This window comes from Lissotriton helveticus, chromosome 2_1 (genome assembly GCF_964261635.1).
Source record: "Lissotriton helveticus chromosome 2_1, aLisHel1.1, whole genome shotgun sequence".
NCBI lineage: Eukaryota > Metazoa > Chordata > Amphibia > Caudata > Salamandridae > Lissotriton > Lissotriton helveticus.
Window position 1 is genome coordinate 769,154,382 of NC_136059.1, and position 72,089 is coordinate 769,226,470.

A 72,089-nucleotide genomic window follows, 5' to 3' on the forward strand; every position below is an offset into this window, starting at 1 on the left:
TGAGGGCCGCTGTTTCCCCGTTGTCCATCAGGGCTCGGATGTCGTCAGTGGCGGCGATGAGGGCGGTCTCGGTGCTGTGGTTGGCACGGAATCCAGACTGCGATGGGTCGAGGGATCCATTCGTCTTGAGGAAGGCGGCCAGCTGTTTGTTGACGGTCTTCTCGATGACTTTGGCTGGGAACGGGAGTAGAGAGATGGGGCGGTAATTCTTGAGTTCGGTGGGGTCTGCTGTAGGTTTCTTCAGTAGAGCGCTGAGTTCGGCGTGCTTCCAGCTCTCGGGGAAGGTGGCGGTGTCGAATGAGGTGTTGATGATGTCCCGCAGGTGGGGAGCGATGACCGCGTCGGCTTTGTTGAAGACGTGGTGAGGGCAGGGGTCGGTCGGAGATCCGGAGTGGACGGAGTTCATCGTGTGGACGGTGTCTTCGGTGTTGACCGGGGTCCAGGCGCGGAGGGTGGTGGTGGGTGGCGATGCTGCGGTCGTGGCGTGCGTAGGTTGAGTGCTGAAGCTGTAGTGTATGTCCGCGATCTTGTTGTGGAAGTAGGAGGCGAGGGAGTTGCAGAGGTCTTGCGAGGGGGTGATGTCGTTGTTTCCGGCGTTGGGGTTGGCGAGCTCTTTCAGGATGTTGAAGAGTTCCTTGCAGTTGTGTGCGTTGTTGTCCAGTCGGTTTTTGAAAGCCGTTTTCTTGGTGATGCGGATCAGTTGGTGTTCAATACGCTTGATATTCTCCACTGCAGTAAACATCAAGGTTCTGGTGACAATCTCCTATAATATAAAGATCAATACATTCCGGCTAATATCTTTAGGCCACCTCAGGATAACAAGGTGAGTGTGTGCCACATGGGTACTGTGAAAGAGCTGAACAAAACTTAACAACAGAGCTTTGTAAAAAGGATCAAATATGACAGTCGCGCTCCATGCCTGAACGTGGAAAGACAGGCTAAATCGCTTCTTACCGGGGCAAGAACTCAAATCCCTCGTGTCGGCCCTGACGAAGGGCAAGTGAAGGCCCGAAATGCATTGGAATTCCCATCTGTACTTTAAATCATGAGGAATCTTGCACCTCTTCGTGTCTAATGAGCAAAGCCAGACAGCACTCGTTAAACTTGTAAAGCATTAATGAAAAATATTGAAACTATCATGGAGTACTTTGTGGACTAAAATTCAGAGAAATATGGAACTTTACTTGGAATCTCATTTAATGATTCATTGATTTGCTGTGCATCTTGGATGGAACGTGAGGAGGCTCCAGTGATTGGATGTATACTATATGCCTGGACGGAGCGCCTAGGATGGCACACTTCACATTGCCTTGAGCATCTTTAAACGGGTTGAATGACCATTTACATTGGTGTGCATTCTACCATATGAAGCGAGGCCCTGAAAACACCACAGCCCTAAAGGGATCCTGAGTGGGGATCAAAACAAAAGCAAAATGTTTGAGACCTAATGTATAGGACCCGTATCCCCCAGCATGTCCTTGCCCCGCCCTACAACCCTGGAACCCACATGCATATCAATGACAGAGATTTATGTGGGTTTAAGACGGCCATGTTTAATCAACATACCACATAAACATGACAAGAAAGTTATATTGCATAATTAGCAAAACATAAAACACTTTAATAATTGACATTCCAAATTATAACCAACCCCCAGCACTAAGGGGGGGAGGGTCAACAGCGCAAGGTGCACCCCACCTGCGCCCTAGAGTGGTGGGCCCCACCTCTGATCCTTGTCCGCCATTCCGGGGCCCACCCCCGACCACCAGGCTGCCCAGGAACCCAGGAGGCTCGAAACCTGTCGCCCTAGCCTCCCCAGCCGGTGGTCACCTGTCTCCCAGCGGAGAGCTTACCGTCTCCCCCCCTCAGTGCTGGCCTAGGGAGTATGCAGGGCGGACTCAAATCCATCATGTGAGTAAATGCCAATGTTCGCAGGTCTCTTTACCGCAACTCCACCCTCAAACCACTAATCACAGGGACGGGTGGGTGGGAGTTTTAAAGTAAAAGCTAGGGATAGGGTGGAGGCGCAGGTCACGGGCGAGCCAGAAGTCCGGTGTGGGCGAAGGGGGACAAAGAGACCGAGGTCACTGACCCAAGCCCCTAAATAGGCCTCGGTCTCCGCCCCCCTCCCTCCCCACCGGAAGTGCGTCACGCTGTGACCCGGAAGGACTTGGGCGGCCGGAGGCCTTGCGGCGATCCGCCCGCCCAATGACCGAGGTGGGAACCGGGGGGCCGGGCCCTAAGAGCGCGCTTCTTTAATGTCGCGCTGGGCATAGGACCCGGATCCCTCAGCATGTCCCCGCCCCCGCCCTACAACCCAGGAACCCACATGCATATCAATGACAGAGATTTATGTGGGTTTAAAACGGCCATGTTTAATCAACATACCACATAAACATGACAAGAAAGTTAAATTGCATCATTAGCAAAACATAAAACACTTTAATAATTGACATTCCAAATTATAACCAACCCCCAGCACTAAGGGGGGGGAGGGTCAACCTGCGCAAGGTGCACCCCACCTGCGCCCTAGAGTGGTGGGCCCCACCTCTGATCCTTGTCCGCCATTCCTGGGCCCACCTCCGACCACCAGGCTGCCCAGGAACCCAGGAGGCTCGAAACCTGTCGCCCTAGCCTCCCCAGCCGGTGGTCACCTTTCTCCCAGCGGAGAGCTTACCGTCTCCCCCCCTCAGTGCTGGCCTAGGGAGTACACAGGGCGGACTCCCATCCATCTTGTGAGTAAATGTCAATGTTCGCAGGTCTCTTTACCGCCACAAGGGTGACCCAGGGCCCTAGGTCTGTCACCCTCCCCACCTGCGTTCAGTACAAAAGACCACAGTCCTTTAATCCAGGCATCAGTGCCCAAGTCCGACAAATGTACTCCATCTTGGTGGTACATCGCTTCTCCAGAAATAATCCTGTGTGGAATCAGACACAAGCGGCCCTTCACTGAGCACAACTTGGCTAACTCCGCGTTGAGCCTCCTAACTGAAACGTTTAGAGATCTAGCCCGCACTCCGGGGCCCCAGGTCCTGCGTGGAATCATGCAAGACCAGGCAATTCTGGCCAAAGGAAAGATCCGCCCTAACCATGCGAACTCCGTTTGCAATGCTTCCTTGACCGCCAGGCATCCCCGGTCAACCATGTCATTGCCTCCCAGGTGGATGATTACCAAATCCGGGGTCTTCTGCCCCTCCTGCTCTCTTAATTCCTCGACGAGCCAACGTAGGTGCCGAATTTACAAGCCCCCAACGCCCCGCCACAGGAATTCCGTCCCAGCTAAGCCCGCCGGCTTCACGACTCGCCTCTGCTGCAACCGCACCGTGGCGCGCCGCACGAACGAGTGCCCAAGTACCCACACCACCTTCGCGGGCATCTTACTGGATAGGATGGAAATGGAAAAATTAAAACCAGCTTCAACAAATTATATACCGTTAGTCACAACAAGTCCGGTCTGATGTATCTCTTAAAACAATTAGACGACCAGTGCCCCACCCTTTTCACTGTGCCAGTTGGCAAGCCTGCCCCAGCCGCTAAAGTCGCAGACCCAATCCTGAATGAGTGGGAGGAATACCCTGCACCCTCTAACCCTAACTCCGCTAAAGCCAGACCCAGGACTGTCTTAAATTGATATTGAGAAAGACAATGGCCCTGTTCATGTATTAACAAGGCTGGCCCCCCATGTATAGGGCGCAGCGCCAGATATGTCTGCAACTGGGCCACTGGACAAGCCACAACTCTAGGCGCAGGGTTCAACTTGATGATAGACCCCTTCCCACCCTGGTCAGTTTTGGACCTTCTGAGGATTACCTCCAGGCCCCCCGGGGAAAAAGAGGTGTCCAGGAAATGCAGGCCCCTCCCTTGGTCAGACCTAGAGGACCCCACCAGTTCGCATAGTCTGAAGGCCCCATAAAAAGCCAAAGAGAAGGCAGCCCCAAATAGCGCGCATTCAAAATGGGAACTACAGACATTGGGCAGGGCTACTATGATGTTGGATAGGTTTGCTACATCCAGAGGCCTGCGGCAATCTCGCCTGGGCCCCTCCAACCTGGCCCAACCTGTCAGGGCCTTCTTCACAACAAAGGAGGCACTAGGGTCACCTTGCCCCTCTAGTCTAGCGAAGAAACCTATAGCCGAAACGTGTGCCCTCGCATAAGACACCGCCCTGATCCCTTAAGAGCTGAAGGAAGCCATATATCGCGTCCTGAGAAAACAATTCCGGGATACCTGCTTTTAGCACAAACAACCTGTAAGAATTGAAATGTTGTTGCTAAGCTCTCCTAGTGCTGTCGCTCAGTGAGGCACCTACCAGCACCTACGTGCTAGCAGGGCTCCAATCGACCACAGTGATGAAGGGAACACTGTCATTCGCTCTTCCGTTTGCGGGTGGAATCTCCGGAAGTCCTGCAACTTGGAACGAGTCAGAGCGTCAGCAGCATGATTATCAACCCCAGGTATGTGTGCAGCCTTAAATGTTAAATTCAGTCTCAAACATTCCAACACTAGGTGTTTTAACAATCTCAAAACACGCCTGCACGAGGCACCCTGTCTGTTGATGGCTTCCACCACGCCATATTGTCCGACCAAAAAACCACAGACTTGTTCCTAAATCTGTCAGCCCATATGGCTACAGCTACCACAATTGGAAAAAGTTCCAGAAAGGCTATGTTCTTAGTCAAACCAACCTCATGCCACTCTGAGGGCCACTGTGCTCCACACCAAGAAGGCCCCAATATGGACCCAAAGCCACTGCTGCCTGCAGAATCAGTAAACAAGCCCAGTTCCTTGCTAGACACCTGTGGCGCAGGCCACACCACCTTTCCATTGAAGTCCTTCAGAAAACTCCGCCATACCATGAGATCCTCCCACTTCCGCCCTCAGGCGCACGCGGTGATGCTTGTGGGACAGCCGGCCCATGGCCCTGGCAATTGACCTGGACAAAAGGACGTCCCATGGGAATAATTCTCAGCGCAAAATTGAGCTGACCCACCAGTACCTGCAACTGATGTAAGGTCACCTTAGGTCCTCCCAAAGCTGCCTCAATGGCCAGAGAGAAGGCCTGTACTTTGTCGAGGGGGAGCCTACACTCTCCTGCCACTGTATCAATCTCTATGCCCAGGAAGGTCATGCACGTATCAGGGCCCACTGTCTTTCCTGGTGCCAAGGGAACCCCAAACTCGTGAAACAAGGCAACAAGCTTCCCCAGAGCCCAGGCGCAAGCCTCAGAAGCGGGCGGGCCCATGACCATGAAGTCATCCAGGTAGTGTACCACCTCCTCATAACCAGTTCTGAGTGTAAAAACCCACTGCAGCATGGAGCTGAAGGTCTCAAAGTACTTGCAAGAAACTGCACACCCCATTGGCATACACTTATCATAGTAGAATTGGTGATTTAGTTGAAAACCCAATAGATGATAATCGCATGGGTGCACCGGTAACAGGCGGAAAGCTGATTCGATATCTGTCTTGGCCATGATGGCCCCAGGCCCCAAGTCCCTCAACTTCTGCAAGGCTGCATCAAAGGAAGAATATGTCACCGAGCACAGGGAGGGGTCAATGGCGTCATTTACTGACGCCCCCGAGGAGCTGAGAGGTTGTGGATCATCCTAAACTGTCCATGCTCCTTTTTTGGTACCACTCCCAGTGGGGAACAAACAAACCCTTCAAAAGGGGGGGATGGAAAGGGACCAGCCACCCGACCCAAGGCGCGCTCCTTCTCCACTTTCTGAGCGACTACTGTGGGGTGCCTGCGCGCTGAAAGCAAGTTGTTGCATTGCCTGACTGGAGCCACGCCCTGGGCCGGGATGCGAAAGCCTTCAGAAAAACCTAAATAGAGAACTTTGGCTGCTGTCCTGTCTGGATACTGATTCAGCCACAAAACTAGTCTCCCAATGTCCACAGGTGTGGGCAGCTTAAGGCTGCGGGGGTTTGATATCCCTGCCTCCAGCCCCTCCCCGCTCCTTTGATTTCTTGACACATTTGCACTCTGGATGGGAGGGATGGCCACAGAAAGAACAGGCATGCCTAAATCTACACTGCCCCGTGGGCCAGGTGCACATCTTCTTGTTGAACGCCCAGCACGTTCCCTTCTTCTCCCCCGGGCCTCCCTGTGATGTCCGAAAAGGCTGCTTGGTATGCTGCTCTCTGTTGTTGACACTCTCCAACCACACGTTGACTTCCACTTGATCCCACCCTATACTTGGGTTAGCTGCCTTTGCCCACCTGAAGTCCCTGTCGTAATCTAACCAGGCTGACCCGCCCAGGGAGGCGTGGGCACTCAGGATCTTATTTGTATAGAACACCAATGAAATCGCCAACTCTGGCTTCCTTTCCAACATAACTGTTGTAAATACATGAAAACCACACAGCCAATTAGTAAAGGACTCTTCTATCCTAGGCTTCCCATCCCTGAAGGACCCTTCCTTCCCTTCCCTCTCCTTGTATTCCACATCACGCCTTTTTGGTCGGATTAGCGCAAATATGTCCACATATTCGCCCTTCCAGATTTTCTCCTTCATTTCGCTAGGTACATGGGTAGCTAATGTTCCAGGCTGAGACAACACGTTGCCCTGCCCCGCCCCGCCCCGACCCCACCAACAACACCCTCCAGAGGTTTGATTGAATCGCCCCCTGTCTTACCTCCTATGGGTGTTGATGGGCCTGCTGCTGCTGGGGGATTAAGTTCTGCCAAGGTGGTCTTGCCACGGGATTCAACTAAGAGGGCTAACTGCTTTTGAATACTACTTAGCGCGTCCTGTTCCACAGATCTCGGGGGAACCCAGGGAGCTACTGCCGCATCACCCGCTATAGCAGTGTTCTTCAAACTGTGGGGCGCGCCCCCCTGGGGGGGCGCGCCACCGTCTCAGGGGGGGCGCGTCCTCCGCCGTAAATCTCACCTTTGTCCTCTACTGATTAAAGAAACAGACGGCAGAGTGAAGCTGCAGGGGCCCGAAGAAGGGGTGAAAACTATTAAAGCCTCATTAACAATACGAGATTTCTCTTTCAGCCAGCAGTGACTGTGGCAGAGGACATGCTGTGTGTGACACGCCCCGAGAGCAGTCTCAGGCATCTCGGGGCACTTCGGAAGGGATCATGATGCAAGACTCATATTTTCCAGTCGAAATGAAAACGCCAAGTAAAAGCATTTATTAAGAGCAGCCTTTCCTCGCTGTTACGGCGCAGCAATCCAAAACGGCCCCGGCGTGACCTCTCGGCGCTGCTGTGCAGCGTGTGGATGTCATGCTGAAGGAGCCGAGGAACATGGCGTACATATGATATTAAACATGCGCGCGCGCCTGCCAGGGTGGGTCGACCGGCTGCATTCTAAGGTTTCAGTGACACTCCGCAGAAGGTCATGCCATTCGTGCTTAGTGCCCTCTCTTCAGGTCGTCTGTGCTGCAGCTCCTCTCTCCCAGTCACACCGACAGGCTCTTCGGAACAGCTTGTGTTCAATGTGCAAAACTGAGACAGACATGCAGTCAGAGAGCTCGAGTTATGTCAGTTCTTCCCTCCAAGATGTAAATGACCAGGGTGGAATATTTGGACAGTTGTCTGTTTGGTCCTCCAATATTTTTATTCAACAAAGAAAGTAAATAACTAAATTAGTTACTTGGGGGTGAGCTACTGAGCTTACTAGGCTAAGTAAATTGAGTAGGCTGAGTGAGCTGACCTACAAGGTTGCTCCTGTTATCAACCTTCCTCGCCTATACCTCTTTTAAGCTTTGTTGCGATGCATCAGGGATTTTTTTACTGCAATATTACTATAGTGCATTAATGTTCCGTCTCATCAGGATTTTCTACTGCATTTCCATATGTTATTGCATATATATCTAAATTCTAAACTTAAAGAAATTTGGCACAGTTTATGGTTATCTCGGTTCACAACTCACATGGGTGTCATTTCTGATATGTATGTTTACCTCGTCTTCACTGCTTGAGTTTGCCTGTGAGAAATTGTCACTCATAGTCCTTGAAATGTCACTCATAATTACACTGAAATTAAGAAAATGTCACACATAGCAATCTGAAACCTTGGCAGCTATGTTTGGGGGGGGGGGGCCTATCTGGTTAATTCCTACAGCTGAAATGCTTTAGCTGCAGTGGGAGGCAAGGAGCTCCCTTTTCTAAAACTGAAAGCAACTATTTTGCAACTATTTACTGCAAGTGTCTGAGAATGTACCCTGCATTCAGACAACTTGCTCCTCATTCTCGCCCTTCACTTTCATGCTCACCCTGCACTCACAGCGATCACAATTCCCTCATACTGACCCCCATGCACTCACACCATTCACCCTGCACTCAGTAATCACGCTGCTCTCACAATGCACTTTCGCAGATTTCCCTGTACCTCAACCTGTAGCCACACGAGCACACTACCCACCCTGCACTCATGTGACACTTCACTCACCTGTCTCACTCACTGCTCAATCTGCAATTTCACTTAAACAAGCCCATCACTAACCATGCATTCATGGAATGGAATGGAATGGAATGAGGATTTGTAGAGCGCGATGGCTACCCAGGGGCGTCCCAGCGCTGTAGGGAGATTGAGCTAATCCGGAGGGGTAGGAAGAGGGAGGCTAGGTTTGGTTTTAAACAGAGGTCCCACTCTGCACTAACATGCACACCCAAATTCATATGGCCACCTCACTCACCCTGCAGTCACTCCACTTACCCTACTCACACTGTCGCATACCTCACTGTGCACTCACATGAGCACTCCTGCCACCCTCACAGCACAGAGGGTTAATGTGCCTGCTACAAAGAAGGTGTACCAAGCAGATCAAAGAACTGAGGGGCATATGTTCAAGGAAGTTGCGGAGTGAGGCGTTAGCAGTCATGGGTTAAAGCCTCTCTCCGCCACTTCAGTAACGGAAGGCTGCACCCTATTTACAACAATATGGTGCAGCCTTGCGTTTCCCCTTAGCAGTGTAGCGCCAACGCAGACACCATTGCACCATAGTTCAAGGGTGTCTGGGTGCAGGGAAAATATTGTTTATGTTCAGGAAGGGGAACTTCCTGTACATAAACAATCTTTAAATGCCATTTGTCCCACTTCCTTGTGTGCTGCTTAATGCAGCACACACAGAAATCACAAAATGGATTTTTTTTAAAGATTACAAATACAAGGCATTTTGCTTTTTCCATGTGTGCTGCACAAGGCAGCACACATGGATGAAGCAAAAATGAGGAGAAATAATGCATTTCTCCTAGTTTCGCCAGCTTAAGACCAGACTTTCCCTGTTCTTAATTTTAACGCTGCCTCACTTTTACGCTGCCCTTGTAAATAGGGCGCAACATCAAAATCAGTGCCTGTTGCAGTGGAACGCCCACCGCAACACCCACTGCCCACCCTTTCATGCTAAGCATAGCATGAAAGGGGCCTTATTTACAAGGCAGCGTTAAGCCAAGTTAAGTGGCTTAACTCTGCCTTGTAAATACGGAGTGGCTTAACTCTGCCTTGTAAATACGGCAATGCCCCTATCACCACCACAACATCGTAAAAAGTGACGGTGTGGTGTCTATAGGGGCTTGTACATATGCCCCTCAGTATGATGCAACTATGACTAGCACTATAAAAAGATTATATGTTTGCTAGAAAGGTGCTATAGAGAGATGAGGTGCATTGTTGGTGAGTGGTAGTGAGCGAAGTCATGGAGAAGGAGGAAACACTCATTGTTTTGAACATTATTTGCCGGATATGGCCAGGGATATGCGGGTGGCGGTCGATTATGTAGTGTACCAGATTCCAGAAATTTCTGTCAGGTGGTGGGGGGGCCCGACATTTAAAAAAATTCAGCTGGGGGGGCTCAACCTTCAAAAGTTTGAAGACCTCTGCGCTATAGGATAGGTCTTGGGCGCTGCGAGCTGGCTAACCAGGGTGGACACTGTAGCTAGAATCTCGGCTGTGGGATCCGGTGACGCCCCTGCCTGCCCACCTGCTTGCTGTTGGGGTAAAGGAGGGATGGGTGTCGCCATTTTTGGTGGCTCCACCGGAGTCTGCCCTGGCGCCAATATCTTTAATGCCTCCGTAATCTCTGCTAGAGCTGACCCTAACGGGTCCACCAGGGGTCCCGAATCCTTACCCACTGGGTCTGCGCTTGGTACTGGTGAAGTAGAGGGTGCTACATTTATGTGGATTGGGGGGGCGGGACCTACTGGAATCTCGCCCCCGCCCGCTGGCCCGTTTACAGCGCGAGCTCTGTCCCCCTTACGGTTACTCCCCTTCCTTGCCTTGCCCTGAACCCTAGGTTTTTTGATTAAAGGAGGAAAGGCAGCCTTGGGTGGTACTCCCTCCCTACGCAGGCGCTCTATGCCACCTGGTGCTGGTTGCTCGGGCGCTGGTTCATCCTCATCACTACTCTCATTGGCATTATTGCCAAGCTTCGCCAGTATCAATTTCAGCATCTGGGCGATCTCGGGCTCACTATCCTTCCGTTTATGGCTCATTTTCTTGGGCGGCATCTTCCCCTAATTACCTCACCGACTATTCGAGGCGAAACCAGTTGCCTGTTTAAAACTGATCCCAGCCACGGGACTAGAACCCTGTTTTGCTGGGCTACTGCACAGAGCACTGCTCCGGTGAGTCACAGAATTATGAGTCAGCCCTTTGTCTGCCCCTAGTCCCCGCACTCGCAGCGGTGCCCTTGTTCGCGCCCCGACTCCCGCCCTACCGGTGCGCTGTACTCACACCCCCACCCACTGTCCTTCCCCCAGCTCCCAACACAGCCAGAAGGTGAACCGTGCACGTAAAGGCCCCCGCCCGCAGCCACAAGAGATCGGGGCTTCTGAAATAAAGCGCCCGTGGCGAACCACTGCTCCCGCTCTCTGCGCCACGAGCGGGACCCCCAGTCACACGCACTCCCCTGCAGGGTCGCCAACGGAAGGACGTCACCAGACTTTGCCTCCACGCTCCTCGGTCACCGCCAGCTCGCTTCCACCGCCGACCGCACCTCCGCACACGACCAGGACCCGACGAACCAACGGGGCAAACTACTTCAAAGTTTTAAAGTACAAGCTAGGGATAGGGTGGAGGCGCAGGTCACGGGCGAGCCAGCAGTCCGGTGTGGGAGAAGGGAGACAAAGACCCCGAGGTCACTGACCCAAGCCCCTAAATAGGCCTCGGTCTCCGCCCCCCTCCCTCCCCACCGGAGGTGCGTCACGCCGTGACCCGGAAGGACTTGGGCGGCCGGAGGCCTCGCGGCGATCCTGTAAGAAGGTGTGAACACACAATAAAACCCCAATTTACACGTAAATGGTCTTTTAAAGACCTGTTAAGTACTCGGGTGCGGCTGCAATTAGACAGTCGCCAGCCTGTGAAGCTGTCTCCGCCGGCTGACACACACGACGGGGGGCTGAAGCCCCGTGGGCCCAATGGGTGTTGCGCGCCTGGTGTACTCTTACCAAATATGGTGCAAGAGTTAAGTATTTTCCTGGGTGTTATGTGAGTGCTCCCTCCCCTCCCCCCCCAGCGCCTTGAGACCCTCACAGGTGAGTAGTGCGCTTACAATTCCCATGATTAATCCATTGACTTATGATCTGTTTACTTCAACACGTCATTCATAAGGCTGCACTAGTTTGCATAGAATGAAACATTGTGTACTGCAACACGTCATTCATAAGGCTGCACTTGTTTGCATAGAATGAAACATTGTGTACTTCAACATGTCATTCATAATGATTCACTTGTTTGCAGAGAATGAATCACAGTGTACAGCCTTTCCATAATAAATTATCATTAACTTTTACAAGTATTGTATGACTTGTGGTTAGTTTGTATAATATTCTCCACACCACTGAAAAAGTCCATGGGGCCACATGTGTTGACTGAGATCATACTGACATATGTGCTACTCTATTCCGGTGCATTTATATAGCGTACACTCACCTGCTCTATGAGGGTTAGCCAGAATAGCCAGAAGAAATTAGAGAGACTAGGAGAACAGAAATTTTCTTAGGGCCTTACAAAAGCTAGATAGTAATCGATAACTGGAATGCCAAGAGGCTGAGAATTCTATGGCTTGGGAGCTAGATTTGGCAAGAAGCAACTGTCAGTATGGAAAAGAGAATCATGGGTAGTGACAGGAAGTGAATTAGGGAAGAACTCCAGTAGCACGAAATAATTTAGTGAACAAACTTCTTTTGAAGGTATTTAGGATTCAAGTAATTAACTACCCTTAAAAATTATCAGAGAGTTTTAAACTCATTACATTTAGGGATTGAAATTCAAAGCAGGCAGAACAGGAATGGCATGTAAAATATGAATCCTGATACATTGAAGGCCTGGGGGTGGCCCAAAACAGACCGGCATGTAATCGCACTCAGCAGCGCCCTGTACTGAACCCCTCTGCATGAAACTGGTCAAACCAAGTCAGTGGTGTGGCACTCCTTCCCAACCGGCAACCTGGCATCATGATGGCCGCAAGAGGGATTTGAAAGTGACAAACCTCAATGGTAGCATAGCTAGAGCTCTGGATGCCTGGGGTGATTCCTTAGTTGCCGCCCAGTGCAAGTAAGAGGGGGGTGCAGGTGACAGAAGAGAACATGGGGGACGTTTAGCGACACAGACGAGAATAAAGAAAAAACAAAACTTACCTTGCGTTCGCGGCTCATCACAGCCGCCCCCAAAAAAGTGATGCCTGGGTGGACCGCCCCCCTAATACCACCCAGCTACGCCACTGTGCCTCAAGCATTGGGGAGGAGAAACATTTCATACCTGCAGCATGAGGTCATGGGGTGAGGAGGAGTTGGAGGAAGGGGCGTATTTCATGGCATTAAGCACTGATTTTGTGTTTGGGGAGGTTAACACTGATGATTACACTGAGGATGGACTGGGATTCCCACCACTATAATGTTATCGAAGGCCGCAATCCATATCCTAAGCTTGAACAGCAAGACATAGACATGAACATGAATGGGCGGGGGCACAAAATCGAAAGCAGGGTGGTAGGGTAGTACAAAAATACCTACACAGGCACAAGCCTGATCTAGTACTTCTCCCCAAAACCCACTCAGTGGGCTATAAATATGAATTTCTGGGGCAAGAGAGGTAGAGGGTGGTAGCCTATTCGGGCTTCACGTCAGACTGCAGTAGGAATCCTGGCTCACAAATCACTGCCACTAGTGATGAGATAGAGTTGGACTGACCCTGACGAGTGCTACGCGGACATTATGAGGGACTGGAACGGGATCACAGTGATTGGAGTATCATGGTACATAGCCCGGGGCTACAGATGCGAAAACTGAATTGTACAGTCCCCTAACACATTATTGATCATTGGTGGCTGTTAGAACTGGGATATCTGGTTGGCTAAGGCTTACGCCAAAGCCAGGCAGAAACCACAATTCTAGTCAGGGCAAGGGGGTCACACGCCAAGATAACCCCTGCTCACCCCCTTGGTAGCTTTGCACGAGCAGACAGGCTTATCCCGGAGGCAATGTGTAAAGCATTTGCGCCCGCACACAACAGCAACAACATCCTAGGCACACTACAAAAGGAACTCCACACAAGGTTATATAAAAATAACTTTTGTATTGTCAAAACTCAAAAGATAGTAATCACACAATATACATTGTGCCAACTGGCACTGGCAATATTCACACGGGATTAATTACACCAGGACAGGGCCACGTGGGCCACTGTCAGAATCAGCACTTAGTAGAACTAGCCCTTAGAATAACTGTCACACCAAATAACAATTATAGATCACAACCAGTAACAGTACGCAATACTAAGAACCATAGGCATAGATCACGCATGGACACATAACCTCTCTAGTATAACATACTAGGCAAAGCAAACTTCTAAACATGAGTACCTTTAGAGGTATAACACAAGCATAAAGGCAAAGCACATTACGCAGCAATCACATTTAGGCCTAAACAGTATAACTACAGTAGGCAATCTCTCACTAGTCTAAACACATTAGACTGTGCATCCTAAGAATAACTCACATTTAGGGGCGTAACTCACAGAGTGAAAACATCTCACTAGCATAAACCTACATAGGTAAAATAACCTCATAATCATAAACCCAAAGTTTTAGAGGTATCAGATACAGGGTGCGCCAAACATACTATAAACAATACATTTCCTAGCACCACATCACTCTAGCCCATAAATCACATTAGGCAATTATCATCACAAACATAGTGGAAAATCACATTGCGCAAAAATCACATTAGAGCTTTGCGCCCTATCCACATACCAGCCCCCTTGGCCAACTGGCCATCCCTGAAGGGGCTCAAATGCCCTGTGTCCAGAATGTCAGGGTGCGCTGCCAATGCAGCGCCAGTCAGGGGTGCGCCACCGGCACAAACCTAAACGTAGCAGCTTCCCACTACTTGCTGGGCAGCTGATGACAATCACAGGGCCTAAACGTTGCAGCTGGCACTAAGTGCTGCGCAGCTGTGACAGGCCAAGGTAGGGGTGAAGGGAGTGCAACTCCGGGATTCACAAAGAACAGGTCCCCCCAAAAGAAACAAAAGCCTAAACGGTGCAGCTGCCCACTACTTGCTGGGCAGCTGGGAATGTAAAACTGCGGCAGGGGCTCGCACGGGCCCTCAAGATAAACTGCGCCGCAGGGGTTGGAGCCACACAGACTCTGAAGAACTCTGCGCCAACGGTGGAGCCCTCTAGACTCTGGACCACATTCTGCGCACATTGGAGCCCTCTAGGATCTTGAAACGAACCAGAACCCTGGAGCGCCATGGCTCCTAAAATCATGCCCCCAAACACTGGTGCTTTATCAGAACTGGGCCCCCCTAGGAGCCACTCAGGCTCTGGAAATAAAATATGCTCAACTGCAGGAGCTCAAAGTACTCATGCCCTCCCAAGCCCCTCACGGGGCTTTTAGCCAAATGTGGGCCATCGTTAGAGCCTTTGGGGCTCTAAAACACATCATGGGGAAAACGGAGGAGCGGCCCGCTGCCACGGGGCTGCTCGAATGCTGCCTCCCCCCCCTCGCAACCACTAGGACAGCCATAGTCCCTCACGGAGCTCCACTCACCGCAGTTTTCCTGGGGGAGAGGGGCTGACGGATCTCTTCCTCGGCGGCGCGGTCGGGGCTCTCTCACTTTCGAGAGCCTCGCTGACGTCGGCGGCTGCATCACCCGGGATCCCGCGTGGGCATTTGGGGAGCTGGGGTAGGCTCCCACCTCCCCCTCTCTGCATACCGCTCAGCTCCTTTCAGCGCGAGCTTCCCTCGGCGGCGGCGGCGTGTGCCGGACTTCCCTCTTCAAACCGGAAGTCCCGCCTGCCGTCAGGCACCTCGCCGCCTGACTTCCGCTTTCGCTGCGCCTGCAGCGGCAATCACTTCATGGGGGCAGTACCGAGGGGTGGGCACCCTCGGTGAGAAAAACGACCACAGGAGCGGGGTGGGCACCCGCTAAGGGCGCCATAAACGGGGTGACACCCGCAACATAAATAAATGATTCGACTACGCAGGGTGGGCTCCTGCGAGGCACCAGGTGCAGGGGGGGAGACCCCCACAAAGAGAATGGCAGCTTGGCACTGCGAATATAAGGCAGGAGCGCTTCCCCCTGGGATAACCATAGCGCTCTGCCAGACGTCAAAATCAAGCGCTCCTGTGCGCAGAGAGAGACCCAGGGGCATTTTAAAACCACGCCAGCACCCACAAGGTGCTGGGTCAGCCCCCAAGTCACTAGGGCTGCAAGCAGTCCAGGAGGAATAAAGATGGAGCAAACCAGCTCCCAACAAAGAAGAGTCCTCTTGCATCCATGGGCTGGGCAGGGCCCAGGGAGGCAAGCCTTCCCCTGGGCCCCAGCAGCAGCACGTCCCTGGTTGTTTCAAGTTAGGAAAAACAAGAACATCTTCAGAGTGTCACAGCACCCTTTTTATACAGTAAAGTCCTTTGTCTACAAGGTGTAGGCAATGTGAGAACCAGCTACAACTGGTTATGGGGAACTCTCTTTCACTGGCCAGGCTAGGGACATCAGACGCACCACAGGGGGTGGAACCAGCATTGTGGAGGGAAGGACCAGCCCTATTCAGGTCCCAGGTGTACCCTTCCCTCACATCAGCATGCTAATCTCTTCATTCACCACCGGGGCAGACCCATCCTGACTCCTGGAGCCAGGCTCAACAGCCAGCTCCAGCCAAACACACGCCAAACACAAATTACACTAACATGCCAACTTCTAGAAGTGGCACTTCCACACTAGACACAATCATGCCGCATACATCATTGCGCAGCATTCAATCTCACGAGTACACACATACCAAACTCAACCCTGCACTCCCCACACATCAGGAACTACCATGGTCACACATATTCCCCATGCATTCCTATGGGAGGGCAGGTCACTCTCACCACACACACAGAGAGCTCACTCACTTTACACTGTACCACATTGAAAAAGTGCGCCGAGGCCTAAAATCACCTACACCAGGTTACAGAAACAGGCTAGGAAAAAGCAAAAAGTTTCGGGGTGAACCTGCCAAAAGGGCCAGGTCCAACAGTGGCGACTTAAATTTAACAATGTAGCTTGAGCTAGAGAGGGTAACGAAGCTGAACACAAAGTTGAGGCCAATCGGCAGACTCCATAACTTTGTAAATCCCCTTGGGTTGAGGGACCTATAGAGAGGGAAACACATTGATAAGAGACAATATTCTTATGTGTCCAACTGAACTAATTTTTGGTCCCCCAGAATCAGGATGATAAAATATTATGAAACTCGTTTCTTGCTGAGGGGCATCTCTGACCACTCCCCTTTACAACAATTTCAAAAGCTTTATTTGACAGTATGTCATAAAAGCACGCTCACTACATATGTACAAGACTACACACAGGGACGAGCGTATGCTGAGGAGAATGGAGACTGGACTTGTTGTTCATAAAAGACAGGGAATCTAAAACCTTCCTGCGGTAGGCGATGGAGACTTACATAAACGAGAATGTAGGATTGGTAGAATCGAGGATAACAGTATAGGAGGCATACAAGACATTCATGCAATGGCAATTTTTATCAAGAATGACTGGGAAGCTCAGGGAGAAACTTATAGAAATCAGAGCGCTAGAAAACAAACAGACCAAGTGAAAAAGAGAATTCATAGAAAAACCAACCGCAGAGCTGGCACACAAGATAGCCATGAAGAGGGAAAAATACAGCTAACTCTTAGAAGACGAAGTGAGGGCACACCACAGGGCTGCGCAACATAAACTGTATGAAGTGGAAAATAAGGCAAATAAGCTACTAGCTTGGCTTTTCTGAATGTAGGAAGGCCTTTGATGGGTTGGTAGGATCAAAACCACAATACGAAAAATAGTAGATATGGCACTGGACATTGCACAGTCTTTCACAACCCACCTTGATACCTTATATCATTCGCGGCAGAGAGGACGATATCCTGCCTAAATCAAGAGGACAAAAAGTTGGTGGTGAGGAAAATGGAAGAGGCAATTCGGCAACAGAACTCAGGCAAATCCCCGGAACCTGACGGGTTCCCATCAGAGTTTTTAAAATGCTTGGGGGGACCGGTTAGCAAACCATTTATACAGATGTTTCCTGAGAATCGAAAAGAGGGATGTCTATCACAGTATGTTAGAACAGCTAAATGTGTCCTCAAACACAAGACCGGAAAGCCATGGGTTGACTGCGTGTCCTATACACCCATCTCCCTGCTCAATATGCAATATGCAATAGCAAAGGTCCTGGCAAATCGGCCATTGCAGTGTTGAAACCCTAATTCAGGCAGAGCAATCCAGCTTCATGCCACATAGATTTATACTGCATAAGCTTAGATGCAAACATGGTGTCCAGCACCAGAAGGACTCAATAGCAGAGCCCACAGTCCTCCTGTAACTAGATGTTGAAAATACATTTGACTCACTTAAATGGACATGCCTAAAGGCTGCAGTACAGAAGATTGGTTTCTGCCCTGAATTTAGGCGTGGGTCCAGTTACTATACACTGTGCAGGTCATCAGAGTACTGGTAAACAGTACACTGTCAAGGGCAATTCAATTAGGGTGAGGCACGAGACAGGGATGTCTCACCTGCACTTTGCTCTGCTCATTTAACCACTGGTAAAATACCTCAGGAGAGATACCTTCCTGAGAGGTATCTGGTGGGATGTGAGATGGGAAGACATTATCTCCCTATATGCAGATAATATCCTTCTGTATCTAGAAGACCCCCTTTAATTCATAACCAGGGTTCTAGAGATCATTAGATTCTTTGCAGAGTACTCGGGTGTTCACATAAACTGGCATTAATCCGTAGGCTACCCACTCACTGACTGCATCCCCCTGGGGATTGGGATTCCTCTCTATAATCGACGAGGGTAGGTTTTTAATATTTGGGGATCTTTGGCCCAGGCGACCAGGGAGAATTTTGACATCACAACCTAGGACGAGTCCTTCGGAACTATTAGGCTGGTGTAGACCATTGGAGGAACTTTCCGTTATCAATGCTAGTGAGAGCAGCACTCTACAAGATGTTCACATTATCTCAATTCCTATACATGTTGCAAAACACACAATATACAGTGCACACGCCTGTTTCCCTGATGTTGATGCCATGACAAGTACGCTCCTAAGGGTTGGAGGGCCTCTTCAAATAGCACTTACTTCTTCAATGAGAAGCGCGCATGATAGGGGAATTGCTTTTGTCAGATCGTAACGTTATTAATTGGCAGCACAGCATTTGGTGGTCGATGAGTTGGGATTTTCTATGGCAACAGGAACCATCCTTTATGGCAAATAGAAGAGCACTGTATGTAAGGAACCACCAAAGGGATCTATATAACTGGGGTGGTACTAAAAGAACCCACATACCAACCACAACAATCATTAACATATGGAAAAAGGCAGTTACGTTACGGGATGGTGGGATTAAGGCAATAGAAAGATGCCTCTATGGGACTTCAGACTACTGGCAAACTTGCAGACTCTGGAAGGGTTCTCTAAAAGGAACCTGCTGGGCATATCCAGAGTGGGGGACCTCTGGCGCTCAAATGAGGTGATGATGAATGAGGGCCTGAGGCAACAACATTACCTTAAATACTCCCAAAAATATATATATCTCCAAAATTTAACATGCCTTTCCAAAATGCTCTGACAAACTGCAAGATATGGCGGAAGAATCTCCAATGGAATATAAGGGATTGACTGCCCGCTATGCAGACAAGCCATCTCGCAAATATACCCAACATTAATGACGAATGGCAAACAGCACTAGAAAGCCTCAAGACAAATGGGGATTCTGGAAAATGCAGACTAGGAGGATACCCCAGGGTAGTGGCGATAAGAACAAATTCTGCCTGATCAACTAAAGATACTACATACAGTTATTAACCTGCACATGCTTGCTTAAAATGGGCAAACTAGAATGCAATAAATGTTTCAGAGGATGCCGACAAAGGAGCATGCTCATACATACACTAAGAGAATGCTGCAGACTACACACGTTCTGGAGTGGGATAAAACGACCACTCACAAGACTGATTGAAACTGAATGGGACATGAACAAGCAAGTTGACTTAAAGTCCATAAGCCCAGACTCCATCTTGAGCAGGCTAACACTAAATTTTCTCTATTTTTGCAGAATCATTGACATGTCTGCCTTTGACACAGATGCTGTCTAGCCTTATCCTTCCTAGAACCTGTGAAAGTGTCAAGTCATTCAGAGAATAACATCTATAAGGCACTTAATGCGCAGCCAATGACCTCTCTGGAACACCATGTGCCTTCGGATCTGTCCTTTAAGTTCAGATAATAAGAAAATAGATTATGTAACCTGAATGAACATGTGTTTACCTTATTTGTTTATAAGAATGCATCTCAGCCTAGCATATTGGTGCGCACCGGTTATTTCAACCATTCATATGTTTATATCAGAAATTTCAATCGCAGATAAGACATAGTATAATAGGCAATCCAATTGACCTCTTGGGAGAAATGGTCCTTCGCCCCAGATTTGCGTGCAAGATACTACCAGAAGAAGATCTTGACTGACACATTGCCATGATGCTGCTGCATCTCATTTTATGCTTAAAGCTGCTAGCTACCCAAATCTGGGAGGAAAGAGTCTATAGCTGATATGTATTTTTCTTTCGAGGGTACACTGGCTCCTAACTGCTAATAGGCACAATGTTTTGCTGTAAACAGTTATACAGTGCATTGATTCTCCCTAAGAAATTCTAGATGCAAGTTACCCTGCTCCATGCTCTCTTAGTGTACCACACAGAAGTAGTGGTTTTGGTATTAAGCTGTTGACATTATAATTATGGTAGAAATGTTCATTTTATTCTCATTGTGTGATTGTTTTAGTTGAAATAAATACTTTTTAGATACGGTGTATTTTTCATAGTGCAGTTTGTGTGTGAGATATAGTAAAGAGTGAAATTGAGCTTCTCAAATACCCACTATGTCCCAGAATCCCTGTTTGGGGTTTGTTATTACCCTCAAAAGCACTGAAGCTACTTTAACTTTGTATTGGGTGGAGTCCTACACGGCTTCAGTAATCTAGATATCACATTAAAGCACTGGTACGTTGAACTAAGTTCACTCATGTCACCTGTGAGTGTGAAAGCAACCCTTGTAGAACACACCCCAGAGTCGTAGTTTACACTGCTGGGTAGTTTGTCTGCCTAGGAATCTGGGGACACCAATACCAATCAAGGCAAAGACTAGCACTATGTAATATTGCCCTTATGGCAGCCAAAAGGTATGTGCTCTGGGGTAGTGAGGGAACCTTCAGTGTCACAGCGGGCTGGAAACATGGACTGACACATGTATGCAGAAGAAGTTGTGTACAAAGCGAGGAAGACCAACGAAATATGATAAAATATGGGTATCATGGAGTGACTCCACGGACCAAGACTAACTAATAGAAGGATGTAGGGATATGTAACCAAACGTGGATGAGATAAGGACAAAATAGCCCTGGTTATTGTGTACTCGGCATATGTTGAGCTTAATGTTCAGAACACATCATCAATACAGGTGTGGAAGGGAATACACAAGAATAGATCCTGTCCTTTTAAGGGGGTTTTCCCCTCATATAGTCACGAGGATACTGTGCAATCACTGTACTCAATGTGCTTTATTTTCTTCAAGGTTGTAGACATGCAAGTTCTGAAAGTAAAATTATTAGCAAAAAAGGTTTTGTGGTAAATATTGAGCAGCGGGGAAGGGGCCCATGGAGTTGCAGCTACAGAATTAGATTCACTAGTGGCAAATCCTGGGGCAGGCTCCTGTCTGTGGAGCGGCAGAGTCAGCTCTCCGTAAATTAGCCTGGCCATCAGCCAGATAGCAGGATTTTAGGAAAATAAGGTCTGCTTCAAATGCGTAATCAGAACCTATTATGAAACAGAACCAACTGCTCCTTACTGGTCCAACCACTTGAGCACAAGCATGGATTCTTGAAGCACGGTCTGTATAGCCATGTAAGTTAAAGGAATACAAGCAGTGGTGTTGGAAAAAAGCATCAATTTCAAGGTGTGCTGACAGTAATAGACTAGCCTGGGCAATGCTCTTTATTGGAATGTATTCCTGTATTTTAGAGAATTCCAAGAGTTTTTAACCCAGTTCAAAACAATATATAAGAGTTGTTATCTAAACCAATCCGTTTTCCAAGAATTTATAGAAATTCAACCAGACTTTGGAAAATTATGAACTTCTCCTGCTTATTTCAAAATGTTATCTAAAACTAAAAAATAGTGATTCCCTCTGCGAGAGCTATTGGCCTATGCTCTCTTGGCAATATACAATACCGAAGGAAAAACTGGACATTTAGTTATATTCATTTAAATGTACTCCTACTGTTTTGAAATAACAATGATAAGATAATAACAAGGAAGTTAGGTGCTCCAAAATATGGTGCAGTGCACATGAATGGTGACAAAAAGTGATAATTGATGCACTTGTGATATAAAACTAACAAAAATAATATAGACATACTGTAGATTGTATGACAAAGTCATTCAAATACAACAAAACTCCATTAATTAAAGTTCTGTTTGTTCATTCCATAATAATTCCAGTCAAGAGGATAGATCATAGACATTTTGACTCCTTAAGTCAGTGCATTCAGGGGCTTGTAGTTTGTCTTTTTACATTATGAGTATTATCTCGCAGCTCATGGCAAGCGAGGGCTTTCAGCAAAAAATTCCAAGACTGCTCAGAGGTGTCAAACTCACAGAAGGTGATGGCAGGAATGCTTCAATCTGTCTAATCATGGTACACTGTATTTGTGTAACTTCACAAGCAGACAAATAAAGCATATTTCACTGAATCCAGGCCCGTAGCTGATGTCATTCTCCCCCCTCAAGGAGGGTCAAAGGATTATTTCCTCGCTGTTAACAGGCACTGTGTCTTGTAATGTATGGCACGGTGTGAGCTGCCCACATGTTCCTAGGCTCAGCAGCTGCTCCGCTCGCTAGTCTGAGAATAGTCCACAAGCCTACTATTGTAAATCAGCTGCTATGGGACTGCAAAGTGAAGTCATTTACAGGAGCAGCCTGGGACCCAGAATTGAAGAACACAAGCCTCTTGGATTAAAGACAGGGATATATCAGTGCCCTCATTCCCCATTGCCAATGAATACGGAGCAATCCAGAGATGTGGAGTGTAATGAATATTCTTTAATTAGGGCTCGTGGACTGCAGGTTCTAATGCCCAATTAGACTGGTTCTGCTTCCAGATGCAACTGGCAGACACACAGGCCTACATCCACTACTAGCCCCTCTTGCCACTTGTTCTTCCTCTGCCCTGCTGTCTTGCCATGTGACTTGCTTTGGTGAGATGTACTGCCCGGTGTGCAATGTGACTTTCTTTGCCACTGTCCAGCAGACTTGGCATGTGACAGGCTCGCCACACGAGCTTGCTCCGTGCCTGGCTGTAACCCAGATCTATTTGTCTGCCCTGCAAACAGAATTAGCTTGGCCCCCCTTATTTGGCTTCTGACTTTGCCGAGTCCTGCTTGCTTGTCATGCAATCTGTCTCAGTCCAACTGGCATGCCATGCATGTATCTTAACCTGGTCACCACTGACCTGGGATGTGACTGGGTCTACCACTTCCACCTTATGCAACGGGCTCTACCTTATCCATACCAGCCTGCTACAAAACTGCCTCTTGCCCCTCCATTCTTCTTGCCATGAAACTGTCTCTACCCCAGCCCCACTGACCTGATTGGATCTTATGCAGCCCTGTCTTCTGCCATCTATCTCGTTCTGCCGCCCCCAACCTTACTATCCTGCTCTGCCTCAGCCCCTGTGACCAGGAGTGGGCCTACTAGCTCTGCCAATGCTCGCTGGCTATGTATGACAGTGTTTGCTGGCCTGACGTGCAACTGGCTCCGCCCCAGCCACCCCCGCCTATCACGTGATTGTATCTGTCACAGCCATGCTGTTCAAATAAATTAAAAACGTAATGGCTTAGTGAAGTCTATAATGTTGTATCAGTTGCCATTCAATGCATAAACTCAGTGTACTGGCATAAACCCATTTTTCTGGTAACTCGACCTGATCTGTTTTGGCCTGCCAGGGACCCTTTAATCAAAAAATGCTCCAAAAACATGAATTCCTCTGCTTGTCAGCAATTGTAAAATAAAAAAGCGGACTTATAGAAGTATTGAGAGTTGCCAACTGAATAAAAAAGTTAGTGCTCTTTTTCCCAGTCTTCCCTTGAAAAAATGATAATTCGGTTACCGATTGTACATGTACCCTGTTTTCAAATTAAGAAAGTAAATATTAGACAACAATTTGAAAAATGAAATAAAGTCAATATGTGACACGAGGCTGAGAGGATTAGGGAGAACAGCGGGCCGTGCCTGTACAGGGAGGCCAGCAGGTGCCAAAAAGCCAAGTGTCGCAGCTCGCATTTTAATTCATGTGCCACTATAGATTAGGTAGCTGCTTGGCTCTGACAGCTGACAGCTCTGAGTCTCTGAGTCTCAGAGCTTTAGAATTGGGCTGCAAAACTTGGCTTTGGCACTTGCTAGCCTCTCTTCACATGCCCAGGGTTTGCTTCTTCACTAACAGCAGCACTTTGCATCACAGTGCTTACTTCAGTTATGAATGAGGTGGCATAGTGGGCAAAAAAACAATGGATTTGGATAAGGCCTGAGTGACTGCCAGTGGTTGAGATTAATTCAAGCATTCCAACCATCACCTTGTTCTTTGTACTACACTTATTAGGAACGGATAATTAATGAGTCTACGAATACATTCAAAAGTAATTTCAAGTTATATTTGCCATTTGAAGCATGTCCAGATCCTTATTTAGTTAGATGGCACTCTGCATTAAAAGAAATAATAACTTTGGTTGGTAAAAGAAAAGTTATAGTAATAATTTGTCTCATTGCTTGTAATTCCTGGTTGTTGGGAAGAAGCACGCTGCGGAGGAAAATCCGATCCCACCAGCTGAACCCAATGAACCAGTTCCTCCACGAAGTACAGCCATCTGTGGTGTATCGCTTGCTGTTGCCAAAGCTGGACCCATCATTAAAAGATCACCTTTTGTACATGCACATCACTTCGTTGAAGTACGAGTAGGTGCATGAAGTGGTTTCTACCCAGCTTTTATAAGAACTAAGTCAGAGTCACTCATGTTTTCTATTGTTGGTTGCAACAGCTGTGCTAAAATGGAGCAAACTTTCCATTTACCATTTTATTGTGTTGTGTAGTTCCTATAAATCTTTATAGGATTTGTGCATTTAGACAACATAAACTGTGGGACTGGTGTCTAGACTGATTCCAGACACCCCCACCAGGTATGTTCGCCTGTATACCAGCTAGCTCACAGTGCTACTATGAACTCCTCTTACCAAGGAGAAAATAGTTTCAGGCAACTCTCGAACATGACAACCCTGATCCCTTAAGGATCGTGGAAACAGTACGGGTCTTTTTGCTCTGTCACTCATGCTCACTTTGTCTCAGAGAGATACACAGAATAAACAATGGGGATGTTTTCAAGAAGCATTTATTGAGCCAGCGTCATTCTAGCATAAAATATGTGTGCTGTAACAACCATAGGACAGAGACAGATATAAACGATTCTAAGCACCAAAAGAGTAAATGGATGGTAGATTTCTACCATATTTCCAAAACAATAGATATAAGCAGGTATATAGATACATGTCAGGAAATATACATACTCCTACGATGCTAACCCTAACTAGATGTATCAATATGTACCTAGCATGTATGTAAGTGCAGAGCCAAGTATCCCCCGAGGAAAGAACCAACCCCATTACCTGATGTGATAGAATGAAGGATCATGTCCTGGTCTCGAACGGACACCCTTCAAGGGATGTCAGACCACTACGTGCTTGAGCATCTGTGTGCAGGAACCTCAGAGTCTTGCGTCAGTGTGTCAACATGGAAGTCTTTCTCCTCTGCCTTCCCCAGCAAAGATATGGTGCTTATATACCCAAAAAGGCAACCTCGGGGGTACTACCTTGCTGTGTCATGTCGGCCAAGGCTGACAATGGTGATCAACTATATATATAATTTTATTCTGCAGAGATGGTAGTCCTTCTGTAATTCTGAGAATCCTCATGCATATTAAATTAGGCTAGTTTTCGGGGAAAACTATACAACATTTTTGCAGCACCTAACTAGGTAAAAGGACAGCACTAAAAACTGTTATGTAGTACAATGGCAGTGTAAATGTAGGTAAAAGGTTAGGAGACTAAACCAGCCTATATTGGGGTACATTGTGATTCATAACAATTGTTCTTTCTATTCTTAGTCTTGTGGGCCTGGGACTTGTAAAATGGACTTGCTCATTTTTCTGTACATCTTGTGCTGCCTTTTATTGCTGTCACGTTTATGCCAGAAAATGGACCCAAAACCATCCCAACGAGCACAAACAGCAAATGGCATGCATACATAAATTTGTTATTTGTCTTGTTTAAAAATACACAACAGATATTGGTTGGTTATGTCAGAGAATGGGACCGATAGCCAAAACTTCTGCCATGGCTATAGGTGATATTGATGAAAAAAGATATGCCCGTAGCGTACTGTGATATGTCCTTGGATGGACCCAGAAATCGTTGAAGTGTGATATTTGCTGTTACAAATTATAGTTTGATGTACACATTAGCTCCAATTTGGCTTCCTGCATTGTTTGAAAACATTTGCTGATTTTAGATGTCATTACAAAACGGAATGCTCTTTCTGTCTGTGAGAAGTACCAATAAAGTCGCAATAGTCGCCATCATCATTTGTTACTATTGCAAAATAACAGAAGAATAGATAGATCATTAGAAAGATAATAACTTTAGTACTTCTTATATTTACCTTGATGCTTTGTTCTTAATGCTTATTATTCCATGGGGACTGTGGATGGGACCCAGAAGAAACCTGGAGATACTCTGAGTGAAGGAAAATAAAAGAAGACAAGGCACTTTACAGATAGAAAGACCTTTCCTATATATTTTTGTTGATTAATTTCCTCCCTTTCTTCTCTTCTCTGTCTGAATAATTAGGATGAGTGGAACTGATAGGCATCTTTCTGATTGACAATGAAGAGATTTCTAATATTGAGTTCAAGTTTGTCTGAGCAAAGTGAAGTCATAGGTTCTTCTGAAAAAAAAAGAGGACGGGAATCAAAAAAAACAAGTACAGAAAGTTCTTTTACAGGTATCTGGATTATGGTTTCACATATGTACAGGTTAATAATGAAGAGCGTCCTCAATGTGTAATCTGTTTAAAAGTTTTGGCTGTGGATGAGGAAGCAGAACAGCGTATTGATGTTTCAGGTGACTCAGCATTGAGAGTAAGGTTCCAGAGTGAGTCATTGCTTGAGTTCTGGTGCCAAACTGAAGATGAATATCCAATGATAATCAAGAGAGCCCCGCATGTTTTGATCCCGTTGGCTAATTCTTACCTTTGTGAAGCTGGCTTCTCAGCAGTTGCAGTGATAAAGTCAAAATATAGGGGTAAAATTAAACTTGAAAAAGAAATGCATGTTGTGATCTCAAAAATAACGCCAAGATTTGTGGAGCTATGTAAGGAAAAACAAGCACATCCATCTCACTAGGATTTTAAAGATAAATTCGGACTTTGTGGTTTTTCCTGATCATTAAAAAACATTTTCTACAGAAGTTTTTTTTTAACTATTGTTGTGTGGTTAAAAAAGGTTGTTAAGTCATGGAAACATATTTGGCAATTAATATTGTATTGTTTCTCACTTAACCAATTAAAGATTTTATTAAACAACTGTTATATTTTTATGTTGTTACAAAAATGATTATAATACCTTCATCAGCTTCATCCCAATTAATTTCAGGGAGAAAAGAGAGTGACATGATGGGGAGCCACGGCCAACTACTAATTAGGTCAATGGAGCTACAGGTCGAAAAAGGTTGGGGAACTGCTGCCCTAAGACAACTTCAACAGGGTCCTCATTAGGACTAGTGAATGGTAGCAACCCCTAGAGCCATCCATGTGGTAAACCAAAAAGATTTCCCAATATTAGCGGATCAATTAATCAAAGGTGATCCTGGGCAGGGTATTGCTGTCAAATCTGTTTAACAGGTGAGGAATTTGCAGGTAGAAGTATCTAGCAGAAGAAAAAGTTACTTACTTGCTGTAATTATCTTTCCGGTGGATACTCTAACTACCTGCAGATTTCTCACCAACCCATACGCCTGCCCATTTGAAGGATGAGGTATTGGGAAAATTAATGAGATCCCATATTGTAACATTTGGGTACTGCAATCCTGTATCGATGTCAATCTGTCCTCTCACTTCAAAGGCCTGGAAACAATTGGAGGGAAACTCTTGTCAATGTACCGGAGTGGGGGCTTTAGGCCTCATCGGCGTGGACTGACATCACTTCCAGCACTAACAGGGTCAATCAATCAATCAACAAAATTTGTAAAGCGCGCTACTCACCCGCTACGGTCTCAAGGCCCTGGGAGGAGGAGGAGACGCTACTGCTCGAACAGCCAGGTCTTGAGTTGCTTCCTGAAGGAGAGATGGTCCTGGGTCAGCCGAAGGTGGGTGGGGAGGGAGTTCCATGTCTTGGCCACCAGGTAGGAGAAGGATCTTCCTCCGGTGGTGGTTCTGCGGATTCGTGGGACGGAGGCGAGGGTGAGGCTGGCGGATCGAAGCTGGCGGGTGGGTGTGTAGAATGTGAGGCGGCTGTTGAGGTATTTGGGGCCCGTGTCATGGAGAGCCTTGTGTGCGTGGGTGAGGAGCCTGAACGTGATCCTCTTGCTGACGGGGAGCCAGTGCAGGTCTCTCAGATGGGCAGAGATGTGGTCGTGGCGGGGGATGTCCAGGATGAGTCGTGCAGAAGCGTTCTGTATGCGCTGGAGTCTTTTCTGGAGTTTGGCTGTGGTTCCCGCGTAGGGGGTGTTCCCGTAGTCCAGTCAGCTGGTCACGAGGGCCTGGGTGACTGTCTCCCTGGCTTCAGTGGGGATCCACCAGAAGATCTTACGGAGCATGCGTAGGGTGTTGAAACAGGATGACGTGACGGCGTTGACTTGTTTGGTCATTGTGAGCGAGGAGTCCAGGATGAAGCCCAGGTTGCGTGCATGGTCCGTTGGCTTGGGTCGGAGCCCAGGGCCGGGGGCCACCAGGAGTCGTCCCAGGCAGAGGGGGAAGGTCCCAGGATGAGGACTTCCGTCTTGTCTGAGTTCAGTTTCCGACGGCTGAGCTTCATCCATTCCGCGACATCTTTCATTCCTTTCTGGAGGCTGGTTCTGGCGGTGGTGGGGTCGTTGGTGAGGGAGAGTATCAGCTGGGTGTCGTCAGCGTAGGAGATGATTTTGAGGTTGTGCTGGCGATGACTTTGGTGGCCGCGGATCGGAACGGGGGAGGCGGACTCTCTGGGTTCTTCCGGCGGGGAACGAGATGATCCACTCCAAGGCCGTTCCTTGGATTCCAGTGTTGCTGAGGCGCTGTACTAGGGTGCGGTGGCATATGGTGCCGAAGCCTGCAGAAAGGTCTAGGAGGATGAGGGCGGCTGTTTCCCCTTTGTCGAGCAGGGACCTGATGTCGTCGGTAGCTGCACCCTCTACCGGTGACCTTGTTGCTTTGAAGTTTTCCCAATCTATTCTGACGTTTGAGATTTGCTCTACAGGTGAGGAATCTTCAGGTAGAAGGAGTAGCCACCAGAAAAATCGTTACCAGAAGTAAGTAACTTTTTCTCCTGCACCTTAAAATAAATTCTATTTATATAGATTTTAAAAAAAAGATGCTAATAGAGTTTAAAAACAGAACATAATGCTCACATTTTAAGTATTAATTGCCCCTTTGTATAACCCTACCACAAAATACCCACCTACCTTACTTCCCTCATAATACATTTTACAGTCTTGTTTAGTAAAGTCTAACATGAGAAAGTCTTGGATTGTATGGCACCATGCATTGTAATTACTGCCTGCTAAATGTACAGAGTACCTACATTTAAATGGTTTAAATGGTCCAGTGAAACCACAATCTCACTAGTAATGGGAGATCATTTGGTGAGACGCTTACTTTTTCTCTCTATTGGTAATATGATTAATGCCCCACCTGTGCTACATTTCTATCTACAGATACAAATACAGTGGAGTCGGGGAGAGGATGTAGCCTTACGGCTAGAGTGGCATACCTCAAAGCTGGGGAACCTAAAGGCCCATAGGAATGAATGGGGAGTCATTCCTTATTTGCGATTAGCAATTTGCTAATCGCAAATAAGGATGCGATTTCAAGGGTGCCAGGGGTGTCCAAAGTAGCACCCCTGAAATGAAAATGTAGACTGATGTTGCGCACACACATGTCCAAAGTACATGTGTGTGTGTAACATACAACTTAGAAAAATGCACCAAAGTGCATTTTTCTAAGTTTTCGCTATTTACCACGAAGTCAGACTTCGCGGTAAATAGCGGCCAAAAATTGCGATTTCGCAATTCTAAAATGGTTCATGAATTGCATTTAAGGGATCTCAAATAGAGATTCCTTAAATGCAATTCCTCGCAATTTAGCGATTTCGCAATTTGCGATTTTTGCATTTGGGATGATGAATCCCAAATGCAAAAATTGTGCTCGCAAAGGGCCAGATTCTCAGAATCTGGCCCTACACATATTCTCAGGTGTTAATTTGAGAGCTTCTCAGCGGAGTGAAAGAAACTACGTGGTGCACAAAGAAATATCTCTTAGGATATTAAATCTCAAAGCAGATTTGATTTTAAAACCCAATTTAGAAATTCTGAGTGCTTAAGGCATTTTGAGTGTTTGGGCATGCCCTTTGCCTTCCATAATGCACTAGATACATGTCAAGCCTCCATTGATGGTATTTTGGGAATATGTCTACATACCATGTGTTGCCAACTATACTCACCCTATTCAGCACATTGATGAAGCATTGTCTAGATTAAACTGCCCTCATTCCCAAAACATTCTACATTTGTAAATTGCATTCATGACTGTAAAGGTGCCTTTGGGGTGAGAGGCTGGTCAATGGGAATATGTTGTACATCCCATAACTTTGTGAGCAGTCACAAACGTACATAATGACTGTTCATATTCAATTTCAGTGTTAAACGTTTCTGGAATAAGCATGCTTATTAGAAGTATAACTGCGCCTCCACACCCCGACATTTTCAGGGTTTTGTCATTTATTATAAAATATTTTCCATGTGGAAATAAGAATGAAAATGTTTAGGTGACCCTGCACCTTAGCACTTTCCTAAAGCCAACAGTATCTTCACAGGCAGAATATCTACTGGTTTAGGATTAGGTTAATACTTGAAAATAAGTTTTTGTAAAAGGTGCAAAGGTTTTTACTATCCCTAAAAATGAATAGCTTATTAAAAAACACTTGTGAGTTGCATTTGCTTTTATTCAGACCAGGAAAAATAACTGATAACTCTAAAATGTCATAATGTATTCTCCTGTTGTGTTCTGTATGGCTTCTAAATTATAATCATGCAGGTTAAATTGCGGAAAGGGATTTATGGAACATTAAAGCTATACTTGATTGGCCAGTGCATGTGATGGTGACAGAGCTTCAATTCTTGCTGAGATGTTCCGCACGCGTTCAATTGCTTACGAGGGTGCTGTGGGAAGGCGTGCCAACTGAATAAATAGAGCTTCTGATATTGTCGTTGTGTTCAGTGGCTTCTCATTTCAATCAGTAGACAACTTCTGAATCTAAGTATAACAATCATTGGTTATTCCGCTACCACTTTGTTATCTGGGAATGAGTATTTGTGAGGTGCCAAACATCATATTACCTTAATTACAGATCATAAGAACATTGAATTCTTTGAAAGTAACAGTTATATTAAACAGAGACAAAATCGATGGGCACCTTTCTTAGCAGGAGCCAGTTTCACAGTTCGAAATACTAATAAGATGGTATATGCAGGCATTGACAGTTGATTTATTTTTGGTTTGGACCATTAACTGGATGAAGTGAATTCCAGTAATGTTCGGATTGCATCTTCACACAGACTGGGGGTTTTGAATAATGAGATGTTTATTGGTTGTATACCATTTGAATTGCATTATGTAAAATATCTACAAAATTCAGGTTATGTTTTACTGGTTTGTAACAATCCCAGAATATGGTAAACCTGGTTGTAGTAAGATTGAATTTGCCTCAGTATTTCAAGATTTGTTGCTATAAAAATCCAGCGTTCTAGGAAATGTATTCATCCTGTGTCCTGATTCCCAAAGAGCAACATGTTTTCAGAAAGAACACCTTTTTGTGGCACTGACTCCAAATTGCTGAAGAGCAGACAGACTATCAGTGGTCATCTGGGAAATTAGATTGTTGTGTACTACGTTAAGCTTTAAAACAACTGCCCCTTTAGTTCAAGGGTCTTTAAATGCAGAACTAATGTGAAGGGATGTTCTTGTAAATTAGTAATTTGGCTTAGGAGTACTGCTGGACAGGCAAGCAATAATGAAAACAGTTACACAAAAGAAAGACACCGAAAGGCACTTGGTGACTGAGATAATTAAAGATAGCACCCCATCAATTTCTTCATGCTCTCTCGCATCACTTCTGTTGGGGTGGTGCCACGTCTAGACCAACACCAATTGGAATAGCCCAAGGCCGAAAGTGACCCCAGGGGCTCCTTTAGTGAAATTCAGGCTCCACTGTGGTCTGGAGGCATCAAAGGCCCATAGATTGCTTAATCCAGATCCAGTTCTAAGATTTTGGGAGCCCCGGGAGAAGGGGAATGTGCGAGGCACCTCTGATTTATATAAGTGACACATTCAGGGCTCCAGAAGCTGCTTTGTGCAGACTCCTCCTCGGCCACAGCTCCCCTCTTTGCCAGGAATCGTATTCCAGCATTAGTCATACGTCCACCCCCCCCCCCCTCAACATATCTGCTTTAGCCTGTTTTGTGATAGAATGAGCTGTATCCTTCCCCTGCTGACGTCAAGGAATACTTTTTTTCTCTTTTTGTTTTTTAAGCGTGCCATTTGTAATTTAGCACTCCTATGGAGTGTACATCCTGCTTCTTCCTCCCTCCCTCCCTCTCTCTCCTTAATTCTTTATTTTTTGAGCGTGTGCATATGCTCTTTACCAGTGCTTAATTTGTAAAAAAACATAAGTGCCAGGGCTCTCGTCAGGAGGCCACTGCAGCTTGCACCACGCTGCCAATGATGGTTACAACACAACTATTAACCATCTTACTCCTACAACTGTGACAATTCTGACTATTTCAGGGCCCCAAAGCAATAAGAATGACTCGGGCAGTAGGTAGTAGTCCTTTTTTAATGTATATTCAATTAATAATTAACTGTTGTTGTGGTCCCCTCTAAATTACCCAGACAGAGCCACCTGGTGGCAGACTGTCACAAGCCCCGTGTTGAAAACTAAGTGCCGGTACTGAGCACCGGAAACCATTGGCTCAAATTAAGCGATGGTGTTTACCCTGCTCCCAATCCCCTTCCCTCACGGCCTTCCCACCCCCAGTCATCTTGCGCCACCAGCTCCCTCCAACACAGTGGTTGAAGTGGGAGGGAGCTGAAAGGCACAAATTACTCATACCTATTTATTTTAATAAAAACTGTTCGCCTACTTTTTGTAGAAATACAACGGTCCTGGGATGATTAATTCCGACAGTTGAAATGCTTCAGCTGGAATGTAAAGCATGACATCTACTCTGCTAGTAAAATGAGGGAGGGGCAGACAACCTAAGAATCCTTCTTGCTAGGGTGTCTGCTTGGTGAAAGAAATGCAAATGTGAGCAACTGGCCAGTCTTGAAATGTAAAGGGCGCTTGTAACCTAGTATTGGTTTTAATTAACAGAATCACTTAAAACTTCCTGATGACACAGATTTATTCTTTTTGAGTGGTATTGCAAGGGAGTTTACATTTAAGCTGTAAACTGCGTGCGTTTAAAAGAGAGTGAGAAAAACAATTTCACAACATACAGTTGGTATTAATAAAATACAGTTGGTATTAATAAAATCTATATTTTGCAAGCACTTTTTGTATTTTAAACCTTTTTGCACATTTTGTAGCAGCCTGTCCTATGATGTTTGTAATGCAAGTTTAAAATAATGTCTTGCATATTCACAGTGCTTTCTGTCATAGACTGACCTTGTAACACTACACATACACAAGTGACTATTCTCCACTGCACCGACCAGGTTTCAAATCTATGAGATTTCATAAAGTACGATAGTGCATTACTTTATATGTAGTTGCCTGAAGCTGAAGAATATTTTGGGCCTTATTTATGAGGCCTTACGTCACTTTTACCCTGCTGGTGCGTCACTTTTGTGGCGCATCAGCAGTGTAAAAAATGTGTGCCATGTTGCACCATTTTGCGTCATATTTACAAAGTGACGCATCTAGGTAGCTGCGTCACTTTGTAAACCCCTGCGCCAGGTATAATGTATGCGGTGGCGTTCCGACACAAGAAAGGGTTGTAGAAGTGGCGCAATTTCACTGCGCCACTTTTAGGACGCAAATGCGTCAATATCTTACGCCTGCCTCATAGCAGGCGTAAGACTGACGCAGGCACATTTAACATGGGACTTGCCCATTTGTAATGACCTAATGCTGGAGTTGCGTCACTTTTGTGACACTCTACAGTGATACGTCATTTTTGCGCCTACAGATACGTAAGAAATACTGACGTATCTGTAAGTCCTTGCACCATGATGCGTCATACTGTAAAAATGATGCATCATTGGTATCGCAAGGAGGGCGCAATAAAAAGTGACGCATCGCTGTTTTCTTGCAGCGATGCGTCACTTTTCATAAATGAGGCCCTTTGTTTTTTTAGTCACGCCATTGGCCCAACCCCATTCTCACCCCATTTGAGCGCAGCATCACAAGTCCCATACTTTTTGTAATAGACTTCGACAACTGCTCCAATATGACCACCAGTTATCTCAGTTTTGTCCACGATGTGGAGAAACAGGTTGCATGTACAGAAAAAAAAATAAAAAACATTCTGTTTAGAAAAATATACAGTAATCCTAACTTTCCCAACTTTCACAATGTTCCTAACTTTACATTTCTGTAATGCATACATCGAGCACTTTACTCAATTTTAAGATTAGGAAACGATCTAATCTGTCCGGGATTTTTCCGGGTCATAATCACAAGTATAAATTCATCACCAGTATAAATGTATACCATATATATGCAAAGTATATGCATAGAGGTGCAAAGTAATGTGCATTGAAATTGGGGAGGAAATCTCAATAAAGTGAGACCCTAAGATTCTACTGAGGTGGGAGTGACCAGGCGATCAGGCGCTACAGACATGGAGGACAGCACAGTAGGGAGTTGGGGACACCATTTATGGCCATATAAAGGTATTATGCGGGAGCACGTGGTATCATTTGGATTCGGAACCAGAATGGGTCTGAAGACAGAAGGGTGCACTGCACACCAGTGCGGGTAAGTATGCAAGTACGCTAACCTATAGATAAATAAAATGTGCTCAGGAGAGACAGAAAACACACTGTTGTATTTATTAGTCCATCCCAATAGTGTGTTATGTCTCCTCTGAAGAAGGGCAGCATATGTCGACTACGGCACGACGACCTTGTGTAGTGTATTGTATTATTTTGGTATTTATAGTAGCGCTATCCACATCCTTTGTGAGACCTGTGTGTCCTGAAGAAACCTGTTGAACAATTTCCGTAGCACAAACACGTCAACACTAAAAGGAGGGAGTTACCATGTAATAAACGAGAATGATAAAGGATGTTGTTAGACATAAAGAAAGCAGAGATGTATCACTCGACACAACAGCCACCTGTTTAGTGCACCCTTCATAATACGCTGCAAAATGTGTGTGACCTTTTAGTTAAGAACGTCCGTAAGGAATGAAAGTATTGTAAATAAATGCCTAATTTGTTGATATATTATATTGATTTGTAATAAAGAGGATTTCAATGATTGGATGAAAATACTTTTCTGTGGGATACCTGTGCTGTGGGTGACTGATTAATCTACATATGAAAAATAATACTAAAATAAGTAATTGGTATTGAGACTAAAAAGGTAGTTCCCTGCTGCATTCAGAAATGCATCCCTTCTCAATATCTTTTTATGGATTATTAAAGTAATTTCTGTTCAGGAAAAAAGACAATAAATTCCGGTTTCCCGCATTCCAACATTGTCCTTTCTCTAGACTTGTGTACATTGACCACATTACTCTTAATTCAGTTTAAGGTCAGGAAAAGAGACATAATTCCCAATATAAATAAATATTCCTTGCAGGTGCATATTCCAACCAGCATACTGTACCCAGGAATCGCCCTGGAATGTGCATTGTTGATACTGAATCAATAAGATTGTATGCACGAGTCTGAGCGTGAATTTACACGTGTGAAAAATGATAACACAGCCGTATAATACAACCGCATTTGTTTTTCAGTCTTTGCTTTCGGTTGAGGTTAGGTATTTGGAATTAAAGCTCATAAAGCGTGCTAACCAACAAGAGTATCTAGTGCGCAGTGTGCCATGAGCACGGGATGGATATATGGTAATTACACCGCGCTCCACGCGGCTGACAAGCACGAGCGCTCCCTTCACTGTCCACTGCACAGCTGAAATATCTGCGTGGGATGCCGGAGAAACCGACCCCACTCGACTAAGAACCCACTTGTTTTCATGCCACCATCTGGGCTATGCACTGCAATTTGTGGCTGTCAGTTATTTCCTTAGAGTAATGGAAACATCAAACAACCACAAAACGGTATCTATTATTTCTCCTGTCAGCCCTCGCGCTCTCCGAGAGGATTGCCATCAAGAACCTGGTGAGCTCTTCAACAAGCTTGACACCCGATCACTCATGTCTGAAAAATGCTCCTGTTTACCACAGTGGCCGCGTGTATTCAGTTCTTTTTCGTAATCAAGGGATGGTTATGTAATGTCAGCCTAGAAATATGTAAGCTCCAACCACTATGGCCCAGAGGTACTAATATATGGTCTCGAAATACTGTTCGCACCTGGGGCCATATGTATCAAGGCCAAATGGGTTTGCAAACGCCGAAATTCGCTAAATGGTATGTATGACACAATTTGGGTGCAAAATAAGGAATTGCAAAATGTGCCATTCCTTATTTTGCGATTGCATTTAAGGAATCGCAAATTTTGCGATTCCTTAAAAGCAGTGTATCAAGGAAAAAAACATTCCTAAATGCCCTTAAGGAATCGCAAATTACCACCAACTTCTAGTTGGTGGTAAGTTGCAAATCCTTTAAAAAAAGCATTTTTTTAAAAATCCAAATGTGCCATGTGACGCTCATACATGCCCTTAGGGCATGTATGTGCGCCATATGCGCACACATGTCATTTTCAGGGGTGCAGCAGTGTGTTCTTGAGACACCCCTGCACCCTTGAAATTATTCTCAATTTGCGATTAGCAAATTGCTAATCGCAAATTGAGAATAATTTCACATTCATTCCTATGGGCCTCCTGGCCCATAGAAATGAATGGGAAATTATTCCTTAATTGCGATTAGCAATTTTCTAATCGCAATTAAGGAATTTTAAGGAATCGCTAAAAAATAGCGAATTTCTTCATACATACCATTTTGCGATTTCTAAATAGCGATTCCTTAAAAATCGCTATTTAGGAATCGCAAAAGAGTATGTTGATACATATGGCCCCTAGTGCCCAGTATTTTTGCGACCACTAAAGATCTTTAAGAACAGACCTGTGTTCAAATCGTAGTGGGTTGGAATCTGACCTCCATTAGGCATATTAGTGAGGTAGGTCTTAATTTCCGACTCGCTGCGATTTGTTGCCATCACAGGGATCAGCAGACCACCATGTCTTTGATTGCTTTAAATAACATAAAACTCATTTTTTTTAACTGCAACTCGCTTTCCGTAAAAGAAAAAGATGGATCACTGCCTACTCCTAAAAATGTTTTTTTTAACATTCCCAAAGGTGAAATGATTCTTTCGGAACCTTTTCCTTTATGTAATCAGTAAAATATTATTGTTTTGCTACCAGATGTCGGTCGCAGAACATTCATTAATACTTACCACAAGGAATCGACATTTGGAAGGGACCCTCGAAACATGTCCCTTCCAAATACCAATTCAGTAGGGTTTCCTAAACTCATTTAATGATTCACAAAACCTTTTCTGAATCGTTAAATGGGTTAATACAGTTAAACGGTTTTGGCATTCACAAACCCTCTAATTTACCAAATCAGAGGCTTTTCAAATGCTAAGTCCTTTGTACACCAGGCCCTAAATGCTTTGTGGGTGCACATAAAAATCTGCAATTTAGAATCACTTCCATGAAAAAAATAGATATCCGAGACTAGATACATGTTGTTAACAGGAATTCTTTTTCAATGTTCAAAGAATTTTTTTAAGTTTAAACAAAGAGGAAATACAAATAATAAATGGACTAAGTGATACAGGCTAGACAAGACAGTACATATTCAAAAGGTATCAATGAGCATATGAAAAACAGATATAAACAAATGTCAGATGGCAATAATAAAAAGGAAAAGTATTACAATATGTCCCTGTAAAAAGTATGAAGAAACAGTATACAGGTAAAGGGGAAGGATATATAATCCAAATGCATCCGAAGATGTTATAAAGGGACTGGGAGGAAGCAAGCCATGTATCACAAATAATACCTTAAAAGTTAGGTTAAGGAGAACACAAAGAGAGAAAAAAGGGGGAAAGATGGGGAAGGAGGGGTAAGGGAGCTCCAGTGGAACATCTGCTTCAAAAAGAGTAATAGTAAAAGAGATAGAAAAATAAACTTGAAAATAGTCTTAAAATGGTTCAGGTAATAGGGGCATTAGGGATACATGCCCCGGAGTCCTTAGCACAGTGTTGAACATAATTGTTCAAAGATCTCCATACAATGCTAGAAATAGTAGGAGAAGAGTGACTATCAGAGTGCAACGTGTGAGCACTACGATGGTAGGATACCCAGGCCCACCAAGTGTAAAAAGAAACATGTTGGAAGGACTTCCACTCTGTAAGGATCACTTTTTTTTTTTTTTTTTTTTTTTTAAATTTTACAACGTTTATTCCCCTAACTCCTCCCCCCCTCCCGCCCCCGCACAGGACATGAAAAATGCAAAAAACAAATACAATCAAATTTTGTTTTTTCCACAACATTTCTATATCTCAGGTTACAAGAACTCTGCCTGGCAAATTATACTGGGTTAGCTAGAGCATCAATCAAAACAGCTGGAAAGAGAAAAAAAACACAAAAAAAAACAAGTAGGGCGAACAACTAAACATAACCCCATGGATACAGCTTGATTAGTATTCCTGATTTTCATTACACACCCGACTTGAGGCCCTATGGAAATTCTATGTTTCCTGCCACCCTATTCTTCCAATCTGTTATTGGTTTCCAGATCTGCAGACCGAGGGATCTGCCCTTCTTCCCTTTTCTGGCGTATAACGCTTTTTCCATGTTGTATATATGTAAAAGCCTGGCCAACCATTGCTGCATAGTGGGGGGGTGCTTATCTCGCCATGCTGAAGCTATGCATAGACGAAATACTGCCATGGCTACAAACAAAAAGTTCTCAAATTGTGATTGCTCTCCAGTCCCGTCCAGTCCCATTAATATTACTTCGGATGTCATCGTTAACTTACAATTCAGCGATCGATCTAAAAACCCTTCGATTTCTTTTATCAGAGGGAGCAGGTTGGGGCATTCCCCGAACATGTGGACTATGTCTCCCTCCTGGCTATCACATCTTGGGCATGTTATCCCTTGTGTGCCCCCCCCACTGTGCAATTCTGGCTGGGGTGTAGTATAGCTTATACAAGGTCTTGTAGTGCTGGGATTGCAATGAAGAAGAGCGGAGAACCTCCTGTCCCATCTGCAATGACTTCTCAAAGATCCCCTCAGTAATCCCTAGCGCATCAATCCATTTTGCTTCAAATTTACCCAGGTCATCTCCCCTGTGTGCTATAAGTTCAGCATAGAACCTTTTTATCGTGCAGCCGTGTCCCCCTTCTATTACTTGTAATATTGTATTGTCTCCAAATCCTAGAGGTCCTCCTCTCTTTCCAGCCAATAAGCTTCTTATCTGTAAATATTTAAAAAACGTCCTTGTACTGAGCCCAAATTTTCTCTGTATCTCTGAGAATTGGCGCACTCCTAGCGGGCCTATCAAATCCCCCATTCTTTTCACTCCTAACCGTCCCCATTCCTTGAAAACAGTATCAGAAAAGATCTCTGGGGGTAATGTGGGGTCGTTCCCTAACCTAGTATATGCATGGTATCTACCCAGTCCAAAGCTCCTTTTAAACGCCTTCCACACCTTATAAGCTGCCTCCAGGGTCTTGAATCTGGTCCTCTTAAAGTAGCTCGGTTCAGTGTATCTCAGGAATACATTCTGTGCCTCCTCACCTAAAATCAAACCGTATATCTCTAACGAGGGGCATTAGGGATACATGCCCCGGAGTCCTTAGCACAGTGTTGAACATAATTGTTCAAAGATCTCCATACAATGCTAGAAATAGTAGGAGAAGAGTGACAATCAGAGTGCAACGTGTGAGCACTACGATGGTAGGATACCCAGGCCTACCAAGTGTGAAAAGAAAGATGTTGGAAGGACTTCCACTCTGTAAGGATCACTTTGAGCGCAATAGACAACAGTAAGTCCAGTAGTGACATGTCAGTCCTGTCTAAAGGTAGAGGAACAGTAGAAGCCCAGTGGCCCAATATTACTGTAGAAAAGGATAGGGTAACAGGAACATTAAAGATACATGATAAGTGCTTTTGAATAGAAGCCCAATAATCAGCTAATAACTTACAGTCAAAGAACATGTGTTGAGGCTTACCTTGTTCCAGATCACAACTCCAGCACCTATTGTTATCCCTTAGCCTCAAGTTACATAGCCGAGCAGGTGTCCAATGTAACAAGGGGATTGTAAAGAATTTGGATTGGATAAGGGCCGTAGCAATTTTATTGGGAAGGGTGAGGATCCCAATCAAAAACCAGTCATTCGGAGAAATATGTTCGTAAACCCCTTTATCAAAGTGTTTAGACCATGTGGTATAAATAGATGAACATTTTGGGGCCTGCAGGTTCGATAAAAATTTAAAAGCTTGAGAGGTTACATTCCCTACCCGGAGCCAAAGGGTTAAACGTTAAGTACAGAAGAATGCTTAGAAAATTGGTATTGTGAGAGTTTAACCTTAACCTTCAAAAAGCTATAAAAATCTAGCTTAGTAAGATCATATTTTGTGGCAAGAGTTGCAAAAGTAAGCGGGCACCCTTAAAATCATAAATTTCCTGGACAGTCTTAATATCTTTAGAAGCCCAAACAGTAGAAAGGTGAGGCTCAACATCAAACGTTAGCTTTGGAATAAGCCAAAGAGATGGCCTTCTAGAATTATTAAACTGGCTCTTCAGCCGCTTGTCAATGACCTTTAAGGCAGATGCTGTATCCAAGAGAATACGCTGTGAGTAAGAGGGGGACACATTTTGTCATCGAGATGAGGGACGATAGACTATAAGGGTGGCAAAGAGAACGTTCAATATGTATCCATGGGGAGTGTAAAGTGAATCTGGGTAAAACCAAACCACCCCTTGAGACACTAAAAAAGCAGTTTGGTAAAGATACCAATTTGGAAAGTTACAACCACCTATTGCAACTGGCTTCCTAAGAAATTTTTATCAGAACGTTTGTCGTCCCAAAGAAACTTAGAGGTAAGTTTATCAAGCGCATGAAAAAAGGTGGCTGAGGGTACTAGAGGTAGCAATGAGGGTAAAAAATTAAATATCGGGGTGATTATCATTTTGAGGGTATGCAACCTTCCCCACCAGGAAATGAATTTGGGAGACCAATTACTGAGAAGATCTTTAACTTTGTCAAGTATATATGATTCATTGAAGGAAACTGTTTCCGTAAGATTTCTACAGAACCAGATACCTAAATGTTTAAGGCGAGAGGACTGCCATTTTAGCCCTGAAACACCAAGGTGTGAGGGAAAGCAAAAAGGATTGAGAGGGAATACTTCGGTTTTATCTTTATTCAATGTATACCCAGAGACCTTCGAAAGTCCGGTATAATACTAATTATCGGGGGACAGCCAACTCAACATCTTCTGAGAATATGAGGATATCATCTGCTTATGCAGCCGTCATAAATGTAAGATGTCCAAATGGAAGACCTTTAATGTTAGCATCTGAATTAAGAAGTCTAATTAGAGGGGCCCACGGTGGAGTGCGGGGCGGCGAAACTCACAAAATGGCTACCAACAACGTGGGGGGTGATCCGCTCTGCACCGACGAACCTTGCTGGCCGGATTGCGCGGAGGCCTGGGCGTGTGCTCGAGCGCCAACGCTCGGAGATGTCCTGGACGCCTTGATGTCCTTGTACGCTGTCTTGGCCCCCGGTGCTTCTACCGACCCCATGCGGCCCGCCGCCATTTTGGGTCGTCGCTCTTTCATGCACCCCTATCGTCCTGATGCCTCCATTGCTTTGCCCCCTTCGGCTGCGCCAGGAGTTGCTGTCGCTGTTCTTCGGCCGCTTGATGGGCCGGTGGCTTTTGAACCTCCGCTTTCTCACCGCCCGGACTTCGAGGACTTGCACACGACGCGGAGATCTGCTCCTTCCCGGACAATTGGGAACTATGGTGGACCGCTGTTTGCTTCCGCTTCGATGGATTCGAGCTTTTGTCCTGGTGGGGTACCTTTGCATTGTCGAACTGCGAAACTGGACTCCGGCTTGCTTTTGCTTGCCCTGTCGTTGCTGCTACAATTGACTTGCTTCATTGACTTTTTGTATTCCATTAGTATGGTGGCTCTCCCTACTCTACATCACTGCCGTAACCCTGGTCAACATTACGATTATTCTGTTCTGGGTGGTCCGCTCCATGTTATCCTTTATTGGGTTGGTTTCGTGATTAGGAAGGGCTGGGGGTAAGTTGCAAGACACTGATAGACTGCTGGTTTACCTGTCCGTTGCACTGATGCTTGTACTCTCGACATTGTGAAACGTTAACATTTCCCCCCCTCCCCCACCCCTGCGGGTTTTTGCTGTATGTGAAGGTGTAGCATTGATTTGATAATTATTCATATGCTGGTTGGGGGAGGGTCGTAGCCGAGTGTGTTTGTTGATATCCTCTGGCTCCTCCCTCACATCTTATTTTTGTTTCATATTCCCTTTCCTCCTTCTTTTTGTTTCCTTATTCTACTTTCTTTCTTTACTATATTTCGGGTTTCGTATTAGGGCGACAGGCACGCTGTTTGGAGGGTAGGCCGTAGCCTTCTGCAGGGGTGCGGGGTGGGACGGGTGGGCGGGGTCTTTCAGATGTTTCTTTTTTGGTTCTATGGCCCTCTTCTATCCCTTTATAGCGGTGCCGCTTCTGTCCTCGCTTCTCTGGCATGAGTGGGTTGGGGTCTGTCGCTATGCCCCTTTTATCTGTTTCGATGCTCCGTCGCGACTGCCATACCCTTCTTCTCGCCAGCTCTCTACTTTCTTCTGTATTATTAGCCGCGGGATGCCTGGCCCGGGGTGGCGCCCATCTTGCACGATTGTGTTTCTCCTTTTATATTTCTTTTTCCTTTTTCCTTTTTTTTTCCGTATATTTTAGATCAGACGGGGGGTCGGGTGGTGTTCCTTTTGGGTAGGATTTAGCACTCTGTGCTTATGTTGTTTGCACTGTTTATTGGATTTTGTGTGTACGGCGTTGATATTAGTACACAGCCATTGAATGCTCGCATATCCTGTTTTCACTTCCCGATTATATTTCTTAGAGGGCCTGTATCCTCCTACATGGCTTGTTCCACGTAAAACTCGCTTTATTGTATGACACTGGATCCTTTCTTCCTGCTGTAAGAATGTGCCCTCTCACGTCCTGCTAAATAGAGGTTAAGTTTGCAAATAAATCCTGCAGTGATATATTGACTGGGTGGGTACTGACTGGCGCGGAATGAAGTATAGTGTTTATGTATCCTGCCTACAATGTTCAACGCACAAATCCTAACTATTGCTGCTCCTTTAGTTGATACTATGTCGTATGGCTCGCCCTTTCGGTTGTCTGGTCTGAATGTATGACACCTCTTTAAATTTATAAAATGAAACCTACGTTATTCTTCTTATGTCTGCTGCTAATACACCGTAGCGCTCTTATTTTTAGCTTTTCCGCATAGTAAGACGACCTGGAATGTTGTTGATTGTCATAGCGGCCGGCCCGTAGTGGTTGTAGGCAGACGCTGTGTACTATGCATAAGATAAATAAAGGTTTTCAAAAAAAAAAAAAAAAAAAAAAAGAAGTCTAATTAGAGGATCAATAGTAAGTAAGAAAAGAAGGGGAGACAAAGGACACCCCTGTCTTATAACTTGGTGCAGTTCAAAGAAAGAAGAAGTAGATCCATTAATTCAAATATTTGCCTTAGTATTTGCATACAGAGCTAAGATCATGTTAGTAAAGTAGGAACCAAAGTCATGAGCTTCAAGGACGGCATGTAGAAAAGGCCAATAAACCTTATCAAACGCCTTTTCCACGTCAAGAGCAGTGGCAGCTGAAGGAAGTGTTGATAAACTAGCCTTTTCTATAATAGGGCAAAAGGTACGGATGTTATCCCTTGCAAGGTGGCCTTTGACAAATCCAGTTTGAGAGCTATGAATTAGATTAGGGAAACAGGCTTCCAATCTGTTAGATAAAATCTTTGCATAGATTTTGGCTTCCATATTTAAAAGCGAAATAGGATGATATTTTTTTGAATCAGAATGAACCTTACCCTCCTTCGGAATGACCACAATGGTGGCCTCAGCAGCCGATCTTGTGACACTGCCAAACAAGGCGTAGTGATCAAAAACTCTTAAGAATATGATTGGGAAGCCATCAGGACCGGGAGCCTTGCCCGAACACATGGCTTTAATAGCTTTCACAATTTTCCCAGAGTCTATTGCTTTATTCAAGCGCAGCCTATCAGTGTCAGAAAGTGGGGGCGAAGGAGCTCCAGCCAAGTGGATTTATCACATGACAATTGAGGAGTATATAGCTTTTCATAGAAATCTCTAAATACCTCAAGGATGTCTTGATTGAGAACTTTTTGTGAACCGCTTCTATCTGTGATATGAGTAATTTGGGTGCGTTGGTTGGTGGATTTAAAAGTAAGTACTAACACTTTATCAGCTCTATTACGTAATAGAAGATGAAGAGATTTTTTAGCATGAACCCCCTAGATAGGCTCTCTTGCTAACAATAGAGTTTTGACAGTATTTTAGTTGCCTGTTATCCTGCAGAATGGATTCCTTATTGGAGTTTCTCAATAAAACTTCTTTCGGTTTAATTTCTTCTCCAAGGAATTGCTTCTTTGGACATGTTTTTGATGATCTGGCCTCTCATAACACATTTAAAAGCAACCAAGTTTTTATTTTCATGAAAGAAAAATGTGTTCTCTTGTTGGAGGTAAAGAACATCAGACTCAGGGGCATATTCTCAAGGAGCTATTTCCGAGTTAACAGCACTTTATCGCAGCCAAAGTCATGATAAAGTTACCACCCCATTCACAAGCTGGTGCCAACAGCCCAAAGCACCAGTTTACCTGCAATAGCAGCAGCAAAAAACATCGCCACAGATGACCACGCAACTATCGCTAATGAGATGCAGAGTAAGCGTGCCCATGGCAAAAGCCGCGACAACACCACTCCGCAACATTCTCAACGGCCAGCCAGATAGGCGAAAAGACCATGAAACATGCGATAAGGGATGTTAGCAGCAGGAAACTAACACCTGCTCTGACCTGGTGTACAGTCGGACCACATCCTGCACCAGAAAAGGGAGCCAAGGCCAGAGCCACAAGTGAAGGGCAACAGATGCCATGGAGCTACTGATCATGCAGCTCGGAGCCCCAACAGGGCCACAACACCCCCACCACCAGGACCCCCCCGCCAGAGCACCCACCGCCCCCCCCCCCCCCCCCCCCCGGACCAACACTTAGGCAGCGCAGACAAGGTCAGCGACCCCGGAAAATGCACCAACCTCACAGGCCCAACACCAGAGAATGTCATTGCCCACTCCAGGCTCAAAGGGACAACCCACCTCCGCATCCTGACCAACATTGGCCACCGGCTGACGGTACCAACACAGCGGATAACAAACATCCCACCTCAGACAAAGCTGCTGGCCGTGATGCACTTGTTGGCCTCTGGTACCCACCAACCAACAACCGCCAGTGTTGGCGGAGTCACACAGCCAGGCCAATCCAAGTCCCTCACAATGGACATGGATGACACCATCATCTTGGTACACCACTATCAATACTTCCCACACACTATGCAGGAACAGCTGGAGACCAAGCAAGACGTCAACACCACAACTGGCTTCCCGCAAGTGTCAGGGGTCAATTGACTGCACACATGTCCCACTGGTGCCCCCTGGCAACACTGCACACAATAAGCGCAACAGACAGCGCACTTATCCCACCAATGTGCAGACACTAGTGGACCACCAGGGAATCTCCGCCAACGTCGCCGCCAACCACACAGGCAGTGTGCATGATTCCTACACCTCCGACAGTCCATCATTAACCTGCGCTACCAGGATGGCACCAACGGAAATGCACTGCTCATTGGCCAATACCAAATGCACACACCACACACCCCAACTCCACAATCATGCAACTCACAACACAGGAAATGCACATGCCACAAGCTCACATACAACATGCACACTCACCAGACACGACAGCACAACTTACTGTGGGAACCTGGGCGACCCATGTACATTAGCCATCAACGGCATGGCACCTCAGCCACACAAAAGCAAAATGTCAAAGGAGGCAAGTGACCCATGAATGAGAATGTACACAATGCCAAGTGTGGCGTGGATGTGAGGACCAGACTGCAGTATGCAGACCACAGACATATCCATGTTGACACACACCACTGGCGTTTGGAGTGTAGTGGACAGTGGGCGCAACCATGTCACCCCAGCCTATGTGGAAGATCGTGGAAATGTAGCTTGTTTTGTCCCCCCCTGTAAGTGTGAGCGGAGTGGGCTGGCTCAGCGTACGCCAGGCCAGCGTAGGGCTGTGAATAAAAGGCACGTAACTCTGGACGTGGTTCTCTTCCGGAATGCCCAACGTCTCTGCCAGGGCGGTGCCTCTCACCCCACCACGAGGCTGATGCCGTCGCTGTGAGTGGAGTTGCCTGCGATCCTGTGTGCCTGCTGCATCCTGGGACACTGGTCCCCGAACTTGTCTCACCCGCCCCTGAGCATCCAGGCCTCAATGCCCACCTGTCAACATCAGCGCGTGTCGAAGAGGGCCCACCACATGGCGCTGCATGCTCCAAACCCGATGCCCGCAACCCTGGCAACCTGCTACAACCGTCACGGCCTCCACGAGCAAGGCACGCAGAACTCCATTCTCATTGACGAACTCCACCCGTATACACAGCGGACTAGTAGGTCACACATTTGGAACTGAGTCTTGATAACACCATGGCAGAGCACATTAATTATGGCTGAGTGTATGTCACTATACACCCTTCAACACGGTGCCACCAGGACTTAGTCGTACATCACAATCGTAAGATTCTGTGGGCCCACGCGGACTACGGCCCGCGGCCTACGCTGCGCTCGAATAGGTCACAGAATTGGAACTGGACATCGATTATTCAAAGGCAGGGTACATATTAGTGCACGTGAGGAGAGGCGTAAGAGGATGACGCATTGCGTATGAGAGGAAAAAAGGATAATTGTTACGGAGGTGATTGAACACTGCCGACAACTGCCCTGGTGCCACTAACTCTGTACATCGCGAGCCTACAACACGTGGCTGTGGGTCACTGCTGACCGCTACCTCCGGCCTACACTGCGGTCCAGTAGGTCACAGAGTCCTGAATTAGCAATGGCGGAGTTCATATCAGTGCACTGGCATCATTGCAGACTGCATCCCCTCTCAGCCCCGGTGCCACTAAGGCTGTTCCCCCCATTTCATGGACACTCGCTGGTTGAACATTTGTGGCGTTTGAGTCTATGGACTATGGGGTAGTTTTCATCCTCATGTAGCTGATACCGAATTGGTTGTGGCAATGAAGCTATCGCTTTCCATGCCCTGGAGGATACCTTCCACTGTCCCATGCAACCCTCTGCCACATTCCCCTTGGACCTCGACGAGGGCCCGCTCTGTCCGCGTGGACCTACCTCAGTGGACCGCAAGTCACCATCCCGTGGTGGGTGCCTATGCCGGCCACTGTGCATCCGGGGCCACTAACTCTGTGCTGGTCAGGTCCGGGACCCCTTCTAAGATATTGGATAGCTTCAGAGGCGATGGTCTTGGGGTCATCAACGCCATGTGTCTGTGGCCCTCTGCTGTCCTTGCCTCCGGCCACAAATGTGGCCCACCAGGCCTCACACATCAAATCGAATGCAGACAAGCCCGGACGTCGCATCACCGCAGGAGGCACATGCCACCATTGCCAGGACCACCTCCAACTGCCATCTGCCAGAGTCTAAACGGTAGTACTGGCAGACTGACAGAGTTTCTCACACCTGTCGTGGATGCCATCATCTGCCTGATCCCCTGCTCAGCACTCCAGGTGCCACTGACTCAGTGCACCGCAACCCATGGAACGTTGCGGATTGAGTTTTGTGCTGTGGAGAGGTTGCGCAGTGATAAAAAGACTGAAACCGAAAGGTAAGGTAAGAAAACCTTTATTCTTCACAACTCCTCTCTCCACCAGTTCAGGCACCTCTCATGGACATTCTGAAGCAGCCTCCAGAGCATAAGGAATGTGCCACTCGGAATGCAGGGTGGGGAGAAAGGGAATGTACCATGTCCAACACAATAGATAAGCAGTATTACATAATGAGCAATAACTGTTCTGAAAACACACTAAAATAACAAGGTTGTAACACATCTTCCCCCCTTAATATCAATGCAACCATATTGATTTGTACATAATAAAGTCTTTATGTCATTCAGGAATTTTGCGTGTTCTTTGGGTAGGGGAAATGTTGTTTGACTGTGATGCTGTGGGGAGATCCTGGGTTGCTGGACGGTTGTGTTCATGTTGTGACTTAACTAACCTATCCATACTCCACATCTGGTCATTGTCTAAAATGACAGTGTTGTTTCTTACCGCTGTTATACACATAGGTTTTGAAAATTCAGACTCAGGATTGCTCCTTCTAGGATTTTTGATACAAACCCAGTCCCCTGCTTTCCATTGAGGAATCTTGGGTCCGTGTTTAGAGTCATACTGACATTTGAACTTGTTTTGGTGAATGTGAATTTTGTCTTTGAATTCTTGCATGTCCATAGTGATGTGGGATCCCCCGCCTAACCAGTTGGGAAAGAAGTTGGTACAAGGTTTCCTTCCTCTTAAGGCAGAAAAAGAAGAAATTCCCGTGACTTGATTAGGGGTGGTATGATAAGCCCACAACATCTCTTGCAACGCCTGTTGAGTAGGAATACTGTTGCCACTAGCTAACTGTATACACCCTTTGACCATACGGTTCATTCTCTCTACTAGACCATTTGCCCTGGGACAGTAGAGCGGTGACCTTACATGTGTTATGTTAAGCTTGCTGAGGAATTCTGTCATGGTATGAGTGTTAAATTGGACCCGTTGTCTGTGATGATGGATGCCGGAATGCCTTCTGTAGCAAATGTATCCCTAAGGAATTGAATGACAGTCGCAGTAGTAATTTGACTAACCATCTTAATGATAGTCCAATGAGAATGATAGTCTACCAGGACTAATGCGAATTGCTTAGTTACCCTTCTGAGGTTAAATGGGCCCATTATGTCTAGTGCGAGTTTTCCCCAAGGTTTGTCTGGTACAGATACCGGGAAGATGGGAGTTTTCTTAGGTATTTTTGACTTATCGCTGTTGGAGCATGTCAGGCAATGCTTTACCTTAGTTTCTACTAATGATACCATGTTAGGGAACCAGTATCGTTCAGGTAGTCTAGCCTTGGTCAAGCTTCTGCCTAAGGACCCTCGTGAACGACATCAATTATCTTACTTCTAATGGCTTCAGGTGGGATTATTTTGTCATTTCTGAAAAGGATACCTTGTTCTATGTTCAGCTCATGGCGTACCTCCCAGAATTTCTTTATGTCAGTACTCATTTGGTCCTGAGTATCAGGCCACCCATGTATAGTGTATGAAATGAGTTGTGCCATAGTGTTGTCTGTGTCCATACAACTTAACCATTCTTGGGAAGAGATGGTGGTAAGATTAAGTTGAAAGATAGGGTATTCACATATATCAAACTGTTCTTCTCTGTGGAGAGGACGTCTGGAAAGAAAATCTGCTGCAGAATTTTGTATCCATGGCACATACTCAATTCTAAAACAGAAATCTTCCAACTCCAGAATCCATTTGGCTATGCGAGGGGTGTTACAGGAATTGTTTTTTCGGGTTAAACATAAACACCAAAGGTTTGTGATCTGTACGTATACAAAATTGAATGCCCCAAAGAAAAAACTTAAAATGTTTCACCCCCCAAAAACAAGCCAGTGCTTCCCTTTCCACCACCGAATAATTCATTTCAGCTTTGATCAAAGAACGTGAGGCAAATGCAATGATTCTTTCTTTGCCATCAATCATCTGTGATAGAGTAGCCCCCAAACCTTTTCCACTTGCATCTGTGGTAAGAAATGTTTTTCGGCTATGCTCAAAATTACACAAATAAGGGGCAGAAAGTATGCCCTCTTTTACTTTAGAAAAAGGATATTTGGTGTTCCTCTAACCATTGAAATGGAATGTTCTTTTTAGTGAGTTCTCTGAGATTGGCGGTAAACTCGGCATAATGATTGACGTATTTAGCCATGTATTCAGCCAATCCCAGGAAGGATTTGAGTTCTTCTTTATTGGTGGGCGCTGGGGCCTCCTTCATTGCATCAACCAGACAGTGTTTAGGTTTAAACCCATCTCTGGAAATGCAATGGCCTAGGTATTCCACCGATTCAACACCAAGTTGACATTTCTCCCTTTTAAGTGTAAGTCATGCATCCCTGTACTTTGAAAGAACTTGTCTTAAGATGTTGTCATGCTCCTCGATGCTGGCACCGTATATCAGAACGTCATCCTGAAAGCATAGCATTTTGGGCACTCCCTCAAGGATGAGTTGCATTATTTTTTTAAATACGGCTGCCACCGAGGCTAGCCCAAATGGCATGCGACAGAACATGAAGGTTCCCAAGGGAGTGGTAAATGCTGTGAGCCTTCTGGAGTCTGGATGTAGCTCCACCTGATGATAGGCCATGGAGAGGTCCAGGACACTGAAATGTGTAGCCTTCCCCATAGTGCTCAGCAGCTCATGGATACGGGGTAAGGGATGTCTTTCTACTAAAATGCTGTTGTTTAAGTCCCGTAAATCAATGCACATCCTGATGTCTTGACTATGGTTCTTCTTAACGATAACAGTGGGGGCCACCCATTCCGAGCAATCAACTGGCTGTATGATGTTTAATTCCTCCAGTCTGGTTAACTCTTTTCTTAATGGTTCCCACATGAGGTGGGGAATGGGTCTCATTTTGTGAACTACAGGACTAGCATTGTGTTTCAACTGAATATTACGTTGATAGTCTTTAAGTAACCCTAAGTTTTCTGAGAAAACTTCAGGAAATTCCCTGGTGATATGCTCACAGTTGTTTGCAGGATTAGTGAACAACGCTTGCTCCGGGTCGTTAGGGTCTAGTTTAATTCCTAACTCTTTTTGATGTTGCCATCCCAAAAAGTTGGAGCCATTTACCACAACATACACCTTACCAACAGTGGAACGGTCCTTGAAAGAAATGATAGACTTGAACATTCCCTTCATGGGAATAGGGTCTCTATTATAACCACTGGGGGCTATATCTGCCTTGGAGAGTATATTTTGTTCTTGGCCCAATATGGATTTAAAATCAGAGTAATTTACCAGAGTGAATGGGGAACAAGAGTCTGTAAACATTTTGACATTTCTCCCATCAATGTAAACCTCGCATTCAGGATATTTCTGATCACCAGCCCCCACTTCATTGACTTGTAGAATTATCTTCTTGACTTGGGCTTTATCATCGCTAGGTTTTTTGCTCCAAATTTTCTTTGGGAAGCATCCACATACTCTTTCTAGGTGCCCTTTCTTGTTACATTTCCTGCACCAAGCAGATTTCGCCTTACAATTAGGATTGTTGGCTAAATGGTTGTTACTTCCACAACAATAACACTTTAACTTAGAATTTTCCAGATCTCCAGTCTGGTTACATCCATTATCCTTCTTAGTTTTGGATAGCTCATTTTTGATTTTGCATACTTCCGACCCTTCCTCTGTGTTGGTTATCTCTGCCACCTTATCACTAGAGTCAGTAGAGTTTATTTCTTTAATGCAAATGTCAGTGTGTTCGATGGATTCAGCTATTTTAATTGCTTCTTAGAGATCTGGTTGTTTTTGTAATAATTTCTTCTGAATTTCTTTGTTATTAGTGCAGTGCACTAATTGGTCTCTAATTAAAGAATCATTTAAACCCTGGAATTCACACAACTTGCTGAGACCCCTAAGAATTACAACATAAGTAGAAACGCTTTCTTGTTTGCCTTGTGCACGACTGAAGAATTTATTTATTTCCAATACTATGTTTACTTTGTCCCCAAAATGAATACGTAATTTTATTAACGTGGTGTTGTACACATCTTCATCATCTTCTTCCATCTCTGATTCTGGAAGTGATTCAAATACCTTCCTTCCAGTAGGACCTAAGTTGTGTAACAAAATATGCTGTTTCCTGAAAGCACTGAACTTCTCCCCTACAATGGCCACAAGATAGAACTCAAATACTTTCTCCCAGTCTTCCCATGGGAGTCTGGGTTCCCCAAACTCGTTCAGAAATGGGACTGGTTGTAACATGCTTGCAGCTGCCATGATGACAGATACCACAATAATGATAAAAACACAAGAGTAGATACTGCGGTTAGGTACTGGCAAAAACTTTATCAAAATGACACCCAGGATGTGCTAAAGAAGAAGGAGCAGTAACACATATGTATTATTCATAAGGTATATATATTCAATAAAGAACAACACAGGCCCACAACCTACAATTCAGGAGGAGATATCAGGAAAATACCAGAAACAGACATATAAAAGGTAGGTAAGATAGTGAGGATAACAATGGTGGTAATATACCTTTAAATTTGTGCAGAGGAAAATGCACGAAAGGATTCTAACCAAGAAATTTCATAGCAGGATAGAACGTACAATATGTTTCACACTCAATGGAAAGTACACATAAAGTGCATGTGTCACTATGTTCGCAAATGACACACTGTGTTGGTAAATTTAAATCAAAAATCCTGAAAGCAGTGGTAATTAAAATTGGTGTGCATGTCACCGTACAATGAATTAATGAACATATTGACACGCTGAGGAATGCGTGTCTCCAAAAATATTAGTGAATTTCCACATGATATTACAAGAAAAGTGGTGTATGTGTCACCGCAAGGCCAATAAATATGTTGACACGCTTTGGAGTGGGTGTCTCCGATGGCGTAAGCGGAAGAAAATACAAAAAATGTGGTGTGCGTGTCACTGTACAATGAATCACCAAGCCTGAAAATATGTTGACACGCTTTGGAGTGCGTTTCTCCGATGGCGTAAGCTGATGAAAATACCAGAAATGTGGTGTGCGTGTCACCGTACAATGAATCACCAAGCCAACAATATATATATATTGACACGCATTGGAGTGCGTGTCTCCGATGGTGTTTGCTGAAAGGAAATGTAACGTAGCCGCTGGGGAGGTATCCGGTGTCTGGGAAGTGGTGAGGAGGCAGAGTGGCGCAAAGTTTGTCTCTAGGAAGTCAGCTGAGACACTCCCAGCGGCGGCAGGAATGAAGAAGGGGTGCTTGAAGGGGTGAACAAGTTCCTGAGGTAACCCAGCGGATAGAGGACAGACGGTCCGACAACTGCCGACTCCGCTTCAGAATCAAACGAGGAGCCGCTTCTTAGGTCGAACCACAATCACGACACCAGCGGAATCGTCAAAAGTACCTCAGTGACAGAAACGAGGAGGCACACAATTACAACTTCCCCTAAGTCGATTAATTAAAACCACACCGGCAGGTTCACCCGAAGTGCCTCGGTGGTACAAATGTAGCAGGCACACCGTTGGGAAGGCAGAACACATTCATTTGAGGCAAGGCATGGCTGCAATACAAATTCTTAGGAAGTGTAAATACTGCACTTCGATTTGGTTAGGAGTGTCCAGTAAAGAATAGATCCCACCCAGTGCTGAGCAGGAGAGGGAAAGGCTATCCGGAAGATGGAATGTAACTCCTCAACGAGCATAGAAAGGCACAGGTACGCTCAGCAGGAAGGATAGCAACCAACATGCATTAAACAAAGTCATCCAGTGAAGCAGTCATCCAACGAAAGAAACAAAACCTCACCAGACTGGCCTGAAGAGAAAAGGAGGTCAGCTGACGTCTCATATGTTGACAACCGTTGTTTGGAGGACTGCCTTGAAGAAGAAGAAAGGCTGCTGGTCGAGTTCATGCAGAAGGGGAGGAGCAGGTAACATCTGTCCCCTTTCACAGATTGTCGCCAATGATAAAAAGACTGAAACCGGAAGGTAAGGTAAGAAAACCTTTATTCTTCACAACTCCTCTCTCCACCAGTTCAGGCACCGCTCATGAACATTCTAAAGCAGCCTCCAGAGCATAAGGAATGTGCCACTCGGAATGCAGGGTGGGGAGAAAGGGAATGTACCATGTCCAACACAATAGATAAGCAGTATTACATAATGAGCAATAACTGTTCTGAAAACACACTAAAATAACAAGGTTGTAACACGCAGCAGTGTCACCTCAGGCAGTCTGGGAGACCTGGGACTTTGATGAGGAAGATGATGCAGGTCTAGCACACCCCACTGCATCAGCATCAGGGATCTCCCAAATGTACACAATCCTAGTCATTTTCATCACATGTGTGTGCTCAGCTCTAGTGCCCCAACCTCAGTGCACTGCAACTGACGGACACTTCTGTTTGCATTTTGGGTGCCTTCTGTACGTGCTCCGGCTTCCTCCATGTTACTCAGCAGTTGTCTCTGTTATGCTGGTGTTTTCAGTTTCCGATGATGGTCACTGTTCAAGTTGTTTCCAGCACCAAACACTCTGTGCAGGCTGGCTTACACTCACTCCACACACTTCCAGCACAGGCGTCACTGTACATGTGGCCCTGCCAATAAAGGGGTTTGGCGCACGTTCCCATAGCCAGTTCAATATGATATCTGCGTGTGTCCCTGTGGTCTTGTTGTATGCATGAGGGCCCTGGGCCCTACGACATTACATTGTGCTGTGTACAGCGGGCGCAGACATGTCACCGCAGGCAGCGGGTATGACCTTGGACACATAACTTTGTCGCCGCCCACTCAATTTGTAAGGGGAGAGGCCTGGGCCGTCATAGACGGAGCCAACGTGGGTGTGTGACTGATATGTGCTTGCCCCTGGGCGTGGTTCTGTACTGGGAATGTACATCTTCATGTGTCTCTATGGCAGTGTGGGTCTCCTTTTTGGTGTGTAGGTGGTCCCTGAAGGGTATTAGACACCCACTTATGTGATCTAGTTCGCCTACCATGGGTTCTGACCCCACCGCACCTGTTTGGCCACCTCCTTTTGGCGTTCTGACATCTGCCATTGGGGTGCCATGTGTGGGTTGGTGAAGTGTTGTGAGCCAGCCGTGCTTGCAGTGGCTTCCTGCTGTGTAGTCTACTGCAGGGTCTGTGTTCTCCTCTAAGCTGTTTGGCTGCCCTGGTCCTGGTGATGAGTTGAGTGGGATGTCCATGGGCTGTTGTTGTCCGTCAGTGTCGAAGGTGTGGCGGTCCTCTCCAGCATCACTGATGTGTGGTTTTCTGTGCTTTACTGGGGGTGTTGTGTGTCCCTCTGCAATGTGAAGGGGAGATGCATGTTGACATTGTGTTGACATGTATGTTGGCGCATTGTTCTTGTTTACATGCAGACTGTATGAAATTGTACAATGTGACTGTTTGCGTGGAGCAGGATTTGGATGGGAGACCATGTTCATTTCACAGTTTCCAGATCTGTCAGATGTAGTGGGCCTGTTTCTGCGCGTGTGCGGAGTCTGTTGTGTCCTCTGTTCTGCAGTATCGGGTTTACGCATTGTACCACATTGTCGTCAATGTGGGTGTGCTGGTCTTGCAATGTGTGTGTGCTGGAGTGTGCCAAGGGGATCAGGGACATGATGTCGGTGTGCAGTGTGCTACTCACTGTTATGCATGTGTGCCATTGTGCACATCTCCCCCCATCCCCCAGTTCCTGGTCGTTACTCACCCTGTTAATGTTGTGTCAGGTCCTCTCGAGCTGTGTCCATACTCCCTACTCCTTGCACCGTCTCCACTATGTTACCTGTGACCACCATTTCCTCCAGCTCCTCCTGCGGCGCAGGACTCCCACCTCCTGTCGCCATTGCTGCCTTCCTGTTGGCAGCGGGTTTGTGCCTGGTTTAGTTTGTCACTTCATGCCAGCGCCTCTTGGCCTCCTCGATTGGCCTCTTCGACACTCCGTATGTATGTGATTCTCTTGGGTGGTGGGGGGACTGTTAATTTGCACACTCGTTTTTAAGATTGCGCCTGCGTTTTTAAATAGAAGCTGGGAATTGAAATTGTGGTGGGGGAACTATTAAATTGGGTATTTGCACATTTTGTTTTTTAAATATTGCATCTGTGCTTTAAATAGAAGCAAGAACTGAAATTAGCGCACTGACTATCCTGCCTGGAACCCCTAGATCCTAGACTGTCCTCGCGGTGCCCATCTGTGAGAGCATACCCGCCATTTTGAGGTCAGCAGTCTAGTCCTTTTCCCTCCCTAGACCTACATAAGCTGTACGCTGGCGTGGCCGCGCAGCTAAGCTATGTGATTCTCTTGTGTGGTGGGGGGACTGTTAATTTGCACATTTGCACACTTGTTTTTTAAGATTGCGCCTATGTTTTTAAATAGAAGCTGGGAATTGAAATTGTGGTGCGGGAACTATTAAATTGCGAATTTGCACATTTTGTTTTTTTAAATATTGCATCTGTGCTTTAAATAGAAGCTTTAAGTAGAAGCAGGAACTGAAATTAGCGCACTGACTATCCTGTCTGGAACCCCGAGATCCTAGACTGTCCTCGCAGTGCCTGTCTGTGAGAGCGGACACGCCATTTTGAGGCCAGCAGACTATTCTTTTTCCCGCCCTAGACCTACATAAGCTGTACGTTGGCTTGGCCGCGCAGCTAAGCTATGTGATTCTCTTGCGTGGTGGGGGGACTGTTAATTTGCACATTTGCACACTCGTTTTTTAAGATTGCGCCCGTGCTTTTAAATAGAAACTGGGAATTGAAATTGTGGTGGGGGAACTATTAAATTGCGTATTTGCACATTTTGTTTTCTTGAATATTGCATCTGTGCTTTAAATAGAAGCTTTAAATAGAAGCAGGAACTGAAATTAGTGCACTGACTATCCTGCCTGGAACCCCTAGATCCTAGACTGTCCTTGCGGCACCCGTCTGTGAGAGCGGACCCGCCATTTTGAGGTCAGCAGTCTTGTCTTTTTCCCGCCCTATACCTACTTAAGCTGTACGCTGGTGTGGCCGCGCAGCTTAGCGGGTGCACCGCTGGTGTGCCAAAGGCATGCCCGTCAGCGCCCGTCCGCGCACCAGTCACGCACAGCGCCAGCCACGCTGCCCGATCTGATGTGGGGGGCGATCTTAGTAAGAAGACTTGCTACTCCAGTGAAGAGCTAAAACAGATAGGTAAGTCAGCAAGTGATAGAATTGCCACACCCCGTTTGGAGGAAACAGCTGGCATTAAGGCTGACTTTGTCAGGAAAGAGGTCATAGCGGGAGGGTTGCTTAATGTTAGGTGCCTGCCTAAACATCATGTGGAGATCCAATTGTTACTTGACGCTCATTGTCTAGATGTTCTCTTCATGACCGAAACCTGGACTCACTCGGGAATGGAGGTAGAACTAGGTTTGGCCTGTCCTCCGGTTTATAAAATTCTACATAAACCATGAGCTAGAGGACGAGAAGGTGGGGTAGAGATAATTTTCAAGAAGATGCTGGATCTCGGTCAATTAGAGATCGACAAAGTCAAAGGCTCCAAACTTCTTGGCTTTTCACTCAAAGATCCTAAAGGCTGCTTACTGGCGGGCATTATTTGCTACAGACCCCCAGGAGCGGTGAGTTCACCTCATCTGCAGGGACTAATAGACACCATCTGTAATATAGCTCTTACCCACTCCAACTTGTTCCTTTTGGGTGATTTTAATCTATGGTGTAACAGAAACTTAGACTCCGGATATAGTAACCTTATAAAGGCCTGTGAGAGCCTGCGTCTCTGCCAGTGGATTAATGAAGCTACCCATAAGGAGGGGGGGAATACATTGGATTTGGTCTTCTCTAAAGAACAGGCCTTGGGTGCAGTAGAGATCCTTCCAGTTGGCTGGTCTGACAATCATCTGATTAAGTTTCAGATACTTGACCCTAGAAGGGCTTGGCCTGCTACCAGAGAAATAAGGATGTTTAGGAGCAGAGATTGGAGAGGACTGCTTAAAAAGAAAACAAGTCCCTCCTCGATATTTTCCTTTGGAAATGATTTTAACAATGATAGAACGGTGGAAGATAATTATACGGACTTTTGTGATCAGATTCAGAGCCAACTTGACCAGATTGCCCCTATAAAAAACTGTAAAAAGGCTGGCAGGCCATCAGCCAGCTGTTATAATGACCATCTTAAATCTTTAAAACTGATCTGCCGACAGGCTGAGCGTAAATGGAGGAAGATCTACTCGGACGAGGATAAAGCCTCCTGGAAGGCTGCAATAGTGGAATACAGGAAGGGAATCGATCTGACCAAATCTGAATACTTTGCTAATAACATCCTAATTTAAAAAAATAATTCTAGAACAATCTTCAAAATAGTGAAGGACATGACGGTCCCAGAATGTACACAGTCTAAAATTATGCCAACCCAAGCGTTGTGTGATAGTTTAGCGATTTTCTTCATGGATAAAAAAATATATATCATCGTTGATGGACTGAATAGGAATAATCCCTCCATGAAAGAAGAACTTACTGATGGAATCAAGGAGTCACGAGATCTAGGGAAGAATAAAAGAGCAGAGTTAGGTTGATTGACCTCTCCGAGTCACTTTGAGCCACTCTTGGAGGAGATTTTTAATAAAACTGCTATACAGGTGTCTTCAGGGTCCCCTTTAGACCCCTTGCCCTACAAAATGTGGAAGGAGCTGGGCCCAGAGCTTTTTTCTATCCTGCGCCTGATCTGTAATAGCTCCCTAATTTCTGGCTCAGTGCCAGCATTCTGGAAACGGGCGGTGGTTACCCCACTTTTGAAAAAAACAACACTTGACCTGACCTGCGCTGGCAGCTTCAGACCAATCTCTCTCCTACCTTACCCGATTAAAATCATTGAATGACTGGTCAGCAATACCTTGGCGCAGTTCCTGGAATCTAACTCCAGGCTTGACGACGTTCAGTTCAGCTTCCGACATGGCCATGGAACTGAGACTGCTCTGGTGACCGTGTTAGACGACCTTCGACTGTGGGCAGACAGGGGACAATCAGGGATTCTTATTTTGCTTGACCTGTCTGCCGCTCTCGATACGGTCAACCATTGTATTTTGCTGACCAGGATGGAAGAAGTTGGGGTGTCAGGGACGGCCCTAGAGTGGTTTCGCTCTTATCTATCTGACAGATATCAGGCGGTCTCCCTTCCGCTGTATCAGTCTAAATTTTCCAACATCCACCATGGCGTTCCTCAGGGCTCGGCGATAAGCCCTATTCTTTTTAATATCTATATGAGACCCTTGATTGGAATCATGAAGGCGCATGGTGTGAAAGTGGTGAATTATGCAGACGACACCCAACTCCTCTTGGGGGGTTGAGGAGAGATATGTAGAGTCCAATGCCTGGCAGCGAGCACAGGCATATGTGGTGGACAAAATCCTACAGCAGGCACTTTAGTGGTCGAGCTCCTGGCTTTGCGGTCTATAGTTCTCAGTTTGGGGGCAGATTGTAATAGTGCAGTCCCTTCTTCTGTGTCCGTTGCAGCTATTCTGAGTAGATAAATAGTAAGCAGCTTCCAGACATCACAGGGACGTGAGGAGGAGGGTAGCAGCTCAGCATAAATACTGTTTTGTTCCTGGCAATAAGTAAGGTCATGCAACCATTCCTTAAATGTAGGTGCTCTGCCCCTCCCCCATCGGCAAGCAATTCTAAACTTGGCAACAAGAAAGGCTATTGCCAGGAATTTTTAACGGAACATTTGTGCTCAGGGATGTATCCCAGGAGACCCATTTCTGGTGTTAGAGCCAGCGGCGTTTCTATCATGTCTCCCAAGGCATTCCCCACTTCCTTCCAATAGTGTGCTATGTGAGACATTCCCATGCCATGCGTAGGAAGCCTGCTCCCTCCTGCTTACAGTGGTCAAATCTGTCACTGTCACATAGTTGGAGTTTGTGGAGTCTTACCGGGGTATAATACATCCTTTGAAGGAATTTAAAATGCATAATTCTAAACCTGCTACTGGCAGTAATACGTTCGGTTCTTCTCCGTGATCGGGTGCCCCATATCCACTTCCCACCCCTGTTTTGCTCCCAGTGTATTGTGTGTCCCCGCCCCTGCAGTGGCTTTATATATGCAGGACACTGCTTGTGGCGCCCCGCCTGTATCGTTTCGGTGCCGTGACAGTAATGTGGGAGGTTCCTCTAGTGGTGAGTGGTGTGTCGCCTATAAAATCAGCCGCAGCTTTGAACTGCCCCTGGTATGCATGCCATGTTTGAGCAGCATATGCCTACAGATCCCTTGCCGTGTAACAGGCAGGTTATGTTGATCAAGTAGAGGGAGTAATGGGGAATATAGCATGGGGACTTGGGGCCTTTTAGCGATGGCGCGCCATGCTTTATTTGTACAAACTACGGTGGACCCCTTGCCCCCGGCCGTTTTGTCATCCACCCCCAGGAATCCCCTAGAGGTAGGGGTGCCATAAGCCCCTGTTCTATGGCAGGTGCTTCGAACCCACCTTGAGCGAACAGCAATGTGAGGGCGATGTGAGGGTGCACCATTTGATCCAAGCCTGCTTCCTGCCCCATGCAAGCCGGATGAGTTGACACTTCAGTTGACTGAAGAAAGGACGCACCGGTGAGAAAGGGATATTAGTGAATAAGTATAGTAATTTGGGCATGATGACCATCTTCATTAAGACTGTCCGACCAGCTAAAGAAAGTATGAGGGTGATCCATCTATTAATCATGTCCTCTACCCTGGCAAGAGCTACCTCATAATTTGCATGCATCAGTTCTTCCCTATCTCTGGAGACAGTGATTCCCAGATATCGGACCTAGCTATCACTCCATATCAGAAGATAATCCATTTGGAATGGGACGGTACAGTTCGTGAGCGGGATGATTTGGGATTTTCCCCAGTTGATGGTAATGCCCGAGAAGGCCCCAAATTTGATTGTTTAGCGTATCATAGCTTTTAATCCATCTACAGGATTGCGCACATATTGCGTGATATCGTCCGCATAGAGTGGTACCAATACAGGCTGTGTGGGGTAGTCGAGGGCATATGGTTTGTGGTGCTGCCGTAGCATAGCTGCTAACGGTTCCATACCTATAGCGAATAGCAGTGGTGACAGGGGGGACCCCTGCCGCGTGCCCCTGGTAATGCTAAAGGCAGGGGAACGTTCTCCATTCAGTAGTAAGGTAGCGCAGGGCTGGTTGTACAACAATTTGATCCACATGAAAAACCCTGGAGGAAATCCCATGTGGGTTAAGACAGCAAGAAGGTATCCCCATTCCAGGGAGTCAAACGCTTTGGTGGCGTCTAGGAAGACGGCCACCGCTTGTTCTTCCTGGTCGATACCATGCAGTATGGAGAAGAGGGTCCGCAAGTTATGTGAGGTTGATCTGCCGGGCATGAAACCCGCCTGGTCAGGTCGAATTAGTCTGTCCATCAAGAGTGAGTCTATTGGCCAGGACTTTCGCCAAGATTTTAACGTCACAATTTATCAGTGAAAGTGGTCTGTACGAGTCTGTAGAGTCGGGGGGCTTACTGGGCTTCAATAGTGAGAACAACATTGCTTATCGCATAGTGGGCGGGAGTGTCCCCGTTTGAGCAGCCTCCTCATAAACTGCCTTCAGGAAAGGAGCCAGTGTGTCTATGTAGCTTTTATACAATTCTATCCCAGGGCCGTCTGGTCCCGGCGCTTTGCCATTATTTATTTGCATTATAACTTCTGATATTTCATCTAATTCCAGGTCAGCCGCCAAGAATTCACTCTGCCTATTGCTAAGCCAGGAAAATTCAACCTGTTGCCGATATTGCGGCGTCTCATCTTGTCACGCCGCACATGACGTGTATAGCGTACTGTAGTGTGCGGTGAAAACCCCCATTATCGCTTTCGTGTCCCTTTGTGTCGCCCCTTCTCTATCTGTGGAGTGGTGCAGATGTGGTGTTGGCAGTCGAAGGTAATCCGTAGATGTGCAGAATAGAGCATTGCATACTCTACTCCTTCCTGTTGGAGTTTCTTCTTTCACACTTCCTGAACATTTAAATTAAACTCAGGGTAGAGTGAAATGACATTGTTTTTGAAGACAACATTTTTGAGTTCTCTTGCCCTACGCAGGACAGTGTCCCTTTCTCAATAGTTAAGTAGTCTCGCAACTATGGGACGAAGCGGCGCTCCTGGTCGGGGTCTGGGAGCCAACGTGCGATGTGCCCTCTCCACTATGAACATCTTGGAGAATGCCTCCGGGCCAAAGCATGTAGTGAGTAGGCGCTCCACAGTTTTTGAGCCGTTCCCGTGTTAGTGGTTTCAGGCACGCCAGTTATGCGTACGTTATGCTGCCTCGAGCGGGCTTCAATGTCCTCATTTTTGGCTGCGATCACCTTTAGCAGTTTGTCCATGTCTGTGAGCTGTTCCACCACCTGCAGGTGGTCGTCCTCCAGGGTAGAGATGCACGTTTTGGCCTCCTTAATCCTCCTGTCTTATTTTTTTAATTTTCTGGGTAATCTGGTCCATTCTAGAGCACATGGAGTCCATCTTCCCTTGTATGGAAGCAAAGCTTGCCTTCATTGTATTGAGTAGCGTCTTCATATCTACTTCATCTGTGTTTTGCACCTCCTCGGCCCCCGCTGTCCTGTTCTGGATCAGGCGGCTGCCCTCTAGTCATCTTGCAGGTGTCATCTTGTCAGCCCGCCCACCTAGCGTCTCCTCATACATTGTTTGTGCACCCTAGGAGCTCTGTATCAGAAAGCCGAATGACGGTCTAAGATAGGGTCCAAAGAAAGATTGAAAACACCTCCTAGAACTGTTTTATAATGTGAAGGAATATCAGAACGTTTTTTGCTGATTGCATGCCAAAACTCAGGATCATCCGAGTTGGGTGCATAAATATTCATCATATATAATTCTTGAGAACCATTGGTCAGTCTAGTAAGTAGCCATTTTCCATTAGTATCATGTTCCGATGTGACTATGGACAAACTGGATTGTTTCGAAACAAGGACTTCATTACGCTTCCTCAAAGCCTCAGAGAAATTAATGTTCGCAACCCAACCTTTCCTCATTAGTAGAGCCTCTTTAAAACCTATCTTGGTTTCCTGGAGGAGTACAATGTCTACTTTCAGGCCTTTACAAAAAATCCAAAATGTTGTCCCTCTTCACTGAGTGGTTCAGCCCTTTGGTATTTAAGAAAACGTCTAAGGGGGGCATTTGGGCAACAATATAACACTGGATCCACAATGAAGTGTAATGAGTTCAGAGTGATACTGAGCAAAGGAAAGCACTGAAAATGAAGCAGATGTTCCTCTGGAAAAAGGGAAAAGAAGGGCAGTACAAAAAAAGAAAAAGGGAAAGTGGGGACCCATACCTACCCGGAGCCATGACAGAGAGGTGATGAGACCCCTCCCACCAGGGGATGTCTGTAAGAGGGGAAAAGACATGGACAAAGTGCAGCAATGGCTGACAAAAGTAACACTGGTAAAAACCACAAGGAAGGGTAACTAGCACAGATGCCCATCACGAGGAGCAGTAAAGCAACTGGGAAAGCATGTATATAAAAGAATACCACATATTAACAAAAATTAGCGGTGCTAACATAGGTTCAAATAATATGCATGGTTAGAAACGAGCGAACAAGGATGAGCAGTCTCTCTGCCTTCGGATGGTGTTTTTTGGGGAGGCGTAAGCGACCGCGTATTAAGGCAGATGCTATCCACTGGGGAATGAGGGCACTTACCCCTCTGATCATCATATTTTCTTTGACTGTTGATGCATTGAGCGGACTCAATGCTGGTTTGAAGGTAGTTTGCTGGTGAAGGATTATAATTTGGCCCAGCTTGCAAATTGACTGATGCTAAAGACTATTGAGTCTGTTTTTGTTTTCTAAAGAGATGCTGCTTTCGAGGTAGACTGCTGGTGAAGGATTATAATTTGGCCCAGCTTGCGAATTTTCTGATGCTAAAGACTATTGAGTCTGTGTTTGTGTTCTAAAGAGCAATGAAGAAGTACTTTTGGCTTGTCGCCGAACTGAACGAAATGCGTTGGCTGCCTTTTTTTGTGAAACTTCATTTTGGATGAAAGAAATATAAAAAGACTGAATAATTTCTTTTGTTCAAGTGCACTGCTCTTTACAAAGTATAGTTTAGAATCTGTGATCAGTGACACCAAAAGGCAACAGGTGGCGATTAGTGTGCACAAACCACCGCTTTAATAAGATTGTAGCACAGTTGTGAGGTGCTTTTCTCTATGTCCGTTGCCTAAAGCTTTCTTTGGATTTATTCAGGATGAGAAGCATGTTATATCAGAAACGGAATACGTAGTATATAGAAATATTGATTTTGGACAGACTTAACCAGATTCAAATTGAACCTTGAATAAGTGAACACGTGAGCTTACAATAAAAGACAGGTACTCCAGGTGTAGGTGAAGACAGCGAGGCACAGGAGAGTCACAAAATAGGGGAGAGGAGAAACAAAAAAGTATAGAGGGTCAGAAAATATGTTAAATATGTTAAATAAATAAATAAAGAGTGGAGGAGAGGAGGTGGATATGGGGTGGAGGGAAGGAAGCCATGCTAACCAGAGCGCCACACACCCACATGCTGCCCGACCGATGGCCGAATCCTCCACCCAAACCCAGATGCCACGGCACCCCAACTCCTTACCTCCAATCAAAGGCACAGTAGCTTGCCGCCGACCCCCCACTGACCGCCAGCGGAGCCCGCAGCAGCAGCAGCACAGGCCTCAGGGTCAATAAGGGCAGTCAGGAAACGTGCAGGTCTCCCCCATGTGACCTCCACAGGCTCTCCACCTCCAGGAATGTTGCTTGGGCCCAGGCAGTCGTGGGGTGGGAAGCCCCGCTCCCAGCAGGCTGCCCAGGGACACCGGTGATGACCCTTCGCGAAGGACCCCGATCCCAATTGATCCCGCTGCAGGCGGAGGCCTGCGACGCCAGAGAAGTCCGCCCAGGAGGGGGGCAGTGAAGGAGCACCTCCTCAGCAGGTCACAAAGCGAGCGGAGGCACGTCGCTCTGCCAGGAATCAGCTCTGCCTGACTCAAGCTGCCTCCATGATGCAATGGGGTCCACTGCGCCAATTACAATCAGTCCAGGCTCAAGCAGGCACCAGCCCAACAAGTCCGCCGCTATGATACAATGGGGGCCTGCGGCGCCCGGGTTTGCAGTCCAGGCCGCAGGGGTTCACTCACAATACACTGGTAAGTCCAGCAGCTGTGGCGCAGTGGGGCCTCACGGCACTAATGCCCTCAGTCTGGGACAGCAAGGCCCACTGCTGCCACACAAGCAAACCTCAGGCAGAGGCCCACGGCGCCGGGCACACGGGTCCAGCCCACAGGGCAGCAACAGCGATCCTTACCCCCAATGGGGTGCACTGCAAGCACCAGCTCCCAGCGGCAACCAGGCCTGGTCCCGGCCGCAGGAGCAACGAGGAGAGCTCCGACGTCCCCAGGCACTGCACGCAGGCCCACCAAGAACCCCGATGGCAGGCACAAGGGCCCCTGACGAGCCGAGCCACAGCAGGTGGAGCCGGGTCCACCACGGAGCAGCGGGCCAGCCCCGGACAAGAGTGCCGCAGACCGCCAGGTACCTTAGATATGTAGGTTTTCCGCCCGACTGACGGCCGATTTCACCGCCCTCTCACTGCAGGCGTACACCAACTCTCAATGTGCCCAGGTCCCACAGGGGGGGGGGGAGACCAGCCAATGACCGCCAAAAACGGGGTGGGGGTGCCAGCTACTTCAGGGCCCCCACCGTGCAGACGACCACAGACAGTCTAGGGTGGCAAGTCAACAGCGGGCTCAGGACCTGCGCGGTAGAGGCTGCCATTTTAGAGATGCCAGCGCGGCTGCCCGGAGAGTTCAGGGCCACTCACACCACTCCAAGACACCACCACCATCCTAAGCGGAGCTCCGGCCGCCCCCCAGCAGCAAGGCTCACGGTGCAGGTTGTCAGGGAATGCCGATGGTGACGGATGGCCGAGCGGATGACGGAGGGTCCGGAGCACACCTAAGGTGCGACTGCTATCTTGACGCTCGTAGCCACGCCTCAACAAAGTTCGTTGAGTGGCCTTTAAAGTTGATCCAGAATTTCGAAGGACTTGCAAAAGAGAAAGGAATACCCAAATCCAATAGTCTGTTCGGCAGATTCAGAAAACCTTTATGACGAATAACAGTGTCTCTGGCATAGTCCTGGCAAATTAAAATTTTGTGATCATGTCACTGCCCCGATCATATCTTCCTCATAAGGCTCTAAGGTTTGCTTAATATATTGATAACGCAATTGTTTAAAGATCAAAGGTCTCAGATGTTCGATATTTTTGGGCTTGAAAGTTGGAACTCTATGGGTTCTTTCAATCTCAAAGTCTTTATTGAAGGATAGCTGAAGGGGTTCCGGTAGCCAAGAAATCAGAAAGTCAGATGATTCAATTCCCTCTGGTAGACCAAAAACACACAGGTTGCTCCTATGGTTATGGTCCTTCTGATCGGTGAGATTTCTCCTCGGAGCTGAAATGGACCGTTCAAGGCTTTGAATCTGCTTAGCATGAGAGTTTGTATAATCTTTCACAAAGCTAATTCTGGTTTCAGCGTTGGACATTTGAATTGACATCTCTTTAAAGTCATTGCGGATGGCTTCCACTTCCAATTGACGAAGATCAGTATTTGTTTTAGTACTCTGGGCAATGTCGTGAACGGTATTAAAGTTTAAGCAAAATGAAAATGGCCTCCAAGGTAGATGCCGAGTCAGGGCTACCTTTGTTGGGGACTCAGGGAGTGGTGGGGATTGCTTTGACCACCTCAGTTTCTCTCTCTTTCATGTTTCCATTAACACCTTTCACCATGAGCGCCGCTGTGACTGAGAGCGTTTCTATTGGAAGAAAGGGTTGAGATACAGTAGAGTAGCTCCCACTGACATGCACTGGTCCCACACTAATTATGATAACTCCACTGACTTGGCTGGGAACCACTGGATTACACTGGTTTTCACTGGTTTACAGTGTATGCCACTATGACCAATAGCAAAAGAATTGCACTGACAGTCAGCTCCACACCCAGTAGATAGAGCTTAAGTACAGTATATATATACCTAATGCAGAGAGTATTGGTAAGACTGCCCCTTTGATTATTCAATTATCTGTAATATATTTGACCTGCAGAGTTAATCCAGAGACAATCTGGGCGATTCCAAACTACAACAACAAAGAATTAAACCAGCTCAGCATGAGGAACTGCAACAAACCAGTATGTGGCAGCAGGCGTTGGGTCTAACTAAAAACAACAAAGCCGTCAATTTGGAGTCTCTGAGGTGGTGCGCCACGGGGTAACAAAGGGAGCCTCCAGCATACAAAAGAAGAAAAAGGTAAGATCTTACTGCATGAAGAGGATGAAGGTCTTTCCTTAATATGCAGACCAATCCGCCTCAAAGCAGGGATTCATAGTCAAAACGCAGCTCACTCAAAAATGCTGCAAGCCGATACCGCCATCATGATGTGCTTGTCGGCGAACTCAAAAAGCAGTGAAAGCGCTGCCCAAATGAGACACGGAGGTTCATCAGCCACACCTCTGGAGTCCCGCAATAGTCCGCCACCTGCGAACGTGATTACTCAATCATTTCAGGTGCCCTGAACAGAATTTTTTGATTCACAGGGCAACAGTACATAAATGACATCATCTACTGAGCTACATACACATCGTCTTGTATCGGTATGCAATACTCAATTACACAGCGCAAAGTTTAAACGTGACAGTATGCTTTCATAGTGATATTATCGACACAGAGTATACAGAAATAAATTAGACATTTTACTTTTACCCCAGTAGTTTACATGTGTATCAACATTGTAGGCACCATATCGTTCCATTAATTTTTTACGGTCTTGTGTGCTATATTCAGGTACCTGGCCCTGTACTTGTCCCTTCTTCGCCTGTCTCCTCTCCAGTGCCTGACAATTGGGCTTCTGATTGTTGTTGCAAGTATTCCATAAGAGGTTGCCAAAAGTCTTTTGGCCTAAAGGCCTGTGGCAGTTCCTCCTCGTACGCTCCCAGAATCTCTTTACAGTACACCATATCAGACATCCAGTCCTTAAACCGGGGCGGGCGTTTACTGCCCCACTTGATGGCTACGCGCCTTTTTGCCAGTAGGAGCGCCACTGCAAGCATATGAGTTAGTGCTCCCACCACCTCCCGCCAGTACGTTTCCAATACGGGGCACGCCCATGCCATATGGAGGAAGTCAGCCTTAGGGGCAGCGCACCTTTTACACTTATCGTCCGTTCTGAGCCCATATCTGTGCATTTTATCTGGGGTGTAGTATGTCCGGTGTAGGAATCTGAAATGTATGATGCGTAGGTTGCAATTTGTGTGAGTAAATGTAGCTGTGCACAGCTGTAGTTCCACTCTTCTTCAGATATAGGGGACCCGATTGCCTCCTCCCACCGTGTCAGCGCTCTGTCTGGGTCTGTATGTTGTTCATTTTGGGATGCCGTGTATAATCTTGTTACTAGTGCCACCCGTGTCGGCGCAGTTAGCAGAATCTGTAGTGCCTGTAGTGTTATTGGCTCAGTCGGGAAATCATCATATAAGTCTTTCATTGCTGCCCTCAACCTAAAGTATGCAAATCTCTTCAGCGGCGTTTGATGCGCGCACTGGGATGGGTTCTGGTAGGAAATGAATGTATTCTGCGGGAATAACGTGCCTACTGTCGTAAATCCCATCTCTCCGATAATCTTTCTCATAGTTTGTTCTTGTGTGACCGACAGTTTGGGATGATGCGCCACTGGTAGCGCCGGTGCATAAATTGGAAATTTCCGCGCTCGCATTGCTAGCGTATGCCATGCTCGCGAGGTACACTTGACAGGGTGGATAATGTCGTTAGGGTACGCCCTCACCGAGTCTGATATGTATTGTGTCCGTTTATTCGGGTGGACAATATCTGTTTCCACCGCTATATGCGGAATGTGTGAGTGAGGTTGCGTCCAGTAATGTGCATGGTGTGCTTGTGCACAATAGTAGTATAATTGCAGATCAGGGGCGGCGAAGCCCCCCTGATGATACGGTTTTGTGAGGACCTTCCAGCTCACTCTGTGCTGCTTCACGGCCCACGTGAGTCTTTGTAGCATTGTTTGTAATTTAGTAAAAAAAACCTGTGGAAGCCAAATAGGTATATTCCAAAACAGGTATAACATTCAGGGTAATACTACCATTTTTTGGAGAGCTATGCGATCTGCCATGGATAGTGGCAATTTGATCCAATTTTCGATATGGTCCTCACATTTGCTAATTGCCACTCCATAGTTTGCTCTGACCACCGTCTCCGGGTCGCGGTGCACCCAGACTCCCAGATACTTTACCGGTTCAGAGCTCCATTTCAGTGGATAATCCATATGTGGTTCCGGGGTCTCTGGCGTTAGGGGGATCACTACAGATTTGTCCCAGTTTATGCTGAGGCCCGAGTATTGTTCAAATTTTATATATTCTCTAATTAGTAGGTTTAGATTCGTTTCCTGATATCTATTGTACAGGACCATGTCATCCGCATAAAGAGGTATGCTCACAGGCCGAAGATTAAACTGGAGTGCAGTTTCTGGATGATGCTGTCGAATTTTACAGGCTAGCGGTTCCAGCGTGAGCGCAAACAAGATGGGCGACAGTGGGCATCCCTGTCTTGTACCGCGGCTTATTCCAAATGGTTGTGAGGTATGGCCATTAATACGCACTCTAGCTCTGGGTTCGTCATATATTAATGCAATCCACTTCAGAAAGGCGGGCGAGAATCCCATCCTAGAGAGGACAGTCATCATGAAGTCCCATTCTACCGAATCGAAGGCTTTCGCCGCATCAAGTAGTGCGGCTGCCGCCGGCAACTCGGGGTTTAGGCTGTGATACATCGTGAATATAGTGCGGATATTGTGGGTTGTGGATCTCGTGGGTATAAAGCCCGCCTTGTCTGGGAGCACAAGGAACTTTAATAGCGGTTGTATTCTGTTTGCTATTATTTTTGCTAATATTTTTACATCTATATTGATGAGGGACAGGGGGCGATATGAGTCGTAGTGTGTGGGGTCTTTTCCGGGTTTTGGAAGCGCTATCAACAGCACCTCTCGCAGCGTTGGTGGGAGGGATCCCTCCTCGTAGGCCTCCCTGAACATCTGTGCTAGCTGCGGAATCAAAAGGTCTTTGAATTCTTTATAAAATTCCCCCAGCAATCCATCTAGTCCCGGGACTTTGTTATTAGGTAGTGAGTTGACTGCCTCCTTAAACTCGTATTCTGTAATGTGGTGTCCCAGAAACTCCCTGTGAGTGTCGGACTGCCAGGCTAGCCCACACGTCATCGAGGTAGTCATGAATGTCTGACTGTGGGTGTGTTACCTTCGTGGTATATAGTGTTGAGTAGTATGAGCGTAATTCTTCCATAATGGAGGGGGTATCATGTAACCGCACATCCTGAGCATTCGCAATTTGCGTTATTAGAGAGGCGCCCTGCATTGGTTTAACTTTTTGCATCAGCGCCCTACCTGGACGGCCTCCCTCCCCATATGCTCTAGCTCTGTATTTTTTGGATAGGTATTTTATTTCTGTGTAAGCATACTCATGATACGTGGTTACCTTACTCCGTATGTCCGCTAGGATGGATTCCTGTAGGGTGTTAGCATATTCTGTCTCTAGTGTCTGAATGTCCCGTTCCACCATTTGTAGCTGTTTTCTAATATCCCTGAGGATTCCAGCGTGTTTACTTATGCAGTATCTCCTTACAGTAACTTTGAACGCCTCCCATACTGTCCAATAGCTCTCCACTGATCCAGTGTTCCGCTGGAAAAAGTCCTCAATAGTGTGCCTCAATTCCGCTCGGAACACCTGGTCTTTCAGTACTTCTGGCCTGAGTCTCCACGTGAATTGTCTCGGGGTGTGAGTAGGCACCTCCAGCACGATTCGGACATGGGAGTGATCTGATAGAGTCTTAGGCAGGTGTTCCACTGCCATAGTCCACGTGCTCACCTCTTGTGTGGTCAACTGAGGTTCTTTGGTTTTCGACTTCGTCCCGCATTTGGCCGCCATTTTGTGTCCCGTCGCCATTTTGTATTGCCTTCACTCAGGCAGCATGGCGACCGGAGTGTTTTTGCAGTTTCTAGCTGCTACGTGTCTCTTCTGTTAAAAAGTAACCCTCTGCCCTTGTTTACAAAGCCGATGTCAGGGTCTGGCCGAGTCTACTAATCCATGTCTGGACTGAATGATCCCTGTCTCGACTGACTGTTTGTCTCTCTCTATTCTTTCTTTACTTCATTTTATCCGACGGGCCTTCGCTATTCTCTCCTTGTATTCTCTTGTTACACAACTATCCTTTGAGGCACACAAATATGTCCTGCCACCTGCAAATTAGATTACAGGCACTAGCACTGATTAATTTGTGGGGAGGGTTGACACACAGGGTCTGAAAGAAGGGCGTATTTGGGATACTTGATAGCTTGTTTTTCAACTTTCCTTATTGGCTAGCCTTGTATGTATTGGGAGTATACGTTGTAAATATGTGTGCTATAAAAGATTGTGCGCCACGTAGTAAAGTGGCAGTCTCCTAAGAACCTACTTTGTACTTCTGGGACAACTGTGCTTAGCTGCAGCTAATAAACCTGATTTTCTATGCCTAACAGAGTGTCTCGTGTCTCTGTTCGACAAGGCAGGTGAACTCGGAGATTTAAGGCGTGCCCTGCGCCGCCAGGCCCATAAGGCCCGGTTATTCACAACCAATAGTCCAATCTCGACCATGTGTTATGAGTGAGTTATGTGCAGCTGCCCTCCCTCCTCCCCGGGTGTCTCCTTCGCCACACGTCCACCATAGCCCAGTCATTCATTCCGTCTAAGATAGCCCGAGCTGCGCGTCTCCCGTGCCTATCAGCTCCAGAAGCCCTATCTAGTAGTGGATCCAGGCATGTGTTAAAGTCCCCTCCCCATATCATTGCTTTTGGCTGCACCTCACGTAGCTTAGCCCAGATAGTTTCATAAAAGTGTGGATCATCCATATTGGGTCCGTATGCTGTGATAATTGTAAGGTCTGTGCCTCCAAAGTACCCCCTGAGTATTATATATCTCCCCTGGTCGTCCGTGATCGTAATGTGTAGCGTAAATGGGGTGTTGCGGTTAATTAATATTAGCACTCCTCT